Source organism: Coregonus clupeaformis, chromosome 27 (assembly GCF_020615455.1).
Source record: "Coregonus clupeaformis isolate EN_2021a chromosome 27, ASM2061545v1, whole genome shotgun sequence".
Classification (NCBI taxonomy): domain Eukaryota; kingdom Metazoa; phylum Chordata; class Actinopteri; order Salmoniformes; family Salmonidae; genus Coregonus; species Coregonus clupeaformis.
The window spans coordinates 12,924,146-12,996,234 of record NC_059218.1 but is presented as its reverse complement, the minus strand read 5'-3'; the positions used below and the strand labels follow the sequence as shown (position 1 = coordinate 12,996,234).

Here is a 72,089-nt window from a genome sequence, read left to right as displayed (position 1 = left end):
TATTTGCAAATTATGGTGGAAAATAAGTATTTGGTCACCTACAAACAAGCAAGACTTCTGGCTCTCACAGACCTGTAACTACTTCTTTAAGAGGTTCCTCTGTCCAACGTGGAAAAAGTAAAGAGGTGTAAATACTTTCTTAAGGCACTGTATGTTGTAAGAGTACAGTGAGGGAAACAAGTATTTGATCCCCTGCTGATTTGGTACGTTCAGGTACGTCTATAATTTTAATGGTAGGTTTATTTGAACAGTGAGAGACAGAATAACAACAACAAAAAATCCAGAAAAACGCATGTCAAAAATGTTATAAATTGATTTGCATTTTAATGAGGGAAATAAGTATTTGACCCCCTCTCAAATCAGAAAGATTTCTGGCTCCCAGGTGTCTTTTATGCAGGTAACAAGCTGAGATTAGGAGCACACTTAAAGGGAGTGCTCCTAATCTCAGCTTGTTACCTGTATAAAAGACACCTGTCCACAGAAGCAATCAATCAATCAGATTCCAAACTCTCCACCATGGCCAAGACCAAAGAGCTCTCCAAGGATGTCAGGGACAAGATTGTAGACCTACACAAGGCTGGAATGGGCTACAAGACCATCGCCAAGCAGCTTGGTGAGAAGGTGACAAAGGGACGATGGACGGCGCCATGTACCGTCAAATCTTGGGTACAGCCAGGGCATTGAAAATGGGTCGTGGATGGGGTCAAATACTTTTTTCCCTCACTGTAGATGTGATAACATGGGGCCTCATTTAAAAAATGTATTTAGATTGTAGTTAGGTATTGTAGGTAGTTATCGTGGGTTGTTGTATGTAATTATTGTAGGTAAGTATTGTATTCGGCTGAGCCCGGTGAAGCACGAAGCTAGCTAACCCACTACCTGGACTAGCTAGCGGGTAACTACTGGTAACTATTAGCAACTGTGGATAGTTGTTTCACGCCTGAGAGTACCTGTAATTACGCCAGCTAGCTGCCTACAATAATTACATACAATTATGCCTACCATTCAGCTGTTTTTCTAACCTCATTGTCTGAAGCGTTAACGTTAGGTAGTAAGTAGCTACTGTGCTCGAAATGTAGCTAGCTTGTTGCTACCTGGATAGCTACTAAACAATAGCTGGAACGACCTAGCGAATAGACGCGAACTGGCTGATTCAATTCAGTGGCTAGCTTTGCACTTGGCTAGCTAACAGTAGCTGCTAGGGGTAAGTTATAACCTACATTTTGTTTTTACATACTGGTAGCCAGAGTCGTTCAAGGGAATTCGGGACATGGGTGATAGTTAACGTTAGCTTGGCTCTCTCTGTGTGTTCGTGCCGTGGGAGTACGGGTTTCTTCGTTGGCAGAAAGCAATGGCTAGCTAGTATGCTAACTATTCTAGCTAACTAACTGGCTGAATAAGTTGACGACGGACTCGCTCAAGCTGTCGGGACTAACCCACAACATTAGACACGGACACAAATGATCTGCTTGGCGTGTTGACACACTGGTGGTTTGTTGTGGCCGAGTATTGGTGCTAAACCGTGTTGTTGGAGGCCGGCATGCTAGTTGGCTGTGGCGTCATATGACTAGGTGCCCTGGACGGTTTTCACCGAAGAATACTGTACCAAGTTAGCTAGCTGAATAAACTAAGTTAGTCTATTCCTAGAAAACATTGAACCACTGTAGTTTACAACAATTATAGTTTCTGAGGTGGAAGTTGGGAGAGCTATATTTGGGTGTTTCAGTGAAACGTAAGCTCTCTCGCTTTCCCAGATGTTTAGTTCATTTCATTCCGATCTCCTTTGCATTATTGTAGCCATTTTCTGTAGGCTGTCAACTATGCCTCTGTCTATCCCTGTTCTCTCCTCTCCGCACAGGCTATACAAACGCCTCACACCGTGTGGCTGCTGCCTCTCTAACCTGGTGGTCCCTGCACGCATGACCCATGTAGAGTTCCAGGTCTCCGGCAGCCTCTGGAACTGCCGTTCTGCAGCCAACAAGGCAGAGTTCATCTCAGCCTATGCTACCCTCCAGTTCCTCGACTTCTTGGCGCTGACGGAAACATGGATTACCACTGAAAACACTGCTACTCCTACTGCTCTCGCCTCGGCTGACCATGTGTTCTCGCATACCCCGAGAGCATCTGGTCAGCGGGGTGGTGGCACAGGAATCCTCATCTCTCCCAAGTGGACATTCTCTCTTTTTCCCCTGACCCATCTGTCTATCTCCTGATTTGAATTCCATGCTGTCACAGTCACTAGCCCATTCAAGCTTAACATCCTTGTCATTTATCGCCCTCCAGGTTCCCTTGGAGAGTTCATCAATGAGCTTGACGCCTTGATAAGTTCCTTTCCTGAGGATGGCTCACCCCTCACAGTTCTGGGTGACTTCAACCTCCCTACGTCTACCTTTGACTCATTTCTCTCTGCCTCCTTCTTTCCACTCCTCTCCTCTTTTGACCTCACCCTCTCACCGTCCCCCTACTCACAAGGCAGGCAATACGCTTGACCTCATCTTTACTAGATGATGTTCTTCTACTAATCTCACTGCAACTCCCCTCCATGTCTCCGACCACTACTTTGTATCCTTTTTCTCTCTCGCTCTCCTCCAACACTACTCACTCTGCCCCTACTCAGATGGTAATGCGCCGTCGCAACCTTCGCTCTCTCTCTCCTGCTACTCTCTCCTCTTCCATCCTATCATCTCTTCCCTCTGCTCAATCCTTCTCCCTCCAATCTCCTGATTCTGCCTCCTCAACCCTCCTCTCCTCCCTTTCTGCATCCTTTGACTCTCTATGTCCCCTATCCTCCCGGCCGGCTCGGTCCTCCCCTCCTGCTCCGTGGCTTGACGACTCATTGCGAGCTCACAGAACAGGGCTCCGGGCAGCCGAGCGGAAATTGAGGAAAACTAGACTCCCTGCGGACCTGGCATCTTTTCACTCCCTCCTCTCTACATTTTCTTCATCTGTTTCTGCTGCTAAAGCCACTTTCTACCACTCTAAATTCCAAGCATCTGCTTCTAACCCTAGGAAGCTCTTTGCCACATTCTCCTCCCTGCTGAATCCCCCCTCCTCCCTCTCTGTGGATGACTTCGTCAACCATTTTGAAAAAGAAGGTTGACGACATCCGATCCTCGTTTGTTAAGTCAAATGACACTGCTGGTCCTGCTCACACTGCCCTACCCTATGCTTTGACTTCTTTCTCCCTCTCTCTCCAGATGAAATCTTGCGACTTGTGACGGCCGGCCGCCCAACAACCTGCCCGCTTGACCCTATCCCCTCCTCTCTTCTCCACACCATCTCCGGTGACCTTCTCCCTTACCTCACCTCGCTCATCAACTCATCCTTGACCGCTGGCTATGTCCCTTCCATCTTCAAGAGAGCGAGAGTTGCACCCCTTCTCAAAAAACCAACACTCGATCCCTCCGATGTCAACAACTACAGACCAGTATCCCTTCTTTCTTTTCTCTCCAAAACTCTTGAGCGTGCCATCTTTAGCCAACTCTCTTGCTATCTCTCTCAGAATGACCTTCTTGATCCAAACCAGTCAGGTTTCAAGACTGGTCATTCAACTGAGACTGCTCTTCTCTGTGTCACGGAGGCTCTCCGCACTGCTATAGCTAACTCTCTCTCCTCTGCTCTTGTCCTTCAAGACCTGTCTGCTGCCTTTGATACTGTGAACCATCAGATCCTCTTCTCCACCCTCTGAGTTGGGCATCTCCGGCGCGGCTCACTCTTGGATTGTGTCCTACCTGACCGGTCGCTCCTACCAAGTGGCGTGGCGAGAATCTGTCTCCGCACCACGTGCTCTCACCACTGGTGTCCCCCAGGGCTCAGTTCTAGGCCCTCTCCTATTCTCGCTATACACCAAGTCACTTGGCTCTGTCATATCCTCACATGGCCTCTCCTATCATTGCTACGCAGACAACACAACTAATCTTCTCCTTTCCCCCTTCTGATAACCAGGTGGCGAATCGCATCTCTGCATGTCTGGCAGACATATCAGTGTGGATGACGGATCACCACCTCAAGCTGAACCTCGGCAAGACGGAGCTGCTCTTCCTCCCGGGGAAGGACTGCCCGTTCCATGATCTCACCATCACGGTTGACAACTCCGTTGTGTCCTCCTCCCAGAGTGTGAAGAGCCTTGGCGTGACCCTGGACAACACCCTGTCGTTCTCCGCTAACATCAAGGCGGTGACGCGATCCTGTAGGTTCATGCTCTACAACATTCGGAGAGTACGACCCTGCCTTACACAGGAAGCGGCACAGGTCCTAATCCAGGCACTTGTCATCTCCCGTCTGGATTACTGCAACTCGCTGTTGGTTGGGCTCCCTGCCTGTGCCATTAAACCCCTACAACTAATCCAGAATGCCGCAGCCCGTCTGGTGTTCAACCTTCCCAAGTTCTCTCACGTCACCCCGCTCCTCCGCACACTCCACTGGCTTCCAGTTGAAGCTCGCATCTGCTACAAGACCATGGTGCTTGCCTACGGAGCTGTGAGGGGAACGGCACCTCCGTACCTTCAGGCTCTGATCAGTCCCTACACCCAAACGAGGGCATTGCGTTCATCCACCTCTGGCCTGCTGGCCCCCCTACCTCTGTGGAAGCACAGTTCCCGCTCAGCCCAGTCAAAACTGTTCGCTGCTCTGGCACCCCAATGGTGGAACAAGCTCCCTCACGACGCCAGGACAGCGGAGTCACTCACCACCTTCCGGAGACACTTGAAACCCCACCTCTTTAAGGAATACCTGGGATAGGATAAAGTAATCCTTCTACCCCCCCAAAGAAAAAGTAAAATAAAAAATATTGTAAAGTGGTTATCCCACTGGCCATAAGGTGAATGCACCAATTTGTAAGTCGCTCTGGATAAGAGCGTCTGCTAAATGACGTAAATGTAAAAATTTAAATTCCAATGGCAAAATCCAAGCCAACTTGTCATTAAAATATGCCATTTACTTTGATTTTGCATGACATTTCATGATTTATGAATGAATCATGCATACAATGCTGTGAAAACATATTTGCCCCCTTTCTGATTTTCTCTTTTTGACACTAAATGTTATCAGATCTTCAACCCAATATTAGATGAATGAACAAATAACAGAAAAATGTGATACTTATTTCATTTATTTAATAAACAAAGTTTTGCAACACCCAATGCCCCTGTGTGAAAAGTATTTGCCTCCTTACACTCGTTAACTGGTTGTGCCACCATTAGCTGCAATGACTGCAACCAAACGCTTCCTGTAGATGTTGATCAGTCTCACGCTGTGGAAGAATTTTGTCCCACTCTTCCATGCAGAACTGCTTTAACTCAGCGACATTTGTGGCTTTTCGAGCATAAACTGCTTGTTTCAGGTCCTGCCACATCACAATCAACAGGACTAGGCCATTTCAAAACTTGAAATGTGTTGCTTTTCAGCCATTCTGATGTAGACTTGCTTGTGTGTTTTGGATCATTGTCTTGCTGCATGACCCAGCTGCGCTTCAGCTCACCGACGGATGGCCTGACATTCTCCATTTGTATTTATTATGGATCCCCATTAGCTGCTACACTTCCTGGGGTCCAGCAAAATTAAGGCAGTTGTATACAATTAAAAACATTACATTACATTCCACAACAGATTTCACAACACATTGTGTGCCCTCAGACCACTACTCTACTACCACATATCTACAACACAAAATCCAAAAGGACTGTTTCTCTTTGTTAAGTGTTGCAGTGATTTCACTTGTTGTGGTAGCTGACATGTATAGCGTTCCGTCATCAGCATACATAGACAAACAGGCTTTTCTCAGAGCCAGTGGCAGGTCATTAGTAAAGATTGAAAAAAGTAAGGGGCCTAGACAGCTGACCTGGGAATGCCTGACTCTACCTGGATTATGTTAGAGAGGCTTCCATTAAAGAACACCCTCTTTGTTCTGTTAGACAGGTAACTCTCGATCCACAATATAGCAGGGGATGTAAAGCCATAACATACGTTTTTCCAGCAGCAGATTATATGATCGATAATGTCAAAAGCTGCACTGAATTTTAAAAAAACAGCTCCCACAATCTTATCAATTTTTTCAGCCAATCATCAGTCATTTGTGTAAGTGTCGTACATGTTGAATGCCGTTCCCTATAAGCGTGCTGAAAATCTGTTGTTAATTTGTTTACTGTTAAATAGCATTTTATCTGGTCAAACACAATTTCTTCCCAAAAGTTTACTACGGGTTGGTAACAGGCTGATTGGTCAGCTGTTTGAGCCAGTAAAGGGTGCTTTGCTATTCTATGGTAGCGGAATAACTTCTGCTTCCCTCCAGGCCTGAGGGCACACACTTTCCTGTAGGATTAGATTGAAGAGATGGCAAATAGTAGTGACAATATCATCTGCTATCATCCTCAGAAATGTTCCATCCAAGTTGTCAGACCCAGGTGGCTTGTCATTGTTGATCGACAAAAATAATTTGTAGAATAATAGTGAAGACATCAAAACTATGAAATAACACATATGGAATCATGTAGTAACCAAAAAAGTGTTAAATAAATAAACATATATTTTATATTTGAGATTCTTCAAATAGCCACCCTTTGCCTTGATGACAGCTTAGCACACTCTTGGCATTCTCTAAACCAGCTTCACCTGGAATGCTTTTCCAACAGTCTTGAAGGAGTTCCCACATATGCTGAGCACTTGTTGGCTGTTTTTCCTTCACTCTGCGGTCCGACTCATCCCAAACCATCTCAATTTGGTTGAGGTTGGGGGATTGTGGAGGCCAGGTCATCTGATGCAGCACTCCATCACTCTCCGTCTTGGTCAAATAGCCCTTACACAGCCTGGAGGTGTGTTGGGTCATTGTCCTGTTGAAAAACAAATGATAGTCCCACTAAGCACAAACCAGAAAGGATGGCGTATCGCTTCAGAATGCTGTGGTAGCCATGCTGGTTAAGTGTGCCTTGAATTCTAAATAAATCACAGACAGTGTCACCAGCAAAGCACCCCCACACCATAACACCTCCTCCTCCATGCTTTACGGAGGGAACTACACATGCGAAGATCATCCGTTCTCCCACACGCGTCTCACAAAGAAACAGCGGTTGGAACCAAATATCTCAATTTTGGACTCCAGACCAAAGGACACATTTCCACCGTTCTAATGTCCATTGCTCGTGTTTCTTGGCCAAAGCAAGTCTCGTCTTCTTATTGGTGTCCTTTAGTAGTGTTTTCTTTGCAGCAATTTGACCATGAAGGCCTGATTCACACAGTCTCCTCTGAACAGTTGATGTTGAGATGTGTCTGTTACTTGAACTCTGAAGCATTTATATGGGCTGCAATCTGAGGTGCAGTTAACTCTAATGAACTTATCCTCTGCAGCAGAGGTAACTCTGGGTCTTTCTTTCCTGTGAGAGCCAGTTTCATCATAGCACTTGATGGATTTTGCGACTGCCTTGAAGAAACTTTCAAAATTCTTGAAATGTTCCGTATTGACTGACCTTCATGTCTTAAAGTAATGATGGACTGTCATTTCTCTTTGCTTATTTGAGCTGTTCTTGCCATAATATGGACTTGGTCTTTTACCAAATAGGGCTATCTTCTGTCTACCCCCCCTACCTTGTCACAACACAACTGATTGGCTCAAACGCATTAAGAAGGAAAGAAATTCCACAAATGCACTTTTAAGAAGGCACACCTGTTAATTGAAATGCATTCCAGGTGACTACCTCATGAAGCTTTGTTTAACACTTTTTTGGTTACTACATGTGTTATTTCATAGTTTTGATGTCTTCACTATTATTCTACAATGTAGAAAATAGTAAAAATAAAGAAAAACCCTTGAATGAGTAGGTGTTCTAAAACCTTTGAACGGTAGTGTAAATTAGGTAACTTACATTATGACTTCCAACGCCTCTGGGACAATGTACATTTGGATCTGCATTACAATTATCTGATAAAAGAGCAGAATTCATGGTTCCTTCAATTATGGCAAGTCATCCAGGTCCTGAGGCAGAAAAGTATCCCCAAACCATCAAACTACCATCACCATGCTTGACCGTTGGTATAAGGTTCTTATTGTGGAATGCAGTGTTTGGTTTTCGCCAGAAATAACGCGGGACCCATGTCATCCTAAAAGTTCCACTTTTGAGTCATCTGTACATAGAACATTATTCCAGAAGTCTTGACAATCATCCAGATGCTTTCTGGCCAACTTGAGTATACTTTTTGGACGACATGGGTCCCGTTATGTAGAACCTCATGCCAACAGTCAAGCATGGTGGTGGTAGTGTGATGGTTTGGGGATGCTTTGCTGCCTCAGGACCTGGACGACTTGCCTTAATAGAAGGAGCCATAAATTCTGCTCTGTATCAGAGAATTCTACAGGAGAATGTCAGACCATCCGTTCATGATCTGAAGCGGAAGCGCCGCTGGGTCATGCAGCAAGGCAATGATCCAAAACACACAAGCAAGTCTACATCAGAATGTCTGAAAAGCAAAACAAATCTAGTTTTGGAATGGTCCAGACCTAAACCCGATTGAGATGTTGTGGCAGGACCTGAAACGAGCAGTTTATACTCCAAAACCCACAAGTGTCCCTGAGTTAAAGCAGTTCTGCATGGAAGAGTGGGCCAAAATTCCTCCACAGCGATGTGAGACTGATCAACAACTACAGAAACTGTTTGGTTGCAGACAGTCTTTGCAGGTGGCACAACCAGTTAACGAATGTAAGGGGGCAATTCATTTTTCACACAGGGGCATTGGGTGTTGCATATGTTTGTTTATTTAATTAATTAAATAAGTATCAGATGTGTGTTATTTGTTCACTCAGGTTCCCTTTAACTAATATTGGGTTTTGGTTTTAGATCTGATAACATTGAGTCAAAAATATGCAAAAATAGAGAAAATCAGAAAGGTGGCAAATACTTTTTCACAGCACTGTATATGTGATGTACACAACATTAGTCTATAATGTTGATGCGTGTCTAAGGCTGCATTCAGACAAGCAGCCCATTCGGATCTTTTTTGCATTAATTGGTCTTTCGACCAATCAGATCAGCTCTGAAAAAGATCTGATGTGAAAACATCTGTGATTGGTCAAAAGACCAATTAGTGGTAAAAAGGATCAGAATTGAGCTGCCTATGTAAACGCAGCCTGTGTGTGTGTGTGTGGCCAGATGTTACCTCACCAACTGCTCTCGCAGGTGCGGCATGCTTTCGGCTCCCTCCAGTGTCAACATGTCAACCAGACGTATGCTACCATACCAAAGACCGCTCTGCACTATACAGTCGTGGTCAAAAGTTTTGAGAATGACACAAATACTAATTTTCACAAAGGCTGCTGCCTCCGTTTTGATGATGGCAATTTGCATATACTCCAGAATGTCATGAAGAGTGATCAGATGAATTGCAATTAATTGCAAAGTCCCTCTTTGCCATGAAATCCCCCCAAAAAACATTTCCACTGCATTTCAGCCCTGCCACAAAAGGACCAGCTGACATGTCAGTAATTCTCTCGTTAACACAGGTGAGAGTGTTGACGAGGACAAGGCTGGAGATCACTCTGTCATGCTGATTGAGTTAGAATAACAGACTGGAAGCTTTAAAAGGAGGGTGGTGCTTGAAATCATTGTTCTTCCTCTGTTAACCATGGTTACCTGCAAGGAAACACGTGCCATCATTGTTGCTTTGCACAAAAAGGGCTTCACAGGCAAGGATATTGCTGCTAGTAAGATTGCACCTAAATCAACCATTTATCGGATCATCAAGAACTTCAAGGAGAGAGGTTCAATTGTTGTGAAGAAGGCGTCAGGGCGCCCAAGAAAGTCCAGCAAGCTCCAGGACCGTCTCCTAAAGTTGATTCAGCTGCGGGATCGGGGTACCACCAGTGCAGAGCTTGCTCAGGAATGGCAGCAGGCAGGTGTGAGTGCATCTGCACGCACAATGAGGCGAAGACTTTTGGAGGATGGCCTGGTGTCAAGAAGGGCAGCAAAGAAGCCACTTCTCTCCAGGAAAAACATCAGGGACAGACTGATATTCTGCAAAAGGTACAGTGATTGGACTGCTGAGGACTGGGGTAAAGTCATTTTCTCTAATGAATCCCCTTTCCGATTGTTTGGGGCATCCGGAAAACACCTTGTCCGGAGAAGAAAAGGTGAGCGCTACCATCAGTCCTGTGTCATGCCAACAGTAAAGCATCCTGAGACCATTCATGTGTGGGGTTGCTTCTCAGCCAAGGGAGTGGGCTCACTCACAATTTGCCTAAGAACACAGCAATGAATAAAAAATGGTACCAACACATCCTCCGAGATCAACTTCTCCCAACCATCCAAGAACAGTTTGGTGACGACCAATGCCTTTTCCAGCATGATGGAGCACCTTGCCATAAGGCAAAAGTGATAACTAAGTGGCTCGGGGAACAAAACATCTAAATTTTGGGTCCATGGCCAGGAAACTCCCCAGACCTTAATCCCATTGAGAACTTGTGGTCAATCCTCAAGAGGCTGGTGGACAAACAAAAACCCACAAATTCTGACAAACTCCAAGCATTGATTATGCAAGAATGGGCTGCCATCAGTCAGGATGTGGCCCAGAAGTTAATTGACAGCATGCCAGGGCGGATTGCAGAGGTCTTGAAAAAGAAGGGTCAACACTGCAAATATTGACTCTATGCATAAACTTAATGTAATTGTCAATAAAAGCCTTTGACACTTATGGAATGCTTATAATTTTACTTCAGTATACCATAGTAACATCTGACAAAAATATCTCATAACACTGAAGCAGCGAACTTTGTGAAGACCAATACTTGTCATTCTCAAAACTTTTGACCACGACTGTAGAGCCAAGAGACATGATTAAGGTTAGGATTGATGGAGGGTTAGCATATGTGACATCAGTGGCTGCACACTATCTATAACCCTCAAACTGAACTCTGGACCTCGAAGCTAGTTGCACAGGTTTATTATTACTATTATTTTTTCTTTCCCTCTAATCAGGGACTGATTTAGACCTGGGACACCAGCTGGGTGCAATGATTTATCAGGTAGGACATAAAACCAGCAGTCTCTGGACCTCGTATGGTAAGAGTTGAATATCCTTGATCTATAACATCGATGTTACTTAGTTGAACCAAACAGTCTATACACAGTATTCTGAGTATGTGGATGATGCACAATGGGTCAGGTGTTTAGAGGAATATGTCTAACATATGATCAACTCTGAAACTTTTATACATCTGCCTTCAGATAAATAAGGGTGGAAGACTAGTGAAGGTCTGTTCACACTGTTCAAAGGAGATGCTGCAAAAACATTATGGCAGAAAGGAAGCCATTTCATTGGATGTAGTCTGCATACGTTTGCAACGTGCAAGTGCAACTAAACCAAAGGCTTCCTTTCTGGTGTTTTTCCCACAAGCAATGTGAACAAACCCTAATAAAGGCGGCCGCATGCTTCCCAACCAAAACAGTTCGGAACAGTTTGTGCATATATTATGATGACATTTTGTGAAGTTTTTGTTCGTTTTGGTGTTCGGCACAGGGCATTTTTCCTCAAGGCCAGCCAAAGTTCGGGAGCCAAAGTCTACGCCCCTTCGTCCGTGATTGATCAACTGTAGGGGTGACACAAGTTTCTTCTTCTTGTCGATTCAGCCCAAAACTCAGTGTGAAGTCAACATGGCGAACGACAACTTCAAGCATCGATTGACCGAGGAGGTACAGACGTACCTTTACCACTATGATTCTAGCCATGCATTATATAAAGACCAGCATGAAAATGCCAATTCATGGAGGGATATTGTGGAGACGCTAGGGTGTGACCCAACCACTTGTTCGAAAAAGTGGGGTAGGGTTCGCGACAAGTTCATCAAGGCAAAGAAAATAAACAAGGGCTACAGTGGAGATGCCAGTGGAAAGGCTACTCCAGAAATGTTCCGGCTGGCTTGTTCGACAAGTGAAGCATGGGAAGGCTGAAAGCAACATGCCGTCTTCACCAAAGGATGAGGTGTTTTCTATTGTGGTCGACGAGAAGGGTAGCCATGTTTTGCCAACATTAGCTAGCGCTATATACTTAGCTAGCCTAACAGCATACTCCTGCAGAAAAAGCAAGCCAACCAACTAAACATCTTTACAACTTTTGTTCATTAATCGTTTTGGATGGTTTGGAAATGTGTACTAGCCCCCTACTTTTTTATTTTTCAAGGCACAAACACCAGTGAATGGAGACAGCACCTGGTTTTGTTCTCTGCGCCCCAGCACTGCCTGTTCACCAGCACCAAGCACTACCTCTGCCCGGTCATCGGCCCCCAGCCCATCTCCCGCACTGAGCTGCAGTGCAGAATTAGAAACAATCTCCATGCAGGACCTGGGAAGCTCTATCCTGGGCCCACCTCCAAGATCTACTCCACTGGCTTGCTCCTCACCGATACCACAGAGCAGCAGCAGTAGTAGCAGGGATGTGAGTAGAGGGGAGAAAAGAGCTGCAGACTCAGCCCTTGACACATCACTCGCAAAGACATTTCAAATGATTGACGAGATCTCAAGATCTGGTTAACGTCATGCACCGAGCCACCAGCTTGTACCAGAGGTAAATAAATAAAAAATAATTTCAGACTCTCCTCCTTTACTCTGATCCCCTTTCCTCGCTTCTGTTGTCCTTTTTCCTCCTCACCTCACCATGCACGATGCTCTCCAGACACTCCTAATTCCCCCCCACCCCCTAATCCCGAAATGAAGGAGTAAAGCTGCTTTCTAACTAAGAAACAAATCAGGTAGAGGAGGCTGGTGGGAGGAGCTATAGAAGGACAGGCTCATTGTAATGGCTGCAATGGAATCAATGGAACAGTATCAAACATATGTAAACCACACGTTTGACTGTTCCATTCCAGCAATTACAATGAGCCCATCCTCCTATAGCTCCTCCCACCAGCATCTACTGAAATCAGTGTAAAAAAAATACAAAAATAAAATTTTAAAAGACAGATGTATACCAGGTCTGGGTTTATTACTAAGAAACAGCAGATATTGAAAAGAGTTCAATGCAATGTTCTCTGCACCCACAACTCAGCATTCCAGAGAAGAATTGGGAAAGAATCTATACAAACAAAACCTGGAGAGAAAGTAGACCTGGTCCGGCCTTTATCATCATGGTAACAGTATTATACATTTGTACCTGAAAACTGAGATTAAAACTACAAGCTTAAATCATATTCTTTCTATATAAGTATGTATATAATATACAGTTCTCTACCTCATCCCACAGTATTTTTTTCATCCAGATCAGTATAAGTAGCACATGTAATGATTACCTTTTTTACAATATACATTCAGTCTTTGATACAATATAAATGGACTTGATACAACAAAACAATATTGTTAAAACAGCTTAACTTTGAATCAAACGGTGAATCACTTAATTAGCATATGTACGTAATTAGATCAACTAAACAAAAACGAGACCGTCCCTCAGAGGGGTGAAGGACTGAGGCAACCAAGATGGCCGACCCCTAACATGGCCGCTGGGAAACACGGGGTCATGTTCATTAGGCACCAAACAGAAGAACACGACTGAAACAGGATTGGACTACCCGAACTTGTCCAATAAGAAATGCTTGTTTTTGGTTTTCCATTGCAAACATTTCTGCTATGGTCTGCACTGTGCACTCTGATCCACTCCAAAGACTCCTTGCCCCTATCCCTTTGATGTTTGCAGATCTGAATTAATCAGATAGGTGTGCGCAGCATGGCGAAAGGTCCCCTAAACCTGACATAAAGGATAGGCCACCACCTTTCCTTTAGATCAACCAACATTAATACAAGAACTAGGGCCTAGGATCAAAGGGTAGACAGCTAGGGGCCAGGGGAAGGCGTTAGGGGAAGGCCCAAGGGGTTGATTCAGGACCAGGCCATTCTCTTGGTTTCCAGTCTCTACAGTGGGTAACAGATGCGTTCCCTGCACACATGGGTAGGTACACTGCAACATGGGAAATTGAGTTTCCTGAAGGAGTTTAAGACTGAATACTGACGGACAAGTGCTAAGAGTTACACACGGTCAGTCGCGCACACACAGCCAGTCAAACAGCAGACACACACTCCCACACCTGGACACAGAAGTGATGTGGAATGTTAATGGAACTCAACCTACTGGGCTATCAAGGATGAGAAAATCAACAAGGTGCTTTAGATGTGACACACATACTATGGTAACTTCATGAATCTTGTTGGCCACATAAAAGGAATGCATGAAAGCAGACAGGGTCAGGGTTGGCACTCTGTGAAAGGTCAGAGAGCAAACACACACACGTAATCTGCCTCTCTCATCACAGCTCAGACCTAAAGCTAAACATCTGACTGTGCAAAGGAATGGACATGAGCATTGAATCAGCTCTTAAAGGGATAGTTCACCGAAAATGTTCAAATACGAACATTTTCAAATCGATATTTATTTAATGTTGGGCGATCTATCCCTTTTCACTAAAGAAAACATACAGGCCTTCCATTAGGCATCAATAAGTACTGCATTGAATGGTAAAAACAAAAACAAGCAATATTTGGCTCTACATACAAATATGTATGCAACTGAAATGTAGGAGTGTATAAAACAAAATGGACGTATAATTGAACAACTAAAGCAAATTAACGTTGTTTTTTTGCACCCTCTGTCTAATGCTTGGATGGATGGATTTTGACAACCCACGCACACCCACAGGGGGTTGAGTCGCTTTGGCACACAAATAATAATGAAGGAACAGGCAATGTAACGTTTAGGAAAGGAGGCTAAATTACAATAGGGAGGAGAGGCACACACACACGTATGCACACACACGCACAATTACCATTGATGATTCAATGCAAAACTTATAATGAATGAGAAGTACGGCTGAGGATAGTGCAGCAGCACCACACACACCCTCACTCCAACCAGGTTCAAATCACTGCATTTCAGAGATAAATTATTCACTGTTAAAAACATTTGAAGTCTACTCCTAAAACAGCCTCATGTGGCTGGGTCGGTTGGTTGGTTGTCTGAGTAACACACGTAGTTCTGAGGGAGAGAACTGCATTACCCATGAGCCTCCTCTTCCGTGGAACTCTCCTGGGATTTATTGCCACCTGTAGAACCCAGCCAATGAGAGAGAGGGGGAAGGCGTGAGTGGGGAGATGGCATCACACAATGACATCACAATGCCACCTGTTATGACTTCTGCAATGGCACCGATGTCACAAATTACAATGCAGCCCACTATGAAGTCACAATGTATTTAGTCTTTACCTCCTGTGGGTGTACTGTATACACAGCAGATGAAGGAGAAGGGTGGGAAAATAGCGACATACGTACCCAGTAGAGAGGGATGAGATAGGCAGAAAAGGACAGAAAGATGGGACGAGAGAGTACAAGGAAACAAATGGGCTTTCCAAGCACACACCTCTCTTTCCAAACTGCACACACACCCTCTCATTCACCCAGACCTGATTGTATCTCACCATCTGTGTGATACAAATAAAAGGGCACTAAGTATTGAGAGGAAATGGTCTACAAAACCCCTTCCATCTGAGTAGGTTCCACTCAGCAACCTTTATTCTAGTGTCTGAGAAGGATCTGCCAAAGAGACAAACCTTTCTAAAGGCCGTATTCAGACATGAAATCTGCCCGCATAACTTTCCCATAAACCATTCATTGATGTCAATGGGAGAAGTCTGTGAACATTCAAGTGTAGTGTGTGGATATGAATAAAGCCCTAAATGACAGGTGGTTTGTAAAGACAATGACTAGACTGTTTCATTTTCTCTCAATGCCTTGGTACCCTTTCAGTATGTATGCATGTATGTGTGCGCTATTGACGTCATGCCACTGAGAAGACCATAGCTGTGTTCGAATACCCATACTAACATACTGTATACTACATACTTAATGAGTATATACACTACATACTATTAGTTCATTTTAGTATATTGTAAACGAACGGTATCGTTTCAGTTGAGCATAATAGCGCTTCGCCTGTCTACCGGAAGTTGATGCTGTTGCTATGCAACCTCTTGCTAGCATAACAAATGACCTGCTAGACATTTTATGATTTCGGGTGTGTTCGTAATTTTTTTTTTTTTTTTTAATTCAAATTCAAAAAATTCAAATTCAATCTGGAGTGCCAGAGAGCGCTCTGGGCATTCGTAAATTCAGAGCGTTGTCAGATTGTCCGTTCGTAAATTCAGAGCGTTTTGCTCTCGGAGAGTTCACAGCGCACACAGGACGCTCTGGCCAATGAGTAGGGTTGATAGGAGCGTTCTGACCTTACAACGGCAGTCAAGCTAACTGGCTAACGTTGGCTAGCTACTTCCAGACACAAACGAGAGAACACCTCACTCTGACCATTTTACTCGCCCATCAGAGCTGGTTAGGCTGTTTTTATGTTAGTCAGAGCGTTGGTGACTAACTGTGCTGCTGGCAACAATTGAATTACGCTTTTTTTGGGCGACGTTTACTGACACCGGCCATATTCAACCGGTTTTGAGCGTTCGTAAATTCACCAGTTATTCTGCGCTCTGGCACACTCAGACGAGAGTGCTCTGAAATCGGAGTTGATAGACAAAATTAACAATGTCCATTGAGAACGCACAACGACTATACCACTTACCTAAGAATGACGTGAATAATCAACTCAAACGTTGGGTAGTTCGATAGATAGCATATAGTTAATATACTGCCTGGCAAATGCGATGTATTCGCCAACTGACATTAGGTAACTAGCTAACATACCGGTACATATTACTGCTGTAATGCTATGCGGTTCGTAAGGATAGCGTAGCTAACAAATTGTCAGCCGACATAACGTGTAACGTAACTTATTTGAAAAGTCATTACTTTATTACATTGCTCAACATTTGTCATAATTAGTTAAAGCAATGAATTTGTATCCGCTCTCGTTGGACTTCGCCTGCATATTTTCCGCCATTTTCTTCTAATCTGAACACGTTGTGAAGCCACGCCCATTTCCTGAAGAATTGCATTATGGGCCCTAAAACTACGGAAAGTGTCCACTGCTTGTATACTTCGTATTTTGGCGAATTTAGTACGACATCCGGGAACTTTTGGCATACTAACTATATCCAATACACATTCTACATATTCAATTTACGTCACAAATAGTAGTTAGTGCGATTAGTATGAGTATTCGAACACAGCTCATGACTCATTTACCTCATGCACACAGAAAACACTAACAGTAGTTGTCAATGTTGTCAAAAAATGAAAAGTTTACAGGGAACTCTGGAGTGGCCAGAGGAGAGGACAGGGGAGAAAAGGAAGAGAAAAAAGAGAGAGAAATCTTAGTTCACCCAAAGGGAGTACACAGTAAAGGTTATACATGAGATACGTAACAACAGGAACAACAAGTATTATCATACTTCAATCTTCAGTTATGTCATCGTTCTAGCCCATGTTGTTGGCATATGGGGATCTGGGAAGGTGTGTGTGTGTAGTTTGTGTGTGTACAGTATGTGCCTATGTACAGTACTCATTCAAGGGTTTCTTTATTTTTACAATTTTCTACATTGTAGAATAATAGTGAAGAAATCAAAACTATGAAAGAACACATATGGAATCATGTAGTAACCAAAAAAAGTGTTAAATCAAAATATATTTTATATTTGAGATTCTTCAAAGTAGCCACCCTTTGCCTTGATGACAGCTTTGCACATTCTTGGCATTCTCTCAACCAGCTTCATGATGTAGTCACCTGGAATGCATTTCAATTAACAAGTGTGCCTTCTTAAAAGTTAATTTGTGGAATTTCTTTCCTTCTTAATGCGTTTGAGCCAATCAGTTGTGTTGTGACAAGGTAGGGTGGGTATACAGAAGATAGCCCTATTTGGTAAAATATACTATGGCAAGAACAGCTCAAATAAACAAAGGGAAATGACAGTCCATCATTACTTTAAGACATGAAGGTCAGTCAATCCGGAACATTTCAAGAACTTTGAAAGTTTCTTCAAGTGCAGTTGCAAAAACCATCAAGCGCTATGATGAAAGTGGCTCTCATGAGGACTGCCACAGGAATGGAAGACCCAGAGTTACCTCTGCTGCAGAGGTTAAGTTCATTAGAGTTAACTGCACCTCAGATTGCAGCCCAAATAATAATAATAATATGCCATTTAGCAGACGCTTTTATCCAAAGCGACTTACAGTCGTGCGTGCATACATTTTTGTGTATGGGTGGTCCCGGGGATCGAACCCACTACCTTGGCGTTACAAGCGCCGTGCTCTACCAGCTGAGCTACAAATAAATGCTTCACAGAGTTCAAGTAACAGACACATCTCAACAGCAACTGTTCAGAGGAGACTGCGTGAATCAGGCCTTCATGGTCGAATTGCTGCAAAGAAACCACTACTAAAGGACACCAATAAGAAGAAGAGACCTGCTTGGGTCAAGAAACACGAGCAAAGGACATTAGACCGGTGGAAATCTGTACTTTTGTCTGATGAGTCTAAATGTGAGATTTTTTGTTCCAACCGCCGTGTCTTTGTGAGATGCAGAGTAGGTGAACGGATGACGTCCGCATGTGTGGTTCCCACCGTGAAGCATGGAGGAGGTGTGATGGTGCTTTGCTGGTGACACTGTCTGTTATTTATTTAGAATTCAAAGCACACTTAACCAGCATTGTTACCACAGCATTCTGCAGCGATACGCCATCCCATCTGGTTTGCACTTAGTGGGACCATTCTTTGTTTTTCAACAGGACAATGACCCAAAACACACCTCCAGGCTGTGTAAGAGCTATTTGACCAAGGAGAGTGATGGAGTGCTGCATCTGATGACCTGGCCTCCACAATCACCCGACCTCAACCCAATTGAGAAGGTTTGGGATGAGTTGAACTGCAGAGTGCTGGAAAAGCAGCCAACAAGTGCTCAGCATATGTGGGAACTCCTTCAAGACTGTTGGAAAAGCATTCCTCATGAAGCTGGTTGAGAGAATACCAAGAGTGTGCAAAGTTGTCATCAAGGCAAAGGGTGGCTCCTTTGAAGAATCTCAAATTGGTTACTACAGTGAGGGAATAAAGTATTTGATCCCCTGCTGAGTTTGCCCACTGACAAAGACATGATCAGTCTATAATTTTAATGGTAGGTTTATTTGAACAGTGAGAGACAGAATAACAAAACAAAAATCCAGAAAAACGCATGTCAAAAATGTTATAAATTGATTTGCTTTTTAAATGAGGGAAATAAGTATTTGACCCCTCTGCAAAACATGACTTAGTACTTGGTGGCAAAACCCTTGTTGGCAATCACAGAGGTCAGACGTTTCTTGTAGTTGGCCACCAGGTTTGCACACATATCAGGAGGGATTTTGTTCCACTCCTCTTTGCAGATCTTCTCCAAGTCATTAAGGTTTCGAGGCTGACGTTTGGTAACTCGAACCTTCAGCTCCCTCCACAGATCTTCTATGGGATTAAGGTCTGGAGACTGGCTAGGCCACTCCAGGACCTTAATGTGCTTCTTCTTGAGCCACTCCTTTGTTGCCTTGGCCGTGTGTTTTGGGTCATTGTCATGCTGGAATACCAATCCACGACCCATTTTCAATGCCCTGGCTAAAGGAGGTTCTCACCCAAGATTTGACGGTACATGGTCCCGTCCCCTTTGATGCGGTGAAGTTGTCCTGTCCCCTTTGCAGAAAAACACCCCCAAAGCATAATGTTTCCACCTCCATGTTTGACGGTGGGGATGGTGTTCTTGGGGTCATAGGCAGCATTCCTCCTCCTCCTCCAAACACAGCGAGTTGAGTTGATGCCAAAGAGCTCGATTTTGGTCTCATCTGACCACAACACTTTCACCCAGTTCTCCTCTGAATCATTCAGATGTTCATTGGCAAACTTCAGACGGCCCTGTATATGTGCTTTCTTGAGCAGGGGGAACTTGCGGGTGCTGCAGGATTTCAGTCCTTCACGGCGTAGTGTGTTACCAATTGTTTTCTTGGTGACTATGGTCCCAGCTGCCTTGACATCATTGACAAGATCCTCCCGTGTAGTTCTGGGCTGATTCCTCACCGTTCTCATGATCATTTTAACTCCACGAGGTGAGATCTTGCATGGAGCCCCAGGCCGAGGGAGATTGACAGGTCTTTTGTGTTTCTTCCATTTGCGAACAATCACACCAACTGTTGTCACGCTCGTTGGTCTTGGCCATGGTGGAGAGTTTGGAATCTGATTTGATTGATTGCTTCTGTGGACAGGTGTCTTTTATTCAGGTAACAAGCTGAGATTAGGAGCACTCCCTTTAAGAGTGTGCTCCTAATCTCAGCTCATTACCTGTATGAAAGACACCTGGGAGCCAGAAATCTTTCTGATTGAGAGGGGGTCAAATACTTATTTCCCTCCATTAAAATGCTAATCAATTTATAACATTTTTGACATGCATTTTTCTGGATTTTGTTGATGTTTTTCTATCTCTCACTGTTCAAATAAACCTACCATTACAATTATAGACTGATCATGTCTTTGTCAGTGGGCAAACGTACAAAATCAGCAGGGGATCAAATACTTTTTCCCCCCTCACTGTACATGATTCCATATGTGTTATTTCATAGTTTTGATGTCTTCACTATTATTCTACAATGTAAAAATAAAGAAAAACCCTGGAATGAGTAGGTGTGTCCAAACTTTTGACTGGTACTGTATGTGTATGTGACCTACCTTGAGTGGTGATGTTCCTCTCGTTGAGCAGCTTGGTCTGACTGTTGGGCAGGATCTTGATTTCAGAAGGGTCTTGGCTCTGGCCAACACGTGACGCCATCAGAGCATTCAGGTACTGCATGCGAGTCACCTGGCAGAGGGAGGGCACTGTGAGTCTGACAAACACACACACACAGAGGAAGACACACATACGGAGGCACTCATGACACTCACACACAGGTTCTACCACAGACACACTCTCACCCGTATGAGCTGCAGGTCAGTGAGGGCACGGACGGTGTAGTCGGGACAGTAGCTGGATGGGCTGGTGGCGTCTCCCAACTCAAACGGATCCCTGGGAGAACGACGCTGGGTCGACACTGGAGACTGGTGCACTGGACACACACACAAGTGCATCAAACAAACGCACACACACTAACACTGGCCTCAGCTCATTTTGTGCCACCCAGTACACTTATGCTACGACGGTGTTGCACTGAAGTTCACAGGAATCTCAAGGGACAGAACCCCTGTGTCAGCTCATTTTGTGTTTCCCTGTCAAACTGTGCCACCTCGTTGAAATACAGCATGAAATTATGACACCAACTTTGCATTACGAAATCAAATAACATATTATATGTAAATGACACTGGTAGCCTGGAACTCAAGATAAAAGCACTAGCTTGCGAATGTTGTGGTGTGATACATCACAGAGTATAAAACGGAAGAAAATGGACTGGACTCACCCCCCCCCCAAAAAAAAAACCCCTCATTATTGTTTCCCGTTGTGAAACGTTTATTATTTTCTTATTCCATCGAGAGCCCTAATGAGCTCGACCCAGGCAATGGTAGTGAGGTACTCGTGTGTCCTGCAGTTCTGTGGCTTACCTGAGGTTGGCGCTGTGAGTGCAGACACACCGTAGTATGTGAATGCTCCGTTCTCAAACTTCAAGCCCTCTTTACCGATCTCTACCTCCACACGGCCCTACATAGATAGTCAGTTAAAGTAAAACATATGCATGTGACAACACACACCACACACAAACATCTGTAGTAACACACGCAAACACTGACCTGTAGTAACAGCATGAAGGACTATAAGGGGTGGTTGGGTGTATAGAAGTAATGGTCACATGGACACAGACAGACAAAACACACACACTGACCTGTAGGAGCAGTATGAAGTAGTCTACGGGGTGGTTGCGTGTGTAAAGGTAGTGGTCTGCGCTCAGGCGGTTGGAGGGGTCAAAGTGGACTTCCTGGTTGACACTGGGGTGACGCAGCAGGTGGAATAACACCTTCTCTGACACGCGGGCTGGATTGAAGTGTTCTACCTCTGTAAGGAGACACACACACACAGTTACAGCAGAGGACACAGACACACACACTGGAACAGCACCTCCTCAGGACCTTTCCAGGACACACATTGTCATTGCTTTACACAAGCGTGTTGACAAATACACAGGTCTGTGTTGCTTTCGTTATCCAATACATTTGTGTTGGGCTGGGACAAAAGCCTGCACACCACGCAACTATGCAGGAGCAGGGTTGTTGACCCCTGGCCTATGGTTTCATCACTGTTCAAAAGTATACTCAATTGTATTTAGAAAAGCCAAGCTATTGTAACTAGCTAGTCTAGTCTATTGTAGTCTACATTCTGTTTTATTTTTAGTCCAAACCTTAGGGGCTTAAATTGACCCATGTCAAGCAGCTGAAGAGGACAGAGAAAGGTCAAACAACAGAGACTCACATCCAAAGACTACGCCCTACAACACATGCAGATGAACTATGCCTGTTGAATATCCATTCCTGCATATTTTCCACTGTGAGTATTTAGCTTGTGTTTCCATTTACTTCTATTTCAGTGATGGAATCATTACTAGTGGTGTTAAACTGTCGCTGTCCTGGTAAACCACTGACAGAGTCGGAGGGTTCGGGTCACAACAGGCTGGATACATGAGAGGAGTGTGGGCGTCTCTGTGTGTTTCATTTACTCATTTTAAGGAGTCTTTCTAACGCAGACACACACATACTCCCACCCTCACCTCTGGACAGGAAGCGGTGTGTGGCCAGCAGTAGCTGGGGTGAGGTGCGGATCTTGGGTTCGCCCTCAGGAAGTTTGAACAGAGAGAACTCTTCGTGGACACTGCGAGGCTCCAGGGAAATCTCCAGAGGGGCCAGAGGACGCTTCACCTTCATGTCGACTACAGAGAGACAGGGTGGAGGGAGAGGGGTTAGGGGACAGGGAGAGGGGTTAGAACAGGAGGACAGAGAGGGCAGGAGAGGAGGGATATAAATTGTAGGAAGACAGAAGAAAATTCTATCAACGATACTAAATACAAATACTGTCCTCTTACCCAGTAACCCATTACACAAACACATACTCTCTCTGTATCTAATTTCACATACACACACTCTCGTACATTCTCTTAATTTTCACACACAAACACGCACAAAATCTCTGTCTCTTACTGTATCCGTCGGACTCATCTAGGATCTCTGATTTGATGATCTCCTCGATGACGTCCTCCAAGGTGACCAATCCCAGCACCTCGTAAAACGGGTCTCCCTCCCCCTCGTTGTTCACCTTTTGAACGATGGCCAGGGCTGAGTTTCCTGGAGAAAGGGGTGAAAGGTCAGGAGAGCTGGGCCCATCAAGGGTGAATTCATAAACCGATCACAACTTTGGCTTTTCACAAGGCAGGCCTATGTAGGTGACATTAAAGAAATGACTTGACTTTATTGGCTATCACATTTTACATTACATTTTAGTCATTTAGCAGACACTCTTATCCAGAGCGACTTACAGTTAGTGAGTACATACATATTTGTATTTATTTTTCATACTGGCCCCCCGCGGGAATCGAGCTTGGATTCGAACCAGGATCTCTAGTGGCACAGCTAGCACTGCGATGCAGTGCCTTAGACCACTGCGCCACTCGGGATCTCACAGTCTCACCTTTCTTGAACTCCTCCAGCATGGCGTCCAGTTTGGTGTCGTTGAAGACAAAGTGCAGAGGGTGGTTGTAGAACTTGGTGATAGTTGTCATGGGAGTACAGTCGTCAGGGTCGACCAGAGCCAGGTCCTTCACGTACAGTATCTCCACGATATTGGATCTGTGTAAATTACATTAGATACCTGTTAGTGCGTGTATGCATGTGTGAATCAGGGGAGAATGACCCCCCCCCCCTCATTCAAAACACAGAAGTTCAAGGCCGACCGCGATCCTGCAGGCGTTGTTAGCAGTAACAGGATCCCCCATTATAGTGAATAGAAAAATGGCGATCTTCGTGGTCAAGCATTATGTAAAAAAAAAAGTTTTATACCAGCGGTACCAATTATTGCTTATGATAGACCAGATGCATGACGCACCGATTATTTTAAAAATCGCACACAGAAGAAGTTATAAGGATAATTTAGTTGCTGCAGTAACCAGGTTGGCCTTCAACTTGAGTTACTGCAACGTCACTTCCTGGAGTAGCTCAAACTGCACATGTTATGTCTCCATGAGACGCCATCTTAACCGACTTCATTTTGCTTCAATGCACTATCGAGTCTTCACATAAGAATGAATGGTGTCACGTGATCGATGGCTTTGTCCGTTCATATAACCAGTCATTGGTGTGTGTCCCTTCATGTGTGTGTCAGTGTGTGTGTGTGTGGTCCATCTGCCCACCTCTCCTCTTCGTAGATGGGGACACGTGTGTATCCACTCTGCATGATCTCTGACATGGTGGAGAAGTCCAGCACAGCGGTGGAAGACAGCATGAAACAGTCCTTGAGCGGAGTCAGGATGTCCTCCACTGTCTTACTGCGCAGCGCACCACGGCTAAACTCCTCCTTCACAAATTCACTGCAATGGAATCACAACAATGATGAGAATGGATGGATTACATGTATATCATATATAGCGCCTTCAAAAGAACTTTACAAACGCTCAAAAACCCTAGGCAGAGGAAGGATAACTACAGTGCTAGAGCCCTATGAGAGTACAAGCTTTTGTTACAGCCCAGCACTCACCAACATGATCAGGTTAATGCTAGGCTGGAACAAAAACCTGCACCTGTTGGCCACCCCATCCATAGAGCAGTGTGTGCCACCCATGAACACAACACAAATACACGGTCATCTGTATGTGTGTGTGTGTGTGTGTGTGTGTGTGTGTGTCAGGTACCTGTAGGGGTCGTTGACATTGGTGCGTATCATCTCCATGGCCCTCTCCCTCACGCCGCAGGTGCTGATGTCACGCCTCAGTGCTAGATCCAGCACCAGGCCCAGTGGGCACGACAGTGGGCACGTCAGCACCATACACACCTGGGAGTTAGAGAAAGAAGGAGCCTGTTAAATTATATTGTATTAAGAAAAACTATGATAAAGGGTGCTAGAAGCCACCCGTCCCACTAGATGCTAAAGGAAAATTAGGTTGTGTTCATTAGGGCAGTGGTTCTCAAACCTTTCCTCAGGGATCCCCAGACATTTCACAATTTTGTTGTAGCCCTGAAGTATCTCACCTGAGTCACCTAGTCAAGGGTCGTGTTCCCCTGCTCAGACGTTGCACGCATCAACCAATGGTTGAGTGCCACGTCATCGACTGTGCCGTCGGGCACTAGATTGCTATAACATATGATGTGGTTAGCTGATAAAATACCTATCCAGGTGTTGTAAGATCCTGCATGTGTCAGCAAAGTCTGAGCAGAGGAACACAACCCTTGCTTTTTAAAAACTTCTCCATACAGACCTGTGCCAGCCAGGTGAGGCCCGGGGCCAGCTGGAAGCCGTAGCCGGAACACACTATGTGTGGTACCAGCTCTGACACCAGGAAGATGAGGAACCCGCTGGTGAAGACTGCGGGCGCTATGGAACCCAGGGCCCGGTAGAGCAGCACACCTATAACCGAATGACCCAGAGCGCACAGGAAAAGCAGGGAACACACCTAGAACCAAGAGTGGAGCGATGTGGAGTTAGATAGTGTGGAGCCAGAGTGATGTCATCCATCTGAATATTCTTGAGGGAAGTGCAGGGGTCTCCGGTCCTGGAGAGCTACTGGGTGGGTGTGTAGGCTTTTGTTCCAATCCAGACACGAACTGATTATCTGAAACAGGTGTGTTCGTGCTGGCATGGAACAAAAGCCTATATACCCAGAAGTATAGCTCTACAGGACTGGTGTAAATTGGAGACCCCCCAAATCCTGGTGTTTATTTGTGTGTGTGTGTGTGTGTGTGTGTTAGGGACCCACTAGGAAGTTGCCTCTTCTCCGGATGGGCTCGAGGCGTTTGGCGGCCCGTTTGTCCTCCTCAGAGCCGCAGCTGTGCAGGACATAGAGCTCCAGAGGGTCCAGCCACAGCAGGCTGAGGTTCACGCTCCTCAGCACCCCGCACACCAGGATCAGCAGCACGCTCAGCACCGCCACACCCCACGGAGGGATGTAGTCCGCCGGGAGACCTTTGTCGTTGTTGATCCGCAGCCTGTCCGGTCCCACTGACACCCAACTCCCGCTCTTCACGCACAAGTGGTAGGTCGGGTTGGAATCATCCCCTCCTCCCGTGGAGGATGCAGCGGGAGACATGCTGCTCTTGTCCCGCACCTTTACCTCTATCAGCCCGCTGTACTCCTCGTCTGCCGTGAACTCCCCGGTGATCTGGAAGGCGGAGGTGTCACGGCGGGTCTCCTGCCCGCACGGGTCGGCTGCATCCCCCACCGCACCAGCCTCCCCACGTCTAACCCCAGCGAACGCCACCCACGGCCAGGTCCCATTCAGATCCGAGCCGAACAACCGGAGCATGAAACTGGCCCCTTGCGGCGCAGAGATGATCCTCTCCTTCATATACACACGGCCTTCTGGGTCCTCCAGTCGCAACCCCAGAACTCGCGGGGCTTGCTGGCTGGAGGCGCCGTCCCCGATCCTCCCGCAGAGCAACAATATCATCAACAAGAACCGTAGGTCTGCCAAGCTGGCCACCATATTGGAATTGGGCAGCTGGGCTCTGCGCGAATCATGTGACTGCCTGCCCTCGCAGCTCCCCGCTGCGAGCCACACAGCGCTCAGAGAGAAACTGGTTCCCTTTTGACGCCATTTTGTGGAGAAAGTGCATTGGCTTAGTGTCATCCGCTGCTCTCGTTCGGAGCCGCAATGGACGCAGTTTCTTCGTAAACTTAACCCAGTTTCTCAGAAATTAACCAATGAGATTCCATGGCTGTTGACATCCAATGGGTGCAGGGAAAATGAGGATCGTGCCACGCCCATCTTTGTTTGGGAGTCTTGAAAACAAGTCAAAATTAAAGGGGATTCGTCAATATTCCTTGACGCATAATAGAGATGATTTAGGCAGCCTAATGACTATGTAACTATTGAAAATGCATTATTTAGTCATCCAGAGTTGCCTGGCTTTTTTTGTTTTCTTTCGTTTGATGTATATTGTTATCATCAGCTTTGTTCTGTGCAATGAAAACACAGATCTAGGATCAGTTTACCCTCCCTCCCTATATCCTAACCTCAACCATTTTGGGGAGGGCACACAACTTACTGCAGACCAGCGCCTAATAGGGACAGTCATCAAACTCTGTGCACAGACAGCTACCTCTGATACATAGCCATGTACTTTGGGATAAAATCACCACAAGAGAATCCTAAACAGTCACACACACTGGGTCAGTTAAAACATGGCTACTGATTAAGGATTCCTGTGAAGGATCTGTCACTGAGCCAAACTCTAGCTACCATGTAACCCAAATGAAAACACAGCATGGACACGCAGTGGAAGTTAAATTCCTATCTGCATCTACTGCACCTGCATACTTTGTTCCTAACAAACTGAACTAGATGACTTTGTGCTGTTGTGAAGTTATGCACCACAGAGCATTTTTGTTTACCTTTTGCTACTTAGCCTACTTTGTCACATACCTCTACTGTTTGCCAACAGTCACTAATCTTTGTGGCCTACTGTTGACATTACAATTGTGGGAAATTCTTCATCCGTTATGTACGTTTGACTCAACTATGTGGGAAAAACAGTGAACACAGACAGTTAAATAAAAAGAGACATGGTAGTTTATGTAGAGAAATATAACTCAGGTTTATTAACCCTATATCGACTTCTTCACAGCTCCATCCAAAGTCATTATTATAAAACAGTATGTACATATTGCTTTAAGTTAAACAACCCAGGGGTAAGATGGAGTTACAGGCATTTACTCTCCAATCAACATCCCCCTCTAAGAAAAGAAAATAACAGAAAGGAAGAAACATCTGAGTCTCTACCATGGAACTTACTGCTGATCAGTCACTAAACATGAAAGTCATAGGGTTTGGAGTGCTTGTTTTCCACAACTAACTTCATGTAATAAATAAATAATATAACCTTTAGAACTTGATCACTGACCAGCTTCTCGTGGAAGACTCTAGCAGAGAGAAAGAGATTGTGTGTGTACCTGGAGGCCAGACCCCTAGTCTCTGTCAGACTGACAGTGCGTGTGTTCACATATGGGGTTGACCCTGGAATAGTGTGCTTATCTCTGTCTGAGTAACCTGTATTAGACTGTAGTGTCTATAATCATTGAACTCATTCTAATTCAATGTACACAAAAAAACATCCTTCTTGGAGGACAGTGTTCTATTCCATTGTGGGGGTTCTGGTTCCCAAGCACCCAGGCTAGCAGTATGGCACTGGCCTGAACCCAGATCTGTTTGTGCCATCTTGCCAACTCCTGTATGGTCATCGACGTGACAATGGCCATATAGTAGTTGGCGGAGAGCCCAAACAGATCTGGGACCAGGCTAGTATGGCACCCCTTTGTCTCCTCAGTCATCACTTCTACTATACACAGGTGAGTTAATCATCCACAGTGGAAAAGCTGTCCCTGGTCTGAGAATACAGCACCAGAAATCTTAAACCCTCCTCGCTTAGGTCGAATAATCACACTGGGGCTGAGCTAACAACACAGCAGAGCAGAGCCTGGCTGCCAGTTAAGCCTTGCCCTCCCGCCAGGAACCAACCACCAACTAGAAGGATCTGGACATTAAAAAGAGCTTATAGGACTGTTTAGACCAGCAGTCAAGGAATTTCAATATTACTTGAACGGCAGGAGAGGAGGGAAGAGAGGAGGAGAAGAAAGGGAAGGAGGGGAGAAGAGGGGGTGTGAGGGGAGAGAAGCTGGGGGAGAGGGTAAGGAAAGTAGCAGAGTAGGGAGGAAGAGAGGAGAGGAGAGGAAAGAAGAATGGGAAAGGAAAGGATATGAGGGAAAGGAGGAGTGCTAGTGAAGGGCAAGGTAGTTCAGTCTGCCCAGACAGAACATAAGCTAACAGCTACACTAACACAGTGCTGCGACTTTGGTCATTCATGTCTAATGACAAATCATGGTCAGAATGCTACTACATGCTACAGAACGCTACTTCAACGGGAAAAAAAATGAATGAGAGAAAGATAGAAATGTTCTTTGAGGTCAAAACAGAGCAATGTTTTTATTGCTCATTCAATATCTTCCTAGTAAAATGTCAGTTTAAGGAGGAGTTGTTATCTCCGGTAAGTATTCTCACAGAGGCTACTTTATACATGTGTTCCATATAGGCATATACAGTAGTATTCACAGTAACATAGTACAAGCAGGAAATATATAACACATCTCTTCCTTAGTCCCAGTAACCCGTTGACAGATGAAATTGCTTGTCAAAAATGAAAGCCCGTTTCACATGAGAGAACACAGAACAAAAATAACAGAATATTATTACTTTTTAAATAAATACAACATTTCTAAGTAGTCGAACAACACTTTCATTATATGACCGTTCCCAGTACATACTAGGAGCCTCGCAGCCAACCAGTGGCTAGACTGGGAACTAACACAGTGATGTAACGGAACCAGTAAGACCCAATGCTATAAGGGACCTATGTGAACCAGCAGTCAGGTCTAGTGTTTCTGGGTGTAGTAGTGTGTAAGGCTGCACCCACCATATACTTAGAAATCCTAGAATGGACGACCCCATTCAATACCCTGTACTGAGGGGCGTCAGTTCTATTAATTCCAATTCTAAGGAGCTGCTATACTCTTAAAATGCAGGTAGGAACTCTTCCCTGTGGAACAGATCTTACTGAAATGCTTTGGAATAAATACTCAGTTCTACTTCGTCGCTCTAAAGTGATTTACTTATAAATAAATTTGTATGCGTAAAAAAACTATTCCCAAAAAATTGTTTTTCTTCATGTTGACCGTTGCTTGAGTTACTTAATTGTCACTTATAATATATTTCTGGGGATCAAGATAGGTAGGTGCTAACAGCATTATATGTCTGGTCTGCCCTCCATCCATAGCAAATGCACGGTGAGGGAAACACGTAGTAATCTCTAAGACAGCAACGCCTGGGCACAGTGCGTGTAACAGTTTCATTTATAAACACAATAAATCCTACATCAGATTGAATCTGAAGGGTCAATTGTGGATCCCCTGTTTTGGAATGTCTTTTTAGAGTACATACAATGTAAATGGTAAGGGAACATTATGGTGGAGGTGGCGTGCCTTTTTTCCATGTCATTAGCAACAACCCCTCGCTGATTGTATTATCACACAGTAAAACTCTCAATTCTAAACTTAATTGTGACATCACAAAATGGAACTTTGAACTCCATTGTGACATCACACACTAAAACTCTTAACTCAACTCCATTGTGGCATCACAAAGTGGAATTTTAACTCCATGGTGACATCACCCCTGAAAACAGTGAATTCTATATTCCATTGTGACATCACACAGTAACACTCAGAACTCTAAACTCCATTGTGACATCACACCAAAGCAGCCAATCATGTTAAACCACTGCAATAGTCCACTGCTTATTATGTGAAATGATACAAACAGGAAAATGAGCTAGCCTTGTAGTGGAATTGAGCTCTGTTCACAAATAGGAAGTTGAGCTAGTATCATAGTGAAATTATACAATAATACAAACAGAAAGAGGATCTAGTATCATAGTTGAATTGAGCTCTGTTCAGTTAGGTGTGTATGAGACTTTGTAGGTTCTGGGGGAGTGATTGCGGTACAGTAGCAAAGTCTCTGTTCAGGAGTGTTAGTGTCATCAGTCACAGTACATGGAGTTTTGAGTCTTCAACAAAATAAAAATAAAATCTATAGAATATAAAACATTGACATCAAATAAATCTCAAAATACATAAAGTAATCTGTAATGCAAAATAAATATATTTATATTTAAATAATTCATCATATAATATACTTCACATCTCTGGTCAGGAGGTGGGTTCATGGTAAAGAAACCCACCTGTCAGTCAATTAGCCAGCCAACTCCTTCCCTCCAGCAAGCCCACCCCCCCACCGCAGCCTGATAGGCCTGACAGGGTCAGGTGGTCAACCACTCCTAGGGCTGTTTAATTTCACAAACTTTCCGAAATGAGACGCAGCTCAGGAGGTTCACACACAAACCGCTACACTCCTGTCGAGCCCCTGTGTCAACAGTCCCCAAACTCAAGATTCACCATCTTTAACAATCCCCTTCGAATGTCATTGCCATGTAAACGGGGTATGTAGGAGGGCGAGTGGGACAGGAAGTGTTTTAGAGAGAACACAGGTGCGTGTAGGTGAGGGTTCACAGTGAACACTAAGCTAAAATGCATTAATCTCTAAATATCGGTATATTTCTCTTTAAAAAAAATTTGCTGTCACTACAGGTCATTTTCCTATATGTATTTATACAAAAACCTAAGTGCAGAGAATTAACACATATTATAAACATGCTATACGTGGTGGTGTATCTCCCCCGTCCTCCTCATCAACAAAGCTGATCCCAGGCTGTGCCTGCAGCCACCGTAAAACGAACAAACACACGTTGTATCCACACGCACACATACACACACCGTATGACAGAGACGAGACACATCACACACACGGACCTCTGCACAAGTGTGTAATGCACCAGTGTTCCCCGTCTCTCTCTTCTCCCCATCTTGAGAGGTAGGTGGGCGGATAGAAGGAGGACAGAGACATGAGGATTCCCACAATGCACTTTACTCCTTAGAATCTTCCAGTGCTCCAGGGGTAGTGTCAGTCCACGGCCAACAAAACTTGAGCGTGTGTGTATGTGTATTGATTTTTTACTAATCTTAACAACCCCCCCCGCAGGGGTTGTTGTCGTCAGATGGTGCTCTCTGTGTGTGCGTGACTGATGGTGTGCACCTGTATGTGCGGGTGTTGGTGTGTGTGAGGGTGTTGTGTGTGTGTTTGTGGGTAACTGGGCCTGCGTGTGCCACCTAGGCAGTTTTGCGGCTGCTCAGAGAGCAGAGAGGTTTTCTCACCCGGCCCGTTCTCCCCCCCTGGCCTCGCGGAAGACGGGGATTTGGGGGGGAGAGAGGTAGAGGGAGGAGGTGGGTGGGGGAGAGAGGAGGTGGAGGGAGGAGGCGGGTGAGTGGTGCGTGCACCCGAGGAGGGGGGAGGAGGTGTTTGAGGAAGAGGGGTGCCTTTGGTGGGAGGAGGGGGTGGATTGGGGCAGGGCCGGGCGGGGGTTGACTTGGGTGGGGGTGGTGGTTTGGGGTAAGGGGGTACGGTTGGTGGGAGGGGGGGTGGGCTGGGTAAGGGCAAGGGGGCGCTTGAAAGGTGTGGTGGCCAGAGGGAGGGGGGTGTGGGGAGGGGCTGGTGGGGTGATGGGGGGTGGGAGAGCAGAGGTGCTGTCCAGACGGGGGTGGCTGCCTTCGGGGGACTGGGGGGTGCTGTCCAGCCTCGACGCCAGCAGACCGTTCTGGTACTGGGAACGTGTGATCTGAGGAGAGGAAAGAGACAGTGTTAGGAAGAGAAAGAAGAGGCAGAACAAGTATATGAGAGAGAGAGCAAAGCGTGCTTTCAGAGAGTATGGCGTCATGGTATAAAGGTAATAAACAGCCAATCATCACAGGGACAACACAGGGTGCACTGGCCATCAGAGATGTAGTTTTGGCAAAATAGGTGGGAAAATTCTGATCGCCATTCGCTCCCTATACTTTGAAGGCATTCTTCCTCGAAAGGTGGGTAAACGCTCTCGCAAAATAAAATGGTGCATAAACAGCGTTTATGTGTGCTTACCCTCCACTACACTGCTGGCCATTCAGTTGGGCTGGTAAAAAGTTTCTCAGCAGAGCTGAATAGTGGGCTGACATTTCTGGGCTCATTTCAGAAATATTTCAGGTCACATTTCATTACATGGGTTAGTCTTAGATGATGGTAAACAAAATTTGGCGGCTGGCGGCGTCACTCTGCGAGAGAGTTTGTCACATTAACGACTTACAATTTCTGCAGCACAGGTATCTGAAAAGTAACTTTTTAACCAGCACAATTGTAGAAATAGCGGCTTTCCCATTGTAGTTTTTCCCATTTCTATGGCACTGGCAGGGGTTAGAGGTTAAAAGTGAGTGTGTTACCTTGACATACTGCAGGTCAGTGAGAGCCCGTACGTAGAAGTCTGGTGTGTACTGGCAGGTGGTGAGCTGCATGTTGCTAGCGGTTACAGAGCCGCATTCTCCGGAAGCGCTGCGCTCAGTGCAGCTTAGCGACGCCGAGCGGTTCAGACTACTCCCGTGAGTAGGAGAACGGAACTCTGAGATACGGAAAGGTAGAGAGCGGGTGAGCTGGGGATAACCCATACACACACACAAAGTACACAAACACGCACATTCCCACGGGCGCACACAACCACATTTGCATGCATGCACACAAGCACGCACACACAGTACATAAACACACACATGCACACTCAGAACAGTGAATTACAGAGAAATCAACATGAAAGAGAATGAGATTCTCTATTGATGGGATAGAGACAGTAGGAGGATATGATTGTAGTGAGAGCAGCCAGAGCAATACAAACAGTATATGGCATGGCTGACAGCAACGACTCAGAGACATATTAAGTTAGTGAAAAACACCACAGTATGGTATAGATCACTAGATGGATACTGGAGGTTAGTGAAAACACAAAACGCATGTGCTGTCACACCTACAGCGCCATGAAAAAGTGAACAAATAACATTTTGATACTTATTTCATTTACTTCATAAACAAAGTTACGCAACACCCAATGCCGATGTGTGAAGAAGCAATTGCTCCCTTACAGAGAATTCTACAGGAGAATGTCAGGCACTCTGTCCATGAGCTGAAGCAGAGCTGGGTCATGCAGCAAGACAATGATCCAAAACACACAAGCAAGTATACACCAGAATGGCTGAAAAGCAAGACATTTTTTGTTTTGGAATGGCCTAGTCAAAGTCCAGACCTAAACCTGATTGAGAAGTTGTGGCAGGACCTGAAACAAGCAGTTCATCCTCGAAAACCGACAAATGTCGCTGAGTTAAAGCAGTTCTGCATGGGAGAGTGGGCAAAAATTCCTCCATAGCTGTGTGAGAGACTACAGGAAGCGTTTGGTTGCAGCCACTGTAGATAAAGGTGGCACAACCAGTTCACGAGTGTAAGGGTGCAAATACACAGGGGCATTGGGTGCTGCATAAGTTTGTTTATTAAAGAAACGAAATAAGTATCACCATTTTGTGTTATTTGTTCACTCAGGTTCCCTTTATCTAATATTAGGTTTTGGTTGAAGATCTGATAACAATCAGTGTTAAATATATGCAAAAATAGAGAATGTCTGAAAGAGGTCAATACCTTTTCACATTGTACACACAGCAATGCAAATGCATACACACACAGCATCACACAGAGCAACAAGTATATGCACAACACAGCAACACAAACGTATGCACACCCAAAGATGCAGGTTGAGTATGATTGGTGTTTACAGAGGAGGATGGGGTTATATGATGATTACAGTGAGGGAAAAAAGTATTTGATCCCCTGCTGATTTTGTACGTTTGCCCACTGACAAAGAAATGATCAGTCTATAATTTTAATGGTAGGTTTATTTGAACAGTGAGAGACAGAATAACAAAAAAATCCAGAAAAACGCATGTCAAAAATGTTATAAATTGATTTGAATTTTAATGAGGGAAATAAGTATTTGACCCCCTCTCAAATCAGAAAGATTTCTGGCTCCCAGGTGTATTTTATGCAGGTAACGAGCTGAGATTAATCTCAGCTTGTTACCTGTATAAAAGACACCTGTCCACAGAAGCAATCAATCAATCAGATTCCAAACTCTCCACCATGGCCAAGACCAAAGAGCTCTCCAAGGATGTCAGGGACAAGATTGTAGACCTACACAAGGCTGGAATGGGCTACAAGACCATCGCCAAGCAGCTTGGTGAGAAGGTGACAACAGTTGGCGCGATTATTCGCAAATGGAAGAAACACAACTGAACTGTCAATCTCCCTCGGCCTGGGGCTCCATGCAAGATCTCACCACGTGGAGTTGCAATGATCATGAGAACGGTGAGGAATCAGCCCAGAACTACACGGGAGGATCTTGTCAATGATGTCAAGGCAGCTGGGACCATAGTCACCAAGAAAACAATTGGTACCACACTACGCCGGGAAGGACTGAAATCCTGCAGTGCCCGCAAGGTCCCCCTGCTCAAGAAAGCACATATACAGGCCCATCTGAAGTTTGCCAATGAACATCTGAATGATTCAGAGGAGAACTGGGTGAAAGTGTTGTGGTCAGATGAGACCAGAATCGAGCTCTTTGGCATCAACTCAACTCGCCGTGTTTAGAGGAGGAGGAATGCTGCCTATGACCCCAAGAACACCATCCCCACCGTCAAACATGGAGGTGGAAACATTATTCTTTGGGGGTGTTTTTCTGCTAAGGGGACAGGAGAACTTCACCGCATCAAAGGGACGATGGACGGGCCATGTACCGTCAAATCTTGGTTGAGAACCTCCTTCAGCCAGGGCATTGAAAATGGGTCGTGGATGGGTATTCCAGCATGACAATGACCCAAAACACACGGCCAAGGCAACAAAGGAGTGGCTCAAGAAGAAGCACATTAAGGTCCTGGAGTGGCCTAGCCAGTCTCCAGACCTTAATCCCATAGAAAATCTGTGGAGGGAGCTGAAGGTTCGAGTTGCCAAACGTCAGCCTCGAAACCTTAAGGACTTGGAGAAGATCTGCAAAGAGGAGTGGGACAAAATCCCTCCTGAGATGTGTGCAAACCTGGTGGCCAACTACAAGAAACATCTGACCTCTGTGATTGCCAACAAGGGTTTTGCCACCAAGTACTAAGTCATGTTTTGCAGAGGGGTGAAATACTTATTTCCCTCGCTAAAATGCAAATCAATTCATAACATTTTTGACATGCGTTTTTCTGGATTTGTTTGTTGTTATTCTGTCTCTCACTGTTCAAATAAACCTACCATTAAAATTATAGACTGATCATGTCTTTGTCAGTGGGCAAACGTACAAAATCAGCAGGGGATCAAATACTTTTTTCCCTCACTGTATATGCTGGGAGGGAGTGATTATATCAGGTGCCAGGCTTCCCCATATCACATCAAGGATAGGATAGGGGGTGATGGGGACCAATCAACAGCCAGGATCAGGAGAAATGGCATTATGGCAACCAATCAACAGCCTTGATCAAGAGCGATGGTTCTGTGCTTAACCGAGTCACCTGTGGGCGTTTGGTGTTCCTGAGCATTCACCGTGGCTCGCCAGGCCTGCCATGCAAATGAGGCTCTGATTGGCATGGGGGGAGGTGGGGTCGTAATTGTGTGTGTGAGTTTGTGGTTGGGTAAGTTGGGGTTAAGGAGTGTGTAGTGAGTGAGGCATGCCCAGTTCCAATTTCGACCCCTAGCTCGTTCCTTCTAGGCACACATCTAAAAACATTGGATAGGTATTGGCAAAATGGTACTAGTATCACCTTGTCTTTTGGTAGGCTGGGTTGAACTGTCATCATATTGCCTATATGTAGATGCTCTTTTCAGATCTAGTGCCTAGGGGAAGGGGTTAGGGAACTATTTGGTATAGGAAGTAGTGAGTGGGTCAGAAGTAGTTTGGTGATTTATGTGAAGTGAGTGAGTAGTGACCATAGAACTCTAATTCTATGCTAGTGACAGGATCAGGTAGTCGCACGAGGTAGAAGATGCCTTTAACCACAGACCTAGTATCAGATTACCCAAAATGTAACCAATGGGGTAATAAGGAAACATCTGACCCTGGACCAGTGGTTAGGGCAACTAGGTAGTAGGGATCAGGGGTTAAAGGTCAGAGATGAGAGGTAGTGCCGTGGAGCAGAGTGGCTCCACCTAGAGCCCCATCCAGCAAGTTTCTTCCTTCCTCCTCTATTCCCCCTCTTCCTCAATCTGTACTGTGTAGTCCAGCTCTGCCAAAGGTCTGAAGAAATTGGAAAAATGTCAAGTCCCTGACCCTGCTGCAATATGACGATAATGCATCCTTCCTTCCTTTCCTTCCATCCTTCCATGTCACTGATTGGTGAAAGCAGTACTGAGGAAACCAGATCAGTGAGTATTCCAAGGAAGAGACCAAGGAAGGAAAGGAAGCAAGAAAGGAAAGATGCATAATATGCATTTAACCCCAACTTAACCCTTACCTTATAGGAACAGTGCCTGTCAAACTGAGTGACGTTGTCCCAGGCTGCTCTGCCCTGTCCTGTCCTGCTGACTGAGGACAAACCCACTGATGTGACCTGATGTTGCATACAATCTGTCAAAAGCACATAGGGCTCAGCTGTCATCATCAGCAGTTATCGGCCAAGTAAGAACTGCAGTTAGAACACCACACCACCTCAGTCAGTCACTAAGAGAGAGAGACCACTGCAGAGGACCGGCATGTCCACCAAACTATTATTCATTCAATACCATCCTACTCCACCAGAGGGTATAGTGGAGCGTAAATTAAATAGTATTTACGCAAATATTATGCTAACATTACGTTATTAGCTAGCATTAGCGCAGCTGACTGTCATCTCGTGCGGCATTCAACGTTTAACCATTACAGTCCTGTAATGTTAACTGAAACAATAATGAGCGCAGTGTTCAGTCTGGTTTAACCAGGTTCCTGTGATTCGGCTATCGAGCACTGGAGGAGAGCGTTAGTTAGAACAGGGTTTCCCAAGCTGATTCAAATCATCAAAGCTTGATGATGAGTTGGTTATTTGAATCAGCTGTGTAGTGCTAGGGCAAAAACCAAAACGTGCATCCAGGGGGGGCCTCAGGACCGAGTTTGGGAAACCCTGCTATAACTAACGCTCTCCTCCAGAGCTCGATAGCCGACTCACAGTAGGACCTGAATAGATTACTAAGGCTTTGCACCCCTTGGTTTCCAGAGGGAATAAAACAAACACAGAATGAGAGAAGGATAAGATCTTGGGAGTTAAGAGCAAAATGTTTTCGTATTTTATTCTACTTCTAAGAAAACCAGGTAAGTCAAACACTTGGTATAACTGTAAAGTATTGATATTCTAGTGGATCTCTAGGCTGTCTGTCTATCAGGTTGTACTTGCTGGAGCAGGGCTCTAAAGAAGAGGATGGCAGGGAAATTAAAACGGTGATCATGGCAGAAAACCCCCTCCCTCCCTCATGTTACCCTTCCCTCAGGGTGGTTGGTTCTTTACCTGGGAAGCGAGAGAACAGAGAGAATCTCTTTAAAGAGAGACGTCGTGGAGGGGGGGACGCCACTGAGGGGGAGAGAGGGGGAGTGACGGCTGAGCGAGGGGTGGGAGAAGGGGAGAGAGAGAGAGAGAGAGAGACACTCTCGTTTAATCATCCAACAGCACTGTAGGGTGCCCTGTGACCTGAAGACACACCTTTCTCCTTCAAAGAGCACTTTGACATTATCACCTGAATACATCATTTAATGAACCATACACTGAGGCTGCGTCCAAAATGGCACTCTATTCCCTATTATAGTGCACTACTTTTGGCCAGGATTAGCCACATATGGCTATGGCATAAAGTAGTGCACTACATAGTGGATAGAATGCAATTTCAGATTTTCCCCGGGTGACTCGTCATTTTCACAGGTCAACGAAGGCCTGCTGTCAGATTGGAAGAGGCAGATTGACCAATGGGAGGGGCGTAGCTGAGTGACATCAGACGCTGACATGAGTTGGACACAGTTTGACACATGTAGGCAGTAGTACAGTACACGTCATATAGCGCATGCGCACACACATTACATTGATGCTGCGCACACAAAGCACAGAGAAGACTATCACAGAGAGAGAGATGGAGAGAAAGAGAGAGTTGGAGGTGGAGAGAGAGAGAGAGAGAGAGAGAGAGAGAGAGAGAGAAAAGAGAAGAGAACCAGTTGTCATGTAACTGTAATCTCAGGATTTAACATTTAAAGGCTTTTGACAACCAGAACCTACTCTGCTAATGCCTGCATGTGTAGCACCATCTACAGGAGTATTACACTACTGACAGCATATCTCCATCCATTTCTATGACTTACAGCATCTCTACATTGATTATACTGCAATATCTTTCAGAGCAGCTATGGCTGCTGGTCATACTGGTATCTGGCCACTAGGTGTCATCAGTGTTTCTAAAGCATCTGGCCTCAGCAATCCATTTCTCTCCCATCTAAACTTCTAGAGCTAAAGTGTCCTGACCTGGGACTAAACACTGCTCTATGTATCAGAATGTGTGTGTGACACCCATTAGGATCCGACACTACCCATGGTTGGCATCACAGTTCCAGCACTGTGGCATCATCACCCTCCTGCCAACTAAGCTCTTTCAGATATGCACACACCCCCGTCATTGGCACTGGCACTGGCACAGACACAGACACACACACACACACACACACACACACACACATTCTCCTTTATAGGTGACACTAGGGCTGTGGCGGTCACGGAATTTCGTCAGCCGGTGATTGTCAAGCAAATAACTGTCGGTCTCACGGTAACTGACTGTAAATTAACAAACACATTTAGCATCTCCTGGCTTCCACACATAGCCTACAAGCCACTGATGCAGACCTTTGGAACATCTACATAAATCCATGTAATAAAGCCTACACCTTCACAATAAATCCATTATTTATTTTAGACAGGTCTAAAGAAACATGATATGAAGAAAATGTATTCTATTTCAGAAGAACATAAGAGCATACTCTGAGTTGTCCTTATGTTAGGCCCTGATCTGGCTATGCCATATGGCTGTGGGCTACACTAGTTCATTTAGCAGACAAGATTTGCTTAGAATTCCGTGGCATTATTTTATAGTATGAAGAATACAATTGAACAAAGCTGAATAAAACAGAAAGGATATTTTCTCCAAACAATTTGAGGGAGTGCGCACATGCGGCTATTCTGTGTTGAGAGGTTAACAAAGAAATAGGTATTCCTATATGCTTAATTTAGAGTTATTAATGTAACTTTAGTTGTTCTACAAATGTTGGGCTGTATGTTTTGAATTTTAATACATTGTAAGTCTACATGATGCGACTAATGATGATTTGAAAAAAGTCGCTTGAAAGGCATGATCTTTGCTTAGTTTTTTGCGCAGGCTGTACACACTTCATCAGTCTCTCATTCACAATTTGACAAGAACTTGATAATGCCACAAATTTCCTAGGCAGCATCCCCTTTGTGTGGCCGCAATGGACCCTAATAAAATACATGCCTTTTGTGGCCAGTGGCCGTTGTGCCCTTGGTCCTGAGTGCTGCGTGCTCTGAAGCACCTCTCACTCACATGGCTCTCCATCACGTGATCGGGTCTTTCTCACAGGCTACAAATGAAGACAGACACATCGGGGACGCAACTGCGCGTGTCCTTATCCAATTCCGAGGCGCATATTGAAGATGTTGGAAGAAATGTCCACATTTACTATTCGTCAGACAACAAGATGAGTATGCCTAACGAACAGCAAAAGCACTAGCCTATGTCAATCTACTATCCCCCATAGTACAAAAGTTGACCTATTCTATTCTTTGTGAGAAATAAATATTCCAAACATAGTCTGGGACAGTTGTGGGATGCGATAGATCCCAAATTATTACAACCACTAGTGTCAAAAAAACTATTTTAAGCAATGAGGCTGACGCAACAGATCAGAATGTTTAGCTTAAAATGTTGATAAACTATTAGGCTATTTCTTAACATTATAAGCGCAGATACGCGCACACGGCAGTAGGCTATAAGCGCGAATGTTACATTAGCGGGAAAACACCATTATCAAAAGTGACCGCAAATGCGATTATGCATGTTTCGCTTTTATTATAAAAGGTGCATTTTAATGGTGAAAATGATCTTCCCCAAACTTGAAACTCACACGCTGCTTATGTACGCCAGTTAGGCTCTACACCCCTTGTAAAGTGGATTAATGTGCTTAATTTAAGAAGTTATTTGGCCACTTTAGTTGTGATACAAACCTTATCAAAAACATATAGGCCTATGGGCTAAGCTACATGAGGTGTGATTCGAAAAAGTCACAAAAAAAGGCATTGTTTCTTGCCTTACACTTGGCATCATTCACAAGTGATAATATATAATTCACAAGTGATAGGCTAACATTGTCACCCATCAGACTATTCTTGATTTAATCTTGTCTTTACATACAGTGCCTTGCAAAAGTATTCATCCCCCTTGGCATTTTTCCTATTTTGTTGCATTACAACCTGTAATTTAAATGGATTTTTATTTGGATTTCATGTAATGGACATACACAAAATAGTCCAAATTGGTGAAGTGAAATGAAAAAAAGAACTTGTTTCAAAAAAATTCAAATAAATAAATAACGGAAAAGTGGTGCATGCATATGTATTCACCCCCTTTGCTATGAAGCCCCTAAATAAGATCTGGTGTAACCAATTACCTTCAGAAGTCACATAATTAGTTAAATAAAGTCCACCTGTGTGCAATCTAAGTGTCACATGATCTGTCACATGATCTCAGTATATATATACACCTGTTCTGAAAGGCCCCAGAGTCTGCAACACCACTAAGCAAGGGGCACCACCAAGCAAGCGGCACCATGAAGACCAAGGAGCTCTCCAAACAGGTCAGGGACAAAGTTGTGGAGAAGTACAGATCAGGGTTGGGTTATAAAAAATATCTGAAACTTTGAACATCCCACGGAGCACCATTAAATCCATTATTAACAAATGGTAAGAATATGGCACCACAACAAACCTGCCAAGAGAGGGCCGCCCACCAAAACTCACGGACCAGGCAAGGAGGGCATTAATCAGAGAGGCAGCAAAGAGACCAAAGATAACCCTGAAGGAGCTGCAAAGCTCCACAGCGGAGATTGGAGTATCTGTCCATAGGACCACTTTAAGCCGTACATTCCACAGAGCTGGGCTTTACGGAAGAGTGGCCAGAAAAAAGCCATTGCTTTAAGAAAAAAATAAGCAAACACGTTTGGTGCTCACCAAAAGGCATGTGGGAGACTCCCCAAACATATCGAAGAAGGTACTCCGGGCAGATGAGACTAAAATTGAGCTTTTTGGCCATAAAGGAAAACGCTGTCTGGCGCAAACCCAACACCTCTCATGACCCAGAGAACACCATCCCCACAGTGAAGCATGGTGGTGGCAGCATCATGCTGTGGTGATGTTTTTCATCGGTGGGGACTGGGAAACTGGTCAAAATTGAAGGAATGATGGATGGTGCTAAATACAGGGAAATTCTTGAGGGAAACCTGTTTCAGTCTTCCAGAGATTTGAGACTGGGACAGAGGTTCACCTTCCAGCAGGACAATGACCCTAAGCATACTGCTAAAGCAACACTTGAGTGGCTTAAGGGGAAACATTTAAATGTCTTGGAATGGCCTAGTCAAAGCCCAGATCTCAATCCAATTGAGAAACTGTGGTATGACTTAAAGATTGCTGTACACCAGCGGAACCCATCCAACTTGAAGGAGCTGGAGCAGTTTTAAATAATAATAATAATAAATAATAATATTTGCCTTGAAGAATGGGCAAAAATCCCAGTGGCTAGATGTGCCAAGCTTATAGAGACATACCCCAAGAGACATGCAGCAGTAATTGCTGCAAAAGGTGGCTCTACAAAGTATTGACTTTGGGGGGGTGAATAGTTATGCATGCTCAAGTTCTGTTTTTTTGTCTTATTTCTTGTTTGTTTCACACAAAAAAATATTTTGCATCTTCAAAGTGGTAGGCATGTTGTGTAAATCAAATGATACAAACCTCACAAAAATCAATTTTAATTCCAGGTTGTAAGGCAACAAAATAGGAAAAATGCCAAGGGGGGTGAATACTTCCGCAAGCCACTGTATACTAAATAATATATGTGTGAAATTTGTTTTGATTTAGAATGGACCATAATCATGCACCTGTCTTGAAACAAGGGCAGGGGAAAAAATACATGTCATCTATGCACTTAAAATTGCGAATGGAGGATGCTTTTCCCTTGGTTCATTTTCATGCCAGCCAGGTAAGCTATACTCCTGTTTTAAAGATAAGCAATGTGCTTAATATTAGGAAAGTTGAGAAATAAATATAGTAGGCCTAGTCTATAGAAAGCTGATGGGATCCTACTCTTTTTAAGAGGCCATCACTCTGTTTTCTCACGCAATTGCATAGCCTATAGAAATGTTGCGCAACATGATCTCATGGGCTCTCATGAAGTGTTTGATAAGATTTTCGATTACATTTGCATTGATGTCAGAGTGATTAGAGGGACAATAGATTGCTGAGTACCAGGCAGTTAGCAAGTTTGGTAGGCTACTAATGACCATCAGCAGCATCAGAGCTTGGAGAAGCCTAATTACAGTGACTAAACGGTCACGTGGAATTTGACTGCCTTCATGACTCGTGACCGCCGGTGTGGCGGTAATACGGTCACCGTAACAGCCCTAGGTAACACTGGTGTGCGTTTCTTACCTGTTTACTACATCAGCTGTGGATCACATTTCTGTCTGTTGGATCTCCTAAAACCTAAGTGATTACACACACACACACACACTCACCTACGTGTGAGCTTTGCCAACACACACACCTCATTGTGAGCTGTGCACAGTGCTAGTAGGAGCAGTTACCCTATCCCCTCTGGTGTGTGTGTGTGTGTGTGTGTGTGTGTTTGAGTTGAGCATTTCTGGATGTTGGTCAATGAAGCTGGTGTTTTAGGAATAAAACTGAACCATACTGGGGAAATGTAAGGCTCGAAATGCTTTCTGAAACAAGTTTAGACAGAAAGAGAGGCAAGCGCGCAGAGCGTTATCACATTGTTTGTGTTTCTGCAAGTGTGTATGAGAGAGAAAGGGGGAGAAAGAGAGAAAAGGGGGAAAGAGAGAGAGGCTGTGTGTATCTCTGTGCCAATGTTTATGTGCATTGCTTGTGTCTGTGGTCTGATCATATATACATTACGTGTGTGTGTGCTCACCCAGTGACGGAGAGCTAAGAGCCATGACGCCGTAGTAGGAGAAGGGTCCTGTCTCAAACTTCATGTTCTCGTTTCCAGCCTCCACCTCCACTCGCCCCTGAGGAGCACACAGGAAGAGCATCAAAGCAGTGACCAGTGACTTGCAGGTGCTGGGAAGAAAAAGTAAACCAATTAAATAAAGATAGATACCCGCACACTGATGAGTAGTTTGCACAATAAAACTGCGAGAGCATTCATCAGTGTGCAGGTCTCTACCTTTATTTCATATACATTAACACACACACACAGATCTCAGTTGGACAAAGTGAACATACAAGATGCAGCGTTTCTACTATGTTTCTACATTCAACTTTTTAAAGTATGCTGTGTTAGCATTGATCTATCCACAAAGGGCCAAATCCTAACTCCATTGACATCAATACATGATTTATGCAGTCGTCAAGTTAAGTCTGAAAATCTGAAGACAGGATTTCTGACCAGGATTATTATAACATGATAATTATTTATTATTATGATTCTATTTCTACTGCTAGAGTGATGTCTGATCTATCTGCTATGATTCTATGACTGAGTCCTCCTACCAAGGTAAAAGAAAACCCTGGCAGTCTCATCAATATTATATCACAGTGCAGGTGTGCATGCTGAGGTTCCAGTGTCACACACACACACACACACACACACACACACAGTCTAATGCCAATGTGCCCTGGCAAAACACATCCCAATGACCCCCAACAGATGACACACACACAACCGTGCACAGACAAACACGCACACCATCCTGAATGGTGAAACCAAAGTAACTGTGCTCATGTTGCTGTACCTGTATCTGCACTGTGTCAGCTTGGGGGTCAACAACAAAGGCACAGAAAATAATCCGTTTTTTTTTTTTTACACGGTCGGGCTTCGACTCATGGTATCATATACAGTGAGGGAAAAAAGTATTTGATCCCCTGCTGATTTTGTACGTTTGCCCACTGACAAAGACATGATCAGTTTATAATTTTAATGGTAGGTTTATTTGAACAGTGAGAGACAGAATAACAACAACAGAAATCCAGAAAAATGCATGTCAAAAATGTTATAAATTGATTTGCATTTTAATGAGGGAAATAAGTATTTGACCCCCTCTCAATCAGAAAGATTTCTGGCTCCCAGGTGTCTTTTATACAGGTAACGAGCTGAGATTAGGAGCACACTCTTAAAAGGGAGTGCTCCTAATCTCTGCTTGTTACCTGTATAAAAGACACCTGTCCACAGAAGCAATCAAACAATCAGATTCCAAACTCTCCACCATGGCCAAGACCAAAGAGCTCTCCAAGGATGTCAGGGACAAGATTGTAGACCTACACACGGCTGGAATGGGCTACAAGACCATCGCCAAGCAGCTTGGTGGGAAGGTGACAACAGTTGGTGCGATTATTTGCAAATGGAAGAAACACAAAATAACTGTCAATCTCCCTCGGCCTGGGGCTCCATGCATGATCTCACCTCGTGAAGTTGCAATGATCATGAGAACGGTGAGGAATCAGCCCAGAACTACACGGGAGGATCTTGTCAATGATCTCAAGGCAGCTGGGACCATAATCACCAAGAAAAAATTGGTAACACACTACGCCGTGAAAGACTGAAATGCTGCAGTGCCCGCAAGGTCCCCCTGCTCAAGAAAGCACATATACAGGCCCGTCTGAAGTTTGCCAATGAACATCTGAATGATTCAGAGGAGAACTGGGTGAGAGTGTTGTGGTCAGATGAGACCAGAATCGAGCTCTTTGGCATCAACTCAACTCGCTGTGTTTAGAGGAGGAGGAATGCTGCCTATGACCCCAAGAACACCATCCCCAACGTCAAACATGGAGGTGGAAACTATGCTTTGGGGGTGTTTTTCTGCTAAGGGGACAGGACAACTTCACCGCATCAAAGGGACGAAGGACGGGGCCATGTACCGTCAAATCTTGGTTGAGAACCTCCTTCCCTCAGCCAGGGCATTGAAAATGGGTCGTGGATGGGTATTCCAGCATGACAATAACCCAAAACACACGGCCAAGGCAACAAAGGAGTGGCTCAAGAAGAAGCACATTAAGGTCCTGGAGTGGCCTAGCCAGTCTCCAGACCTTAATCCCATAGAAAATCTGTGGAGGGAGCTGAAGGTTCGAGTTGCCAAACGTCAGCCTCGAAACCTTAATGACTTGGAGAAGATCTGCAAAGAGGAGTGGGACAAAATCCCTCCTGAGATGTGTGCAAACCTGGTGGACAACTACAAGAAATGTCTGACCTCTGTGATTGCCAACAAGGGTTTTGCACCAAGTACTAAGTCATGTTTTGCAGAGGGGTCAAATACTAATTTCCCTCTTTAAAATGCAAATCAATTCATAACATTTTTGACATGCATTTTTCTGGATTTTTGTTGTTGTTATTCTGTCTCTCACTGTTCAAATAAACCTACCATTAAATGTATAGACTGATCATGTCTTTGTCAGTGGGCAAACTTACAAAATAAGCAGGGGATCAAATACTTTTTTCCCTCACTGTAAACACACATAAGACATGGAAGAATGTGTAGAATTGCAGGAAATTAGCTTTAAAAACAGCAAAAAATATCTCTGCTGCATGCAAAATGTGAAGAATTGCAGGAAATTAGCTTTAAAACTACAAAATGTTCTCTCTGCCAACAAGAGAGGTGTGAACAGTTTGAGGTCGCATGGGTTGCGAGGTGGAGGTTTGTTACTACGCCGATAAATTACATTATCCATCCGGACCTTTGCCACCTAGGAAATGTGTGTGACAGGACCTTCTCAAATACTTCAGATTCAGGTCAACTTTATTATCCCATGTGCTTAAAAAGACGGTACATAAACATGAAAACCACAGAAACCACACAACAGAATTCATTAAAAGTGCCAAAGCTACACATTTAAAGTGAAAGTGTAATATGCTATACACTCGAGGGACCAACAGACTATCTATTATACAACCTAATGGCTGTTGGAATAAAAGAGTCCCCATATCTATCTGTTGTAATTGTATTTTTAAGAAGTCTCTTTCCCCTTGTCCGGCTGCCGATGTGAAGGGGATCTTTCCTGTAAAATGCTTTCAAGTTTTAGGAGGTTTGTGTACTGATGGCTGATTCTTGATCTATACCAATTATCCTTGCCGCCGTCTTAATCAAGCGCTGAAGCTTGATTTGGTCTTGCACTCACATGTTTCCAAACACGCATATCAGACCAAAGGACAGCACACTCTGCAGGACAGATTTATAGAACATTTTTAAGATATGGTGGTGGACATTAAAATGGTTCAGTTTTTGTAAAAAAAACATTCTCTGTTGCAATGTCTTTATCTTTGCAAAGGCAGTCATTGAATTTCAGTTTATTGTCTATTTCGATTACCAGGTATTTATATGTGGTCACTCAATCGACTGATTCCCCATTGATCTTCGTAGGGGGTAGGGGAGTTTTGCTCCTTCCGAAATCAATTTCCATCTCTTTTGTTTTCTTAAAATTTATTTCAAGTTATCTGCGCACCACAGGACGAATTTTGTTGTTTCTCTGTGAAACCTTGAAGAGAGGCTTGGTCTGGGTGAGGAAAACCCACAACAGTGATGTCATCTGCATATTTAAAGAAATTGTGGGCTGAATCGAAGGCTTGACAATCGTTTGTGTACAGTGTGTACAGTATCAGTGAAAGTATGCAACCTTGACGGGATCCCGTATTCACCGTTCCAGATTTAGAGATGACAGTGTTCAACTTCACTTGTTGAGTACGGTTCACAAGGAAACTATTAATCCACTCGATCAGTAGAGAGTTGACACCCAAATTCACCAGCTTGTCCACCAGTAGGTGGGTTTGGATGGTTTTAAACGCGTCACTGAAGTCAATGAACACAATTTTCACTAGGCTATTTGCCTTTTCTAAACGTTTGTAGATATTGTTCAGCATGACCAGTAACGCATCATCAACACCCCTGGAGGCACGGTAGGCGAATTGGTTTGGATCTAATTGGGATGGGAGACCAGAGAGAATTTGTTTTTGAATTTGTTTTTCCAAACATTTCATAGGTACAGATCTTTTTGTTCTTTTCTTTTGGCCTGTTGTTTTTAGGTACTGGGACAATCAGCAGACTTCTTCCATAAGTCTGGAATTCTCCCACAGTTCAGTGACAGCTGGGACAGCTTCTGGAACGGTAATGCGAGCTGGTCTGCACATGCCTGAAGTGCCTTGCTGCTGATGCCGCCTGGACCATATGATTTTCGTGGGTTGACACATTGAAAGTATTGCTTGACGTCATTCAGAGAGATCTGTATATCAACAGCTGGTATGCTGTCTGTACAGTCCAAGGCCACTTTCTGCTGCGAAGTAAAATCACACGTCAAACCTATAATAGAAACTTTTCAAATTTTCGACGGTCATACAATGTCTCATTGGTTTGTAGCCTGTGATGGTTTGTAGCCCTTGCCAGGCTTTCCTGCTGTCCTTGTCCATGAAAAGGTTTTCTAATTTGTCTTTGTATGCTGCCTTGCACTCGTTGACTTTGCTTTTGAGTCACCTCTGATTCTTTTTCCTTTCCTCTTTACTGCCACCTGATTTAAAACACTCGTTGTTTCTGGTTGAGGAGCTCTTAATTCCCGAGTTACCCACGGTTTATTAATGGGGAAGATGTTGACTTTCTTTTTGGGAATAACGAGATCCTCACAGAAACGGATGTACTCTGAGACAGTATCCACTGCCTCTTCCAGGTCATTGGCGCTGTCCGTCAGGGCCGCCCAGTCAGTGGACTCAAAACAGTCCTGGAGGACTTCACTAGCTTCAGGAGTCCAGCTTTCAATCTCCACCTTTTTAGCCTTCTCTCACTGCAAACGAGGTTTGTAGACTGGGATGAGCTGAACCATGTTATGATCCGAACCCCTAAGATTGGGTAGCGCCTTGGGAAAATGCGCACCTGGGATGTTACCATAACAGAGGTCCAGACAGGCTTCATTTTGGGTAGGACATGTAACATTTTGCTGATATGATGGTAAATGTTCAGATAGACTGCACATGTTAAAGTTTCCCATGATTAGCGTTTCTGCTTCAGGTGACTCGGTCTCAGCCTGGGATACAAGATCATGAATCACGTCGGCAGCTATTTGGGTGTCAGCGGGGGGGGCTACGTAAACAATAAATAGTACTTGAGTACCCCTGGTCTATGTGTTGTGTTGATGTATTGTCTGTGTGTACTGTGGTAGGCTATGGTATGTACACTTGTAGTGCTTTGCCCTTTCTCAGAAGAGATTAAAACCTTGCACAATTACACACACTGACAGTCATGCTGAAATGACTAATAACCCAGGGCCGTTTAAGACTCATCGCCCCCATCTCTTCCCCAGGGTGATCTGGGTAATCCCCCCAGCGAATCAGCACGGGGTAGGGTGTGTGTGTGAGGGGGAGGGGTAACCTTGGCCCGACCGACATTAAGGGAGCGGAACTCCAGGCTATGATTTAATGATGTGCTCTGTGGGGCAGTGTGTCTGTGTGTGTGGGTTAGGTAAACATACTAGTCTAAACACTGAAGGCTTTGACGGTCTGCAGTCAGATTAGACTAATGTGTGTGTGCCTGATGCAGCACAGTGCTGACTTAAACAGGGATGTGATTCTTATGAGAATATTCTCTCTCTCTCTAATCGTCTCTTCTCCTTCCTTCTTTTTCCACTTGACTCTTCTCATGTCTTCTCCTCTCCCTCCCTCCCTCCCTCCCTCCCTCCCCCTCCTCCCTTTCGGTTTCTCCTTACATAAAAGCGATCAATTAGTGAAGGGCAGGTCTGCCCCCCAGCTAAGTGTCACACAAGGTCACTTGACACACAAGCGCATACACACAAGAGTACATACACACCCGTAAGCACTTCAATCTGCTTGAAAAAAAACAGACAAGGTTTAAACATTGCTGTCCATAAATTATTCCCAACCAAATTTACTGAGCTTGGGCAATTTTGTCAAAACCAATGGACATAGGTTGCCCTGAGAGTTGTGTGGCAGCCGAAGGCGCTTCTACCAAATATTAACTCTGGGGTGTTATTTCATTCATTTCTCTAACTTTCTTGCACTTTGAATGTGTGGAGTAGATCTGTAGGGGGAAAGAACTCATAATTCATCATTTTCTAAAAATCTGAACACTGTACAAGGGGTGTGTAGACTTTTCCCGGGCTCTGTACATTGTACACGTGTGCTGTACACTTAATCAGCTAGAGCCAGTAGGCTGAGTTACACCACAGGAACCACACAGTAGACTCTAATTCACAGTCAAGAAGTCTGTGGCCGTGTCCGAATACCGGTACCTGCGTTCTAAATAGTAGAGATTTTGGGTATGCGAAAATAGAACATTTTACTGTATGTGAAATTTCAAAAATGTTTTATGCTTTAAATGCAAGGATGTCATACTCATTTCGGCTTTTCATCTAGTAGAATTTGCTGCACACTATCGAGGAAGAGAATAATCTTTCGAGACCCACGTGTGTTTGACAACAGCTGATAATCAGATATGGTGACAAGCTTTACCAGAATGAACAAATGGCAGGAATCAACGCAATTACGCATTAGATGACGCATTCTCAGTATGGATGAGTAGTATGTTGATATTTGTCACTTACTGCATTCGATTTTACTAAACAGTACATTCTAAATAGTATGTAGTACAATTAGTACACCGTTTTATTAAGTAGTAGGCAAGTCAGATTTCGGACAGATTGCGTGTGCATGTTTCAAGTTGTAAGTGAGCAGTCTACCTGTAAGATAAGGATAGATGCCACAATGTGGTATTGGAGTTGAAGTGCGTGTGTGTTTTTGCACGCGTGTGAGTGTACCTGCAGTAGGAGTATGAAGGAGTTGATATACGTTTGCCTCTGCTAGATGTAGAGGTGTAAGTGTGTGAGTGTGAGAGAATGAGAGCATGTACTGCGTACCTGCAGTATGAGTATGAAGTAGTCGACAGGTTTGCCTCTCTGGTAGATGTAGTGCAGAGCGGAGCGCTTGTCACTGTCATTGAATTTGATCTCCTGGATGACATCAGGGTGGCGCAGGATCCTCAGTAACACCTTCTCAGTGACCTGACAGGGACTGAACAGACTCACCTCTGTAGGAAAGGAGAAAAGGGGTAAGGGTTGAATGGGGAGAGAGACACACCCGGAAATCAGACTTACAGATAGCGCCTTCAATTCAGACAGATCGGTAACACTTAAAGGCTGTATTTTGCATTAGGATGCGGTTATAATGCATCATAAGACTTGTTATGAGAATTATGTCTAATCTCAATCATCCAGCCTAAATACCGGCCGTTTGGTTGATACAAATAGATACTTTCCTTGATTTAGAGAGACCATTTATTATAAACATGATTATAAGACATTATAAAGGCTCATACGTGCTTTATTATAGCCCACTCACCTGTAGCCAGGAAGCGATGAGCAGCCAGCATCAGCTGGGGAGAGATCTTCACCTTGCACTCGTTCTCCGTGTGTTTAAAGGCAGAGAAGTCACGTGTTCTCTTGTTAGGGTCCACCTTCTTTCTGTTCCTATTGTCAGCTGGAGAGAGAAAACAGCAACTAACATGTTTAGTGAACCGTCTCAGTGCTTCATCTCCCGATGGGGCGCTTCCCTTTTAATTCCATATTAAAAAGCCAGCATCAGCTGCACAAAAGGCGGTTGACAGTGGTGGGAATGAGGTAGTGTTCAACCCTCAGTTCAGAAGCGTGAAAGTGTGTAACAACATGGATCGGATCAACTAATGTCTATTGTTGGACTACCCATCTCCGTTGGTCTCCACTGTTCTCCGTGGCCTTTCTGTTCTTGGCGGATTCGATTGAGTGATTACAACTTTTTCCAACCGTTATTTCATTTGTTTTATTGTGATTTACACCGTGTTGGTTTATGTCTTCAGGTAGGTTGGGGTAAAGTGACTATGCATAGATAATCAACAGCGAGTAACAGCAGTGTAAAAACAAAGAGGGGGGTAAATGTAAATAGTCCAGGTGGCCATTTGATTAATTGTTCAGCAGTCTTATGGCTTGGGGTAGAAGCTGTTAAGGAGCCTTTTGGACCTAGACTTGGCGCTCCGGTACCGCTTGCCGTGCGGTAGCAGAGAGAACAGTCTATGACTTGGGTGACTGGAGTCTTTGACAATTTTTTGGGTCTTCCTCTGACACCGCCTAGTATATAGGTCCTGGATGGCAGGAAGCTTGGCACCTGTGATGTACTGGGCCGTACACGCTACCCTCTGTAGCGCCTTACGGTCGGATGTCGAGCAGTTGCCATACCAGGCGGTGATGCAACCGGTCAGGATGCTCTCAATGGTGCGGCTCCTTTGTTTGCTCACATTGAGGGAGAGGTTGTTGTCCTGGCACCACACTGCCAGGTCTCTGACCTCATCCCTATAGGCTGTCTCATCGTTGTTGGTGATCTGTTGTGTCGTCAGCAAACTTAATGATGGTGTTGGAGTCGTGGTTTGCCACGCAGTCGTGGGTGAACAGGGAGTACAGGAGGGGACTAAGCACGCACCCCTGAGGGGTCCCAGTGTTGAGGATCAGTGTGGCAGATGTGTTGTTGCCTACCCTTACCACCTGGGGGCTGCCCATCAGGAAGTCCAGGATCCAGTTGCAGAGGGAGGTGTTTAGTCCCAGGGTCCTTAGCTTAGTGATGAGCTTTGTTGGCATGATGGTGTTGAACGCTGAGCTGTAGTCAATGAACAGCATTCTCACATAGGTGTTCCTTTTGTCCAGGTGGGAAAGGGCAGTGTGGAGTGCAATTGAGATTGCGTCATCTGTGGATCTGTTAGGGCGGCATGCAAATTGGAGTGGGTCTAGGGTTTCCGGGATGATGGTGTTGATGTGAGCCATGACCAGCCTTTCAAAGCATTTCATGGCTACCGACGTGAGTGCTACAGGGTGGTTGAGACTGGGTTTACGCTACACTTTGTGAACAGACAGTTGTTGACTAAGGTCATTTGGGTTCAATCTGCTGATTTACCGGGCTGGACTTTTTAGGCCTGAGTAGGGTTGTGGCGGTCACGAAATTTAATCAACCGGTGATTGTCAAGCAAATAACTGTCGGTCTCACGGTAATTGACCGTAAATCAACATAAACACATTTAGCATCTCCTGGCTTCCACACACAGCCTACAAGCCACTGATGCAGACCTTTGGAACATCTACATTTAAAAAAGTATAATAAATCTGTGTAATATAGCCTACACCTTCACAATAAATCCATTATTTATTTTAGACAGGTCTAAAGAAACGAAGAAAATTTAGTCTATTTCAGAAGAACAGAATAGCATACTCTGAGTTGTCCTTATGTTAGGCCCTGATCTGGTCATGCCACATGGCTGTGGGCTACACTAGTTCATTTAGAAGACAAGATCTGCTTAGAATTCTGTGGAATTATTTTATAGTATGAAGAATACAATTGAACAAAGCTGAATAAAATAGAAAGGATATTTTTTCCAAACGATTTGAGGGAGTTCTGTGTTGAGCAGTTAACAAAGAAATAGGTACTCCTACATGATTAATTTAGAGTTAATGTTCTACAAACGTTGGGCTATATGTTTTGATTTTTAATACATTGTAAGGCTGCATGATCCCACTCTAATGATGATTTGAAAAAAGTTGCTTGAAATGCATGAGCTCTGTCACTTACTCAGGCTGTACACAGTTCATCAGTCTCTCATTCACAATTTTACAAGCACTTGATAATGCCTCGAATATCCCGGCGGCATCCCCTTTGAGTGGCCGTAATGCACCCTAAAAGAATCCATGCCTTTTGCGGCCAGTGGCCGTTGTTCCCTTCTCCCTGGGTCTCCATCACATGATAGGGTCTTTCTCACAGGCTACAAGAAAAGACAGACACTTCGGGGACGCAACTGCACGCGTCCTTATCCAATTCCAAGGTGCATATTGAAGATATTGGAAGAACTGTCCACATATACTTTTTGTCAGCCAACAAGATGAGTAGGCCTAACGAACAGCAAATGCTGAAGAAATAAATATTCCTGGGACAGTTGTGGGATGCGATAGATCCCAAATTAATACAACCACTAGCATGAGGCTGATGCAACAGATCAGAACGTTTAGCTTAAAATGTGATAAACTATGTGGCTATTTCTCCACATTATAAGCACAGCAATGCACACATGGCAGTAGGCTGTAAGCGGGAAAACACCATTATCAAAAGTGACCGCAAATGAGATTATGCATGTAATGCTTTTATTATAAAGGTCCATTTTTATGGTGAAAATTATCTTCCCCAAACTTGAAACTCACGCGCTGCTTATGTATGCCAGTTAGGCTCTAAACCCATTGTAAAGCGGATTAATGTGTTTAATTTTAAGAAGTTATTTGGCAACTTCAGTTGTAATACAAACCTTATTAAAACATATAGGCCTATGGGCTAGGCTACATGAGGTGTGCGACTATGATTTGAAAAAGCCGCAAGAAAAAGGCATTGTTTCTTATGCTGGGCATTATTCACAAGTGTTAATATATAATTCACAAGTGATAGGCTAGTATTGTCACCCATCAGACTATTATTGATTTAATCTTGTCTTTACATATACTAAATAATATATGTGTGAAATTTGTTTTGATTTAGTATGGACCATTATCATGCACCTGTCTCGAAACAGGGGCAGGGGAAAAATACATGTAATCTATGCACTTAAATAGCGAATGGAGGACACTTTTCCCATGGTTCATTTTCATACCAGCCAGGTAGGCTATACTCCTGTTGTAAAGATAAGCAATGTGCTTAATATTAGGAAAGTTGAGAAATAAATATAGTAGGCCTAGTCTATAGAAAGCTGATGGGATCCTACTCTTTTTAAGAGGCCATCACTCTGTTTTCTCACGCAATTAGAAATGTTGCGCAACATGAGCTCATGAAGTGTTTGATTCGATTTTCGTTCACATTTGCATTGATGTCAGAGTGATTAGAGGGACAATAGAGTGCTGAGTACCAGGCAGTTAGCAAGTTTGGTAGGCTACTAATGACCATCAGCAGCATCAGAGCTTGGAGAAGCCAAATTACCGTGACTAAACGGTCATGTGGAATTTGACTGCCGTCATGACTCGTGACCGCCGATGTGGCAGTAATATGGTCACCGTAACAGCCCTAGGCCTGAGGAACGGTACTTTTACTGAGGAACCTCAGATATTATTATTTTGAGACAATTATGTTTGTGGCATCATTTATCGGGAATAATAAAAGAATTGCAAAAATAATTATTGTTTTGAAGTTATTTCTAATGTTTTTAAGGGTTTATGAAAAGTTTACTTTCCATTCTGACTTTTTTATGAGTCCTTTGTATTGGTATAGATTTGACGGATCAGACAGGACTCATTCCCTCACAAACAACAAGGAGAAATCATACAATTTATCTGGTAGGCCGACCTACCTGGCACCCCTAAACAAACAATAACCTCAAGTTAAAACCGTTACAGCATGTGCACATGACACTAGTGAATTCACTATCGTCAAACATTTTCAATAAAAAAATAACATATTTAGCAGGGGTGGCCAACGCTCCCCTGGGAAGCTAATAGGTAGGCTTTTGCTCTAGCCATACACATATTAGTTGATTTAGAATGGGAATATGTACCCAAATTCATTTAAATAAAAACAAATCTAGAAGAATTACGTTAATTTTTCCAAAATGCCATGCCCAAATGCGACCCTACAGTTACACGCTTCATTCAGCTAATCAAGGCCCTGAGGAGAAGCTGATTAGTAGAATCAGATGTGTTAGAATAGGATTGGAACCAAATCCTGCAGGAGGGTAGTTCTCCAAGAGTAGGGTTTACTAATGGCCATCCCTGATTTAACTCATTACACTCCACACAGTTCACTACAGTTTAAGTAAATGGACTCTGGATTGATCCATTGTCGATGTGTAGTTTGACTCAGAATTGACTCACTATAAAGGTCGGACTCATCCAGGATCTCTGATTTGATGATCTCCTCAATTACGTCCTCCAAGGTGACCAATCCCAGCACCTCGTAGAAGGGATCCCCCTCCCCCTCGTTGTTCACCTTCTGAACGATGGCCAGATGGGATTTACCTAGAAGAGTAACGCACCAGAGTTAGAGTCAAGACTAAAACCCACAAGACCCAGTCCACAACCAGACCTAGTGTATACCAATGGGACTGTGACAAGACCAAGATCAGTCAGTACTGGGGTCAGTCCTGTCGTTAGCCAGTCAGTATGTCAGTACTGTGATCAGTCAATCAAGCAGTCAGTCAGTACTGCGGTCAGTCAGTATTGTGGTCAGTCAGTGAAAACTGTGGCCAGTCTGACAAGACTATGGTCAGTCAGTCAGTACTGTCGGGGGGAATTTCTGAAGGTTGAGAGGAGAGACTGTGCCTGGTCCCTGGGGGTACTTAAGTGTACTGTATAATAAGTCACATGATCTCTCTCTCTCTCATCTCCCTCTGGCAGTTCCCCCAGTTTTCCTCTCTTTAAGCTCTAAGTCCATAACAAGAAAGGGGGATGGGAATAAAGACAGAAGGGGGTAATCCACTCACTCTTGGCTTACTATACCCCCTCTCCTCTCCAAGTGTTAAGAGAGTTGGGAACACACTGTCCTGTGTATTTCCCAATTTTTGTCACGATGTATAATATTCAGATATAGCCTATTGTATTGTCAGCCTTCACTTAAAGGGGAGGTGAACACAAATTGGGAAGTGATTGGCTGTCAAGTCAATCTAACAAACAAACATCACAGAGTCAAGAAAACAAATGCCCATTCCACTGAGAACACTGCTGACATCTCAAATACTAATGACCTCAAATACTGCCGTCACCTTCCAGCCAATAAAAAGAAGAGTCGAGACACCACTGGGTCAGTAGAGTGAGGTCACACGGTGATTATAGCCGTGACGACGACCTGAACGCGTGGTTGTTACGCTCGGTCAGTGTCGGCCATCTTTGATTTCGAACCTACTTCAACCACTAACCCTTAACCCTCACCCATACCTTACCCCCAACCTTACTCATGTGTTAATGCTTGGCTGAAACAAACGCCTGCACTCTGTAGGTCTCCAGCACTGTAAGAAACATTTCAACTTATCCCAATCCATATAGGTCAATTCCCACGAGTGTATTAATATACACTGACTATACAAAACATTAAGAACACCTGCTCTTTCCTTGACCTAGACTGACCAGGTGAAAGCTATGGTCCCTTTTTGATGTCACTTCGTAAATCCACTTCAATCAGTGTAGATGAAGGGGAGGAGACCAGTTAAAGAAGGATTTTTAAGCCTTGAGACAATTGAGACATGGATTGTGTATGCGTGCCATTCAGTGGGTGAATGGGCAAGACAAAAGATTTAAGTGCCTTTGAACGGGGTATGGTAGTAGGTGCCAGGTGCACCAATTTGTGTCAACAACTGCAACGCTGCTGGGTTTTTCATGCTCAACAGTTTCCCGTGTGTATCAAGAATGGTCCACCACCCAAAGGATATCCAGCCAACTTGACACAACTGTGGGAAGCATTGGAGTCAACATGGGCCAGCATCCCTGTTGAACACTTTCGACACCTTGTAGAGTCCATGCCCTGACAAATTGAGGCTGTTCTGAGGGCAAAAGGGGGGAGGGTGCAACTCAATATTAGGAAGGTTTTCTTAATGTTTTGTACACTCAGTGTACAGAGCTTTTGATTGAAGTGATGTGCCCTTAAGCAAGGCACTTAACCCTAATTGCTCCTGTAAGTCGCTCTGGATAAGAGCGTCTGCTAAATGACAAAAATAAAAAATAAGTGTTTCAACAACATCCTAGCCCTTGTATAGCCCTAAGGTTGAGTGATGATAGCAGCCCTTGCCCAATGAATGCTCTCTCCTGTGCAGACCTTCTACTCTTAAGAGCTAAATGACAACAGAATGGACGATACAGAAGGGTAAATCCAAATGAATTCAATCACTTTTTGACAGCACCCCTTTTGATTTGAACGAAACCTTCCATACATATTTGCTCATTGTAGAAGTGCTCAGAAAGTGACCTTTTGGACCAGAAGGCCAAAACATTCCATAGATAAAGGTGCTCAAAGTTAACCAATTTTTCATACCCCACCATACCATGAGACATCCATGTCTTCATCACTGGAAAAGTTAAACGGTTGAGAGATGTGTTTTTTAATAAAATAATTGGTCATTTTTTTTACCTTAAACGTAAATTATCTGAAAACTTGTAAACTCCGACTTTTTAAATATTTGCATATGTTGTAGCTTAGACCGTATTTGAGCTACATCATCTGAGTTTTTGTGTTGTGCCCACCATCGGTTGAGACACAACATGCTCTTGAATACAGGGTGGGTGTCATGTTTCGGGTTGATAAATGTACTAAAATGGGAATTGAATAGAAATTTCGACTTTCAAATGGTACCACAAAGACGGTTGGAGATCCACACATCAGAGAATGTTGACTTGAATGGGAATATCTGTTGTTTTAAATTATACTGTCAATCCTCAATAGGAAAACTATTCTATTGAAATAATAGAAATATAGATAATAGAATATACATGACCATTTAAGTTGACATTCGACGGCTGGTGGACCGGCGGCCTTCTTTGTGGCAGTAATGAGAAGTTAACATGGTGTACCAGCTAAATTGCAGTGGTCTAAATGCATAGGTAAATTCCATTTTTATGATTGAAATGACACCCACTCTGTATTCAAGAGCATGTTGTGTCTCAACCGATGGCAGGCACAACATAAAAACTTCAGATGGATGTAAAGTAGGGTCTAACCTACAACATATGGGAATATGATTTTTTTTTTTTTTTAAGAGTTTACGGGTTGTTAGATAATTGACGTTAAAGGTTATTTTGTATTATAAAATAGCTTGACAACCCTGTTTGTAAGCTTTTAAATGATATCAAACTCAACCGTTTATATTTTCCAATGATGAAGACATTGATATCTCATGGTATGGTGGGGTTTGCAAAAAATTGGTCAACTTTGAGCACCTCAATCTCCTGAATGTTTTGGCATTCAGGTCCAAAAAGCCACTTTCTGACTCCTTCTTCCATGGGTAAACATGTATGGAAAGTTTTGTTTAAATTAAAAGGGATGCAGTCAAAATGTGATTGAATTCAAACGGATTTACCCAGAACTAATTATGGGAGGGGTAACGGTAGAGCTAGGTTACCTATACATGCTATAATTCCAGCCCATCACGAACACACCTGATTCAACTAATCAACCAGGTGTGATTAGTGCAAGTCTGGGACTAAAACCTGCACACCATGTCCATGTAGCTCTCCAGGGTCAGAGTTGCTGACCCCTAGATTGTGGTGTGTATCACATTTGTTCCCTGCCGTGACAACTGCGTCGAGATATTCCACTCGTCGATACACACGTCAATACAGCCAGGGGGGTGTGTCCACACCATATGACAGGCACATCGCTGTGTGTGTCAAAGTGTGTGTGTGTGTAATGTGTAGCCTATTGATTATGTAGCGAGATTAATGCATTTGAAATACATCAACCATGTATGTAAGCATGGTGATGTATGACACATGCAGAGACACACATACACGCAGACACAACCATCCTCCAGATACACACACCTTTCTTGAACTCCTCCAGCATGGAGTCCAGTCGAGTGTCATGGAACACAAAGTGGACCGGGTGGTTGTAGAACTTAGTGATGGTCTTCAGCGTGGTGCAGTCGTCTGGGTCCACGAACGCCAGGTCCTTCACGTACAGGATGTCCACGATGTTGGAGCGCTCGTCGTCGAACACGGGGATACGCGTGTAGCCGCTCTCCATGATCTCTGACATGGTGTTGAAGTCGAGGACCGAATCGTTCTGGATCATGAAGCAGTGGGCCAACGGTGTCATCACGCTCTCAACCGTCTTATTCCGGAGTTCCAGAGCTCCTTGGATCATGTTGAGCTCCTCTTTGACCAGGTCGTTGTACGGTTCTGTCACCCTGAGCATCTCCACCAGCTTCTCGCGGTTATACACGGTGCCGATCTCCTGGCCTAGGAGCACATCTAGGAGCTTGCTGACAGGGAAGGAGAGGGGGAAGGTGAGCAACATGAAGAACTTGGTCACCTGGATGGTGTTGGCGCCCACCGCCAGCCCGTGGCGAGAGCACAGCGCCTGGGGGACAATCTCGCCGAAAATCACGATACCCACTGTGGAGGCGACCACGGCGCCCAGCCCAGAGCCTATTAAGTCATCCAGGAGGATGGTGAGTGTGGTGTTGACCAGGACGTTGCCAAGCAGCAGCGAGCAGAGAAGGTAGTTCCCCTTACTGCGGATGGGCTCAATTTTGCGGGCATATTTCTTTTCCTTCTCTGAGCCACAACTCTGGACTATACGGAGCTCCATGGGGTCCAGAGCCATGAGCCCCAGGTTCAGCCCGCTGAACATGCCAGACAGCACCAACAGACAGCAGATAAGGATGATCTGGAACCACAGGGGGAGGAGAGTTTTCTCCCCCTCTACCACCCGGAGTCTCCCGTCGCTATCCCCGAGCAGAGCCCACCTGCCATTGGCCAAACTCCTGATGCACAACCCGTATTCCTTGTATGGCTCGCTCTTACGAAGGGGCTTAATGTTTATGCTGAGTACCCCCGTGGTCCCCCGGCTACTGATGTTCATATAGGTCGCAATGCTGAAGTCTTTGGTGAAGTCAACACAAGTCCTGTTAGGTGTGTCGTCAATAATGTTATTGTCCCCCCCCTCCTCGCTCCCATCCCCTCGTTCCGTGAATCGGATCTGCGCCCAGGTGCCTGAGTTGAGCTGCACACCGTAGAACCGTAGCTGTACTGTGCTCTCCTCCGTTACCTGTATGACCCCGTCGTCAGTGGTCGTGGCCGGTTTGTCGCTCCTCTCCAGCCGCATACCAAGCACCTGGGTCCCGCTGTTGCTGACACTCGACGTGGCTGTCTCGGTGCGTCCCCCGACTGCACTCCAAAGGAAAACGATTAAAGTTAGAACGTAGCCTTGCTGCCCGGTCCATTCTGTCGCCATGTTTGTTTCACTCTGCTGCTGGCGAACTGGGAGCTAACGTCACTTACTCATGTCCCTCCGGCCCCGCCCCTCTACTACCATAATAACCTTAAAGCACCGCCTATCGGACACGGCAGGTATTGCGCCCCGCCCCACACACACACACACACACACACACACACACACACACACACACACACACACACACACACACACACACACACACACACACACACCATCCTGAACCATATAGTATGCAGGATCTTTTTTATAGGCTACTGTTGGGGTTGATGTTTGGCTACTGTCGGGCAATATTCTGAGCTGCACGTTCACGCGGGATCGCGCTGCAGTTTTTCTCATGTCGCATGGTCGTGCGCGTGCATGGGAGACTCTAAGGCACGCATAATGCTATGTAGAACTAACCATAGAAATAGAATGACTCATTATATTTCTATGTAACTAAGCTGTAGCCTACACACACTTTATGCTGAGCAATTTTTGTGTTTGCTAATTGCATTCTGTAGTTTATCTGTCATTTATTAGGCTCACCATTATGATTGTGTTTATATAGGCTTTATAGCCACATCAAATTGTACATTATAAAGCCTATCAATGCACATAATCAATTATTAATATCTTGCATCTTGATATCAGCCCAAGGTATATTATCCACAATTAACTGGCATCCTCACATTTTGCCATAAAGGCCCAAGGCAATGCGGCAAAGTGAATCCTGCGGTGCCCAGCGGTTTGTATTCAGTCAGAGACCCAGTTGTTATGTAACGTGACCGCACACTGCATCTGTGCGTCTCACCCGCATCTATCTGGCTCTGTGCCCGCTCCTAAGGTAGGATGCAGAGGAGGCTGGTGGGATGAGCTATAGGAGGACGGGCTCATTGTAATGGCTGGAATGGAATTAATGGAACGGAGTCAAACGTGGTTTCCATTTTATTTTATTTTTTTACCTTTATTTTAGCAGTGAGTCACCATTGACACCAGTGTCTCTTTTTAAAGGGAGCCCTGCTTATACAATTTCATAGAACTAAAAAATTTAACACAATATAAAACAAGTAAAATACAGCACGACACAAATTGCACAGACAAACATAAATATACACAATATACACGAAACACGATCAACTAAAGCAAACACGTTCTTCATTATATAATTCCTCTGTCCACTCTCTAAACTGCCCCAGGGACACTAAGGCAGTGCTGTGTACTGTTTTTTGGAGATCATTCCAAACATATGGAGCAGAAAAACTAAAGGCCGATTTACACCAGAGCCTCCAGAGTTAACTAACCCTGTGAACGGGTTTGGTAACTTGTCATTTTAAATCTTAATAGTGAAGTTAGGTAAGTCATAAGCTTGTGGAGCAGGGCTTTGTAAACAAAAAGAGCGTAATGATGTGATCTACATGACTTCAAAGAGGTCCAGCCAACCTATTGGTAAAGAATACAGTGATGAGTAATACAACGGACTTCTGTGATATAACAAAGGGCGCTATAAACAACAGCATTTGCACTTTGATAGAGGCAGCTGCACTTTGATAAATAGTATCACCATGATCAAGAACAGGTAGAAAGATTGACTGCACAATCTGCTTCCTGCTGAGAGAGACAAGATCTGTTTCTGTGAAAAAAGCCCACTTTAAATCTTAGTTTCTTAACAAGCTAATTTGTATGTTTTTTGAACGATAAATTATTGTTGTCAGTCCAAATACCAAGGTATTTGTATGCAGAGAATCGTTGGATTATAGAACCATCCGATGAGTGAAGATGTAATCCATCTCAGACAATCTTACGAGAACTTGAAAACTACATGTATTTAGTTTTGCCTGTATTAAGCACACGTTTTAAATCAGTAAGGGCTTCTTGCACAGCTGCAAAATGGGACTGTAGCCTTGTCACAGCCAGGTCAGCAGTCGGGGCAATTGTGTACATAATAGTATCGTCTGCATATAGATGAAATGTACAACTTTTAACAGATTGACCAATAGCATTTATATACAGTAAATAGTGAAAAGAACAGGTCCTAGAATTGACCCCTGTGGAACATCTTTATGTACTTAAAGAAATTCAGACTTAACCCCACCAATCACAATGGCCTCAGTTATGTCACTTAACTAATCATGAAACCAAGAGCAGGCGTCAGAGCCCAGGCCAATCGAGGACAACTTGAATGAAATAGCATGATCAACAGTATCAAATGCTTTTGACAGGTCCACAAACAAGGCAGCACAATTCATTGATTTATATTCAAAATACCATGCTCAGATACAAAAGAGAAAAGTTGCTTATTTACCACTATCTCCACCCTTATGGAGTGGCAGCACAAATGCTGTTTTCCATACTTTTGGAATATTTCCTGATAACAATGTTAGATTTAAGATATGGGTTACTGAGCCAGCAATGAGGGGGGCAGCACACTTGAGCAGACCCGGCTCCAATTGGTCAGCCCCTGTGGATTTCTTGCCATCTATAGTAAGTAAGACATCAAGGACTTATTTTTCTGTGAATTGCCGAAATGCAAAAACTTGACTACCTTATTCCGAGTCAATCTGCAAAATTTCCACATCAGCGTTTAGCCCATTCTTAGAGATAGAAGGGTCAGATGCGCTTTCAAAAAGATAGCCTGCTGAAATAAAATGACGATTAAATGCATCAATGATGGCATTTGTTTTGTAATGGGACCAGAGTCTCAATTACTTTGTTGGGGCAGAGAGGAGGAAGTGCAACCCTTTAGAGATTTGACAGTTTTCCAGAATTTAGCTGGGTTCCCCTTACAATCAGAAAGATTGTAAGAGTGGTTACATAATAATCAGATTTAGCCTTTCTGATCAGTCATACAAATTGATTCCTCAGTTGCCTAAATTATTGCCAATCCGAGCCTAATCCTGCATTCCTGGCCTTGACCCAGGCAACATTTCTCTTATGAATGACTTTGGATAATTCAGGAGTGAACCAGGCATTCGATCTACCTTTAACTCTCAGAGATTTGAAGGGGGCATGATTATCTACAAAGGTATTGAAGACATTTTCAAAAAAGCTTAAAGCTAAATCAGATTCAGGGATAGCTGAGATACAATCAAGGTCAATAAAATAAAGATAATGTAAAAAAGCTTGTTCACTAAAGTTTTTAAAGTTCCTCTTAGTGATGACACGAGACTTAGATTGATGCATTTTCACATCTCAGACACAGACAATTGGGCAATGGTCACTAGAATCCAGCGGGAAAACCCCACTAGCAACATATTTATCTGGATTATCGTAAAAATAAGATAAATCAAGGTAGATTTCCGACGGATGTTTAGGATTCGGCCATGTTGGCTCAGTTATCAGCTGAGACAGGTTTAGCTCAGAGCAAATATCTTTCAGCGTATTTGACACTGACATCCTCCAATCAATATTAAAATTGCCCTTCATTAATAGTTCAGATTTATCATACTTGGATAGTAATTCAGATAAATTGTTAAGAGCACACGAGGGAGCCGAGGGAGGACGATACACTCCTACTAGTATCAGCTGGTTATTATGACCAAGAACCACATTAAGAACAAGACAATCAAACTGCTTAGGGACAGAGGTAGCAAGATATACAGAAACATTTCAATTGTCCTTGGTAAATATGACAACACCCCCACCTCTGCCAATTTTGTCCGATCTGTAAACATTATAACCAGATAGAGACACATCACAGTCCAGCACATAATTATTCAACCAAGTTTCAGAAATTACCAAAATGTCCACGTTGGACTGAGAAGTCCGAATTTTAATAACATCCATAATTGAAATCAAACTTCTGGCATTTACATGAACAAATCTAAAGCCACAGCTGCAGGATTTCAGGTCAGATAGAGTCTCTAATACATTTTACATTTACATTTTAGTCATTCAGCAGACGCTCTTATCCAGAGCGACTTACAGTTAGTGAGTGCATACATTTTCATACTGGCCCCCCGTGGGAAACAAACCCACAACCCTGGCGCCATGCTCTACCAACTGAGCTACAGGGGACCTATAATACAAGCATGCTATGACCAGTAGACAACCCCTTATTAGAAAATACCATAGATTGGTTTGAATTGTTATAGGATTGTCTAGAACTGAACCAATGGGCCTATGCCTCGAGCGAGGACGTGGGTTAAAACAAGAGTCAATGAGGGTTACATGTTGCGGGCCTGCAGTATGATGACAATGCTGATCTATGGTTGGGATCACCTGAGCGGGACTTTGGCAACATTTTCACACTGAAGAATCTTGTGGGTAACACCTGAGTGGGGTTTGGTCTGTTTCTGAGTCAATATCTTAAAGCAGCCTTGAAATGTGAAGAGGGTCCAGGCTCCTAGATGGTTTCGATGGAGCACATAATCTCTGTAGAGCATTTTTGTTTCCAAAAAGTGTCGGAATTGTCAATAAAAGTTAAGCCAACAGAGTGGCAGTAGTCTTTAAGCCGGATATGAAGTGCTAAGAGCCTGCTGAACCTTGGGGCCAGAGATAATCGGCTGCTTTTCAGAGCATTTCAGGGTGTTGATCAGCTCAATAAAATCCTGTTTCATTAGCGCTGATTTACCCTTATTGATATCATTTGATCCCACATGCACTACGACAGCAGCAGCCCTTGGCTGCTAATGTAGGACGGACGGAATCAATCCTGTGATATCCTTCACCACAAGGTTTCTGCTCCAGGAACTGAGGTGTGCCTCACCATGGAGCTACCAATGATGATGGCTGGAGGAAGGTGAGTGGCCGTGGACGTCCGGCTTTTTCTGTGCCTCCTTGAGAACCGACGGGAGATGGGTGATGGAGGACCCCATCATCAATAGAAGCCCGAGCAAGAGGGGGGTGGGCCTGTGGTCGAGGCATGATGTGAGAGGGAGCCCATGGGGTACCGGCCTGTGGTAGTGCCCCTGCGCTGGACCCTCAGGAGACAGGGTAAAGGATAAAGGATAAAGGAGCAGGAATCTCTGGAATCAGGTGGGCAAAACTGTTGGTCAGCAGGATGGGCCTCCCCAAAGCCATTTCAATCCTCCATATGATGGATGTGTTTGACATCGTTCCATTCATTCTAATCCAGTCATTACAATGAGCCTGTCCTCCTAGAGCTCCTCACACCAGCCTCCTCTGAGAAACCAGAGGCTCCTGATAAAAAAGGGCTGAATCAACTTATTGTTTGTTAATTACTTTTTCAGTTTAGGCTTACTTAATTAGTTAACTTAAATGCCTCAACGTGACTATTTGGTTGAATTTGTAAAAGGTCATCAATGTCAGTGTGGGAAACACAGTTTTGGTCTCAGTTCAATATGTTTCAACAGTAGCTAAAAGTTGTTTTCAGATTGAACTCAGCCAAACCGAAGGCAGATCTGGATAATGCTGTGATGTCTGTGCCAAGTGGGGATGCAGATGGATAGTCGATGGTCATTTGTGTCATTGAGACAGCTGCGGTCACTGTCAGTGATGTAACGATGATTTATATATACACTAGATGACTAATTGGGGGCGCTGTTTTGAAACCACCGGCGCCTCCATCTTGGTACTCCCCCACCGTTGTAAAAACCATTTTGGAAGCTATAGAAATGCATTTATTAACGTCTACATTTGTTTTTGCCACGTTTATTCTATTACAGGCACTTTAATGCATACTTTGAAATGATATTATGTGAGCTAAACATAATATATATGTATATATATATATATATATACACACATATATATATATAAATGTCTTTAAAGTATACTTTTTTGAAAGTACTCTTACTGTCCCCTCTACAACAGCAAAAATACTTGAATACATGTAATTTAGTCATTGAAGTTTTTTATTGAAATAATGTAGAATTCCATTAATTCCTATGGAGGACTGTTCCTTCTCGGAGTGCCAATGTGGCCGACCGCAGCAATCCAGGGTTTATGCTGCATTCAAAACAACTGGGAACTCAGAACTGGGAACTCGGAAATCTCAGACATCCGACTTCAGTGCGTTCAAAACAACTGGGAACTCGCAATAAAACGAGGTCCGACTGGGAAAAATAGTTTTGAACGGTCATCCAACTCGGAATTCCAACTCGGGAACTCGGGCCTTTCTAGAGTTCTGACTTTCCGACCTAAAGATCACAGAGGTCATGATTTGACCTCGTATATTTCAGAGTTCGCAGTTGTTTTGAACGCGGCATTATATCTAAACGCCTCGAGGTCACTGGATACGACTTTTGGTGCTTTCAAGACAACTGGGAACTCGGGAAAAAAATAGGTAAAATCATGACGTCAGTGATCTTCAGTTCGGAAAGACGGAGTTCTAGAAAGATGCCGGAGTTTATGAAATGCTTTTGGTCATTCAATTTGTGTGCATCAGTTTTAAATATGTCACCGTTTAATATTGAGGGAGGCCTAGATGTGATTTAATTCTTTTTTGATCTGTGATTTGTTTGTTTTTTCCCTCTGCCTTTGCGGTGACCTGGAGTTATGTAATAATAACGCTTCATCTCTTGTCATACTGTAAAAATCCAATCCATGACTGTGGTTTTTATCTCACATCGCCATCTAGTGAACAAAAACGGAATATCCCTGATTGTGCAGCGCTCCTGGAAAAGTGGGGTGGAGTCGAGGATGAGCTTCATTACAGAGATAAAGTATCAACTCGAATGTATTTTCAAGTGATGATTTATTCTTAAAAAAATAACATGATACAAGAACATTTAAAAGTCGAGATAATACAACATTTGTATATGTACAAAATTCAGATTTCGACCATCTGCATTTTGAGAATAAATACTTTACAATTATGACATAAAGCCTTTCTAGAATTACTGATATATTAAAACTATTCAATTTGTTTTTATCCATTGACAATGAGTGCATCTTAACATTGGGTAAGAATAATCTCTTTATTTATGCTAAAACAACCTATAAAGATATCTAGCCTATCCATCAGCTGTCATTAATGAAACTGTTAATGAAACAGTTAATGAGAGATATCATTAGTGAAAACACAAAACGATAGCGAGGATATTAATTGCCCACTTCATAATCATTCCTTTATTATAAACTGGGTGCTTCGAGCCCTGAATGCTGATTGGCTTATAGCCGTGGTATATCAGACCGTATACCACGGGTATGACAAAACATGTATTTTTAATGCTCTAATTACGTTGGTAACCAGTTTATAATAGCAATAAGGCACCTCTGGGGTTTGTGCTATATGGCCAATATACCACGGCTAAGGGCTGTTTCCAGGCACTTAGCCATGGTATATTGGCCATATACCACACCCCCTCGGGCGTTATTGCTTAATTATATCCCTATTTGCACAATTTGTCTTTTTACATTGGTCTAATAAAGCCTAAATAACACAGAAGTCACTAAACACACTGAGAAAGTACCGGGAAAGTGTATTTTCTGTGCTGAAAATTGGTATTACATTCACACAATAGGCTACAACAAAACAAAGCCATATAGTCCTAACTCAAATCAATTCTGACTCTTGTATGAAATGCTTACACAAATTATTATTTGTGTCAACAGAAAATAGGAAAAGTTATAACTGTGGGTTACTTGTCATATCAATGCCCATAACTGAGAACAGTGGTGTTTAAACAGCATTACATTACTATCTTCAGTATCCCAGATCTCATATTCGTGTGTGTGTGTTGTGTGTGTGTGTGTGTCACTCCAGACGTCCATCCCCTCTGTTACTCCTAGGACTCTGGACATGTCCGTCTGGCAGTAGAACATCCACAGTGTAGCTGATCTTCTTAGACTGCAGTAAGCTGTAGGTGTTGTCAAAACGCAGTATGTCTACACACAGGACACAATACAGAATTAGTACTGTGTATCTGTACAGCTGTATCTTTGTATGTATGAGAGTATGTGCACTTTGTATGTGCTGGTGTGTGTGTGTTTGTATGTGCGTGTGTATCTGTGAATCATGTGTGTGTATCTTTGTGTGTATGTATCTTCACTTGTATCTGTGTGTGTGTGTATGTGTGTACTCACAGGTTCCAGGCTCGGGGCAGGTGAGTGAGCGGTCCTCTGGGACCATGTGTGCGTTGTAGCGTTCACTAGGCAACACCTGCAGCATGTACCCCCCCACCTTCTGATCCCCACCCCCCTCCTGGGTCCGCATGAACACCCCAAAGCAAATGACTGCTCCATCACTGGAAAACTGCCACCTATAGAGGAGAGGGTGGAGGAAAGGGAGGGAGAGGGGAGAAATTGGGAAAAAGGTGGGGAGAAAAAGGGAGGGAGGAAGGAAGATGGAGAAGAACGGAGGGGCGAGTCTGTAAAGTGGCTTCCTCTCCTATCCTTCATCTGCACTGATCTGAAATCATCACTGGGTAGGCGAAATCAATATGGAAAACACCCATTCCAGGATTAGGGGTCAGGGGTAACTCTAGTGTGTTCGGTCAGCAAGTCTAAGAAGCGGTGGATCTGTTCTATGTGTGCTATTTCTATGCTTCCTGTTCTGAAGTTCAGTTTTTGCGTCTTTTACTTTCGGTTTTGTATACCAGCTTCAAACAGCTGAAAATACAATATTGTTGGTTATGGAAAACATATTTCACAGCAGTTTAGATGGTACAATGATTCTCTACACAATGACTGCTTGTTTTGTCACATAAACTGAAATTAGGCAAACTATTCGAATTTTAGCAGCCAGGAAATGGCGGAGTGATTTCTGCATAGTGCATCTTTAAAGGTGGAATCTGTACTTGGTGAAACTGCCACGTCTGTTTGAGATATTACAAAAACAAAGAAGTTACTTCAAACAACCAACACTGTTGTTTTCCCTTGGACATCATTGCATGCGCGATAGGACACCAGAATATGTACCGAATATTTTTTTTTAACACGCTGCCGGATGCTCCTCTCCTCTGTTTCATCAACAAAACAAAAGCAATAACCAAGGCGCTGGGGGCGAACAGTGGCGTTGTTTCACCTTATGCGGATTTCAGCTTTAAGGTCAAAGATTACAGCCAGGGTTGGGAAGTAAGGTAAGGTTAAGGGCCAGTTGTCAGGGGTAAATGTTAGGTTGGTTACCTGAGGACGCTGCTGGGGGTGGTGATGCCATACTCCAGTGTTAGGTAGGAGTCTCGGTCAGGGTTCCTCCGTACGCCACCAGGAGCTGCTCCGGGTCAATATGCTTACGCAACACCTCCTGCCAGTTAGCTAGAGAGAGAGGAAGGGAGAGAGAGAATCATAGAGAGCGAGATAGAGAGAGAGAGAGAGAGAGAGAGAGAGAGAGAGAGAGAGAGAGAGAGAGAGAGAGAGAGAGAGAGAGAGAGAGAGAAAAAAGAGTGGAGACTCTGACGTGAGACTCCACAAAGCTCCTCAAAGCTTGATGATTAGTTGATTATTTGAATCAGTTGTGTAGTGCTAGGGCAAAACCCAAAACGTTCACCCCTTCGGGTCCCGAGGACCGAGTTTGGGAAACGATTGTCTGTGTTGAGTTGGGATGTCACTTCTCGCCCACTAGGGGGGAGTCTCAATTCAAATGTTGGTGGGTCAAGTGTCCAGCTATAACTGTCTTTTGAAAACCTCAGAAAGAAACCTCCACAACAGCTCTCTTTCTCTCTCTCTCTCTCTCTCTCTCTCTCTCTCTCTCTCTCTCTCTCTCTCTCTCTCTCTCTCTCTCTCTCTCTCGCTCTCTCTCTCATTCTCTCTCACTCTCTCTCTTGGACTTGACAGACACATACCATAACAAAGAGCAACATTATGGTTTTTCATTTACAGAGGCAATATTCCTATATTACATATTGATAAGGAAAATACTTCACATATAATGGTTCCCTTTTGTGTATTATGTATGGGATCACACAATACTCACATCCCAGAATGATGATATTACGGTGTGTGTCTCTTCACTCATGAAGTGTTTGACCTGGTTGAAGGCCATTGTGAACAGCTTAGAGAGGCACTGTAAATACACACACATACACACACACACACACACACACACAGAGGCACGCACACACGCACACAAGCACAAAGACATACCGTAGATACTACACACACAAAAGCACACACACATACACAGCCACACACTCTACTTTGTAGACTCTAGATGACTGTTGACTGTCTCCATGAGAGACTCATCAATGCACAAGTCCTTGTGAGGCACAAACACTCTTCCAAATGCCGTGGTCAAGCTGCCAAGGAAATTCAACATTTTGTGAAGGGGGTCGGTGAGGTTGGCAGTGGTGTTGTTCACAAAGTGGAGCGCTCTCAGCAAGTCAAGGAAGCGGTCCGGGGAGAAAATGGTTGGGAAAAAAGGGTTCTGCAGCATGGGGTCAGTGGTCCAGTAGTCCCTCACAGAGCCCTTCTTCACTAGCCCCATCAGCAGCATCGTGACTAGGAAGGCATACATTTCACTGATGGTACTGTTCACCCATTTAGAGAGCGTCCCTTAAACGCCAGGGGCAGTCTTCTCTTTCAGTTCATGAGCGTACCTGCAAATAAATATGCATATTTAGTAGGGAAAAGGCATTCTGAATTTTTATACATTTGAAGACAGCCTTGGGATTTTCTCTAATATTATAATATGCATTCCTGTTGGTTTCCTGCATCCCTCCTCAACTTCAACCTCTTCTCCCTCACAGCCTACAAGATTGGCAGCAGCACCAGCATCTTGGGAAGGTGAGGGATGCTCATTGCCTGCAAGGTTGGGGTGGGCACCATTGTCCTCAGACATCTCATGATCACAGTCCAGAAGGTTGGGGGGGCAGATATTCCTTGTCATTATCTGATTGATCCAACTCACTCTCATGCAAAGATACTTCATCAGAATTACAAAATATTTCTCGTATCTCCTCATCAGTGAGGCATTTCTTTTTTAAACCGGACATTATTTCTATACTCAATAGCTATCAGTGTCTGTCAAGAGTTTCTCCCAAACTAAGTTGATCTTATTCGGGCAATGGGCGCAGCTATCTTTGACTTTGATTATTTGCGTCTTTTATTGAATGGCATTTTGGGATTAGGGAGTTTTCGCTTGTCAAACATAAACAAACATGGCTGCCATCATAAAGAATTTAGCCGCTGTTAGCTTAGCTGACAGGTATCTATTTTCTAAACAATATTACATTTCTCCCTTGTGCTCACCAGAGATGTGGTACATTGTAAACAAGTCTAGCTGTTAGGTCGCTAATTTTTGTTTTGTTTTCTGTCAGCGCAACCTGTTATTTAAACTGGTTTATGGAATGAGTTTGGCTGTGGATGTGTTCCGTGTGATGCTTGGATGATGAAGTTCACATTTAT

At 44.1% G+C, this 72,089-nt stretch overlaps 2 protein-coding genes and 1 long non-coding RNA gene across 4 annotated transcripts; all 3 read right to left on the bottom strand.

Moving 5' to 3' along the window:
* Positions 1-12,941: 12,941 nt before the first annotated feature.
* LOC121541453 (metal transporter CNNM3) lies at positions 12,942-26,690 on the bottom strand. 2 transcript variants are annotated; one of them, XM_041850474.2, is made up of 13 exons: positions 25,857-26,690; positions 25,359-25,553; positions 24,795-24,934; positions 24,297-24,473; positions 23,579-23,736; positions 23,092-23,235; positions 22,665-22,823; positions 21,786-21,955; positions 21,508-21,604; positions 20,884-21,014; positions 20,641-20,770; positions 17,152-17,220; positions 12,942-15,068 (listed from the first exon to the last, which is right to left on the bottom strand). In XM_041850474.2, the coding sequence occupies exons 1-12, from the start codon at positions 26,580-26,582 to the stop codon at positions 17,171-17,173; spliced, it is 2,277 nt and encodes a 758-aa protein (XP_041706408.1). In that variant the 5' UTR covers positions 26,583-26,690; the 3' UTR covers positions 12,942-15,068; positions 17,152-17,170. The 2 variants fall into 2 exon arrangements, with proteins under 2 accessions (XP_041706408.1, XP_041706407.1); XM_041850473.2 differs by lacking the exon at positions 17,152-17,220 and having other exon boundaries at positions 25,857-26,688.
* Positions 26,691-27,808: 1,118 nt separating this feature from the next.
* On the bottom strand, positions 27,809-60,886 carry LOC121542178 (metal transporter CNNM4). The gene is made up of 9 exons (XM_045208273.1): positions 59,450-60,886; positions 55,796-55,939; positions 51,276-51,413; positions 50,795-50,964; positions 43,860-43,956; positions 38,117-38,206; positions 33,014-33,189; positions 32,131-32,379; positions 27,809-27,832 (listed from the first exon to the last, which is right to left on the bottom strand). The coding sequence occupies exons 1-9, from the start codon at positions 60,861-60,863 to the stop codon at positions 27,809-27,811; spliced, it is 2,502 nt and encodes an 833-aa protein (XP_045064208.1). The 5' UTR covers positions 60,864-60,886.
* Positions 60,887-68,106: 7,220 nt separating this feature from the next.
* LOC121541112 lies at positions 68,107-71,570 on the bottom strand. Its single transcript, XR_005995714.1, has 4 exons — positions 70,660-71,570; positions 69,873-70,001; positions 68,832-69,007; positions 68,107-68,633 (listed from the first exon to the last, which is right to left on the bottom strand). It is a non-coding gene; the product is annotated as an uncharacterized LOC121541112 (long non-coding RNA).
* Between the last annotated feature and the right edge of the window lie 519 nt (positions 71,571-72,089).

Bases quoted from the DNA above. Each gene is read 5' to 3' on its own strand.
- LOC121542178 (XM_045208273.1), bottom strand. From the start codon at position 60,863: ATGGCGACAGAATGGACCGGGCAGCAAGGCTACGTTCTAACTTTAATC. The intron at 51,414-55,795 runs GTGAGTCAATTC...TTCTCTCTCCAG, and splicing joins GGATGAGTCCGACCTTTATA to CTGACAATAGGAACAGAAAG. The intron at 32,380-33,013 runs GTAACACACTCA...TCCTCTCCTCAG, and splicing joins CTGACCTGCAGTATGTCAAG to ATCACACGTTCCCAGTACCA.
- LOC121541453 (XM_041850474.2), bottom strand. From the start codon at position 26,582: ATGGTGGCCAGCTTGGCAGACCTACGGTTCTTGTTGATGATATTGTTG. The intron at 24,935-25,358 runs GTCTGTATGGAG...TCTAACTCCCAG, and splicing joins GCCTCACCTGGCTGGCACAG to GTGTGTATGGTGCTGACGTG. The intron at 17,221-20,640 runs GTAGGTCACATA...TGGCCACTCCAG, and splicing joins GAGGAACATCACCACTCAAG to AGTTCCCTGTAAACTTTTCA.